The following is a 72,089-nucleotide window of genomic DNA, read 5'->3' as shown; positions in this document are numbered from 1 at the left end:
CATTTCAGTGAACCCAAGTGGTGGAGAGTTTTCAAAGTGGAACCAATTGTATGTAAAAATTCCTTGTATGTAAATCTAACAAATTGATACTTTTTTTGAATTTTTTTACCAAGTTGGCCAAACTTGGAACTAGGGTATAAAGAGCAATTTTTTTTACTAAAATAGCAGGAGCCTAAATTTAATTTCTAAATTTTTTTAGCAATTTGGAAGAATTTGGTAATCATAATGTAAAGAAACTCTTTCACAAAGATCACTGGAACCCAATTCTAAACAAAAGAAATGATCAACATTATTCTTTTGTACTTCAAAGTGCTAGACAACAATTTATTTCACCAACTTAGCCGTGGTTGAATTTTACAAAGGCCATATTAAAGACATATGCCAATTGAATGAAAATCTCAAGTAATTTCTTGTACTTGTGCACCTTAGATTTACAAGTTGTTGCAAAAATAAATATTCTGAATCAAATACAGGTATAGCTTATAAGTAGGAGGCACATTCTGTAGATACCATACTATGATTTTGAGCGTCTTTTCTCTGAACTACAACAACCTCCATTCTTTGATTTGTTTAAACATAGCTAAGAATATATTTATTGCACATAATAGACCTGTCTCTAAAATTTCAAACAGCTTAGTGAAACAACCATTAAAATGAAAATAAATTAAGGCAAGATGGTTGGCCTTCTACAATTCAAAGAAGACAATTTAACAAAAGCTTCAATCCAATGCTAAACATGGAGGAAAACAAAAACAGAGGCTTCAATCCAATGCTAAACATGGAGGAAAACAAGTGGGTATCAATACCTTATCTGCAGTTCCTACATTGTAGCCTCTCTTTCTAATTTTGAGTTCAGTGATCCATTCGTTAGGCAGCCATTTTGGTGATTCAAATGACATGAAAGGCTTTCGTAGTTTAAATGAAGTAGTCGTACTAAGCCAACTGTTAACTTTATCTCCAGTGGTCTGAGCTTCAATGGTTTGAGGTTAGATATCCAAGATGAAATCAACATACTTTCTCCAAGGACAATAGAGGAAGCACACCAGTGCGCCTTGAAGGCAGAAGAAAAGATAGCTAGGAAGCAAAGCTCTGGCAGAGGACATGGTTTTCCAAAGGGAAAGGACAGAAAAATGGAAGAGGAAAGTTTCTTGCGCAAAAGAATGATGAAAGCAACTCAAATCAGCAAGGGCAGTCAGAGAAAGAAGGTGGCAGCAGAGGAGGAAGATATTACCAGAAAGGTAGAGGTAGAGGAAGAGGCAAGGAGACTGTCTACCGGTGTTACAGATGTAACAAATTGGGTCACCGATCTTGAATGTCCTAAGAATGAAGATACGAGACAACGAGGTGCATACATAGCTCAAACCGAAGCAATAGAGGCACAAGTACCTAAGGTAGAGAATGTGTTAGAGACTGGAGAGGTGTTGATGATGTACAAAGTCCTGTTAAAACTAGCAAAGGAGATTGTTGAACCAGTCCAAAGGAAATCCTTATTCAAGACAATGTGTAAGGCAAAAGGAAAATGTTGCAAATTGGTGATTGAAAACGAAAGTACAGACAATCTACTCTCCCAAGAAATGGTGGAAAAATTGGGATTGAAAAAGATTGAGCACCCCACACCTTATAAGGTATTGTGGTTGCAAAAAGGACACCAATTGTTGGTGCAGGAACAGAGTGAATTTGAGTTTTAGATAGGCAAGTATAAAGACAAGGTGCTCTGTGACATAATGCCAATGGATGTTTGTCACATTCTTTTGGGTTGCCCATGGTAGTTTGATAGGAAGGTGACACATGATGGAGAGAGCAATTGTTATAAGTTCGAAAAGGATGGCATCAAGCACACTCTTGTACTATTGAAAGAGGAAGGTACAACTGAAACAAGCAACCCAAAAGCATTGTTGCTTAGTGGAAAGGAATTTCTACAACAGATGGAAGAAGAAGAGGTAAGCTATGCAGTGGTTTGCAAGCTAAAGGTAGTACTTCTTCACACTGAAATTGTAGATTTACCTATCGAAGTTCAGGAGTGGTTGCATGAGTTTCATGATATTGTAGTTGATGAATTGCCAAGTGAGTTGCCACCGAAGAGAAGTGGTGGGCTCCAGTATTGTAGCAATAATGCTACAAATCCTGGAGCTTCCTATCTCTAATTTTATCAACCTGGTAGTTCGTACAAACTTGGAAGCGACGGTGCTGTATCCACAAGTACTAGCTCTTGTCGCAGCTGTCACTTGGTCAGCTGGCACAAGTCCGCTAGGGCTCAAGCCAACTTCTATATGCTCTCAGAAGAAGCTTTATGAGTGATGGACGAAAGCTATCTCGAAGGAAGTTAACCTACTTCGCAAAAAGGAAACTGAAAGCCAACAAAGCATGGAAACCCTAGTAAACCCTAATTTGACTAGCTTGACCTTTAAAATGCAAAAATGTGAATGAAACTTCTACCAATGATGCCATTACTTCTAGTGAGTTGAAATGCATGAATCTAAGCTACTTGCATCTGAAAAGACATGTTTTTGTATTTTTTCTTAAGTGGTTGGAGTTATTATGATGGTGCTTTTAATTAGGGTTTGACTGTGCAGGAGCGGTTTGAAGGGAAGGAAAGCTTGGGAAAGGTTAGGGGGGCTAGGAGAGGTCCCAGGGGATCCCTAGCATCAGTCCACAGAAGTTCACTACGTTCAGGTGCTCGGCAACCGAGTTTGCAGGCTTCTACAGGATGTCTGCAGGGGATTCTACAAGAAACTCAGGAATCCTACAGGAAGTCTGCTAACTTCTACAGGATGTTCTACCATAGGAGTTTTGGGTGATGGTGAAGTGATGGAGTGGTATGGGTGGATAGGTAAGATGGAGATGGAGCTTGTGATGGCTCAGGGGCAGAGGAATAGGATAGAAAAAGAGTGCATGAAGTCGGTTGGTGGATAGAAGGATGGGAGCAACGAAAGGTCAAGAAAATGGAGCTACGTGGACAATGGAAGAGCTGGAAGGTAAACGAGCTGAACAGAGGTCGAGTAGGTGGCTTTAGGCGTGGTTGACAAGAAGAGGAAGGAAATGGAATGATGTGGAGCAGTGTAAATAAAACAAATTTCTTATGTCTTGCACCAAAACGAGAATTCATTAACATGTGCTACTTGTGCTATTAAACCAATGAACATCAATGTAAATTGTGAAGAGAATTCGTGCATGGAGTTGGGATGCAGAAGTAGTGCTCAAGATCAGAGTGCATGGATGGATCTATGACTAAAGTGACTATGTTTCCGCTTGCATGAAAGTAAAACGACTACATTTTTTTGGTGGTTGGTTCAGACTGCACCCCTAATCTCTAAACAGAGATGGTAGTGAGGTCCTATCAACCTTTTCTGGAGCTCCAATGAATTACAATTCTCCTATTATGATCTAAGCAACTGAAAGCAATTTAACCATAAGCTAATCCTACTTAATCACATAAAAACTAAATCAGCAGATTGTATTTTCGAATTGCATGTCAAAGCAAAGAAACAAAGTGCTGGAACGAAAGGCAAATAATACTACAAAACAGAGGAGGTCTATGGCTCTCAGGTTGGGCCCTAACCTGAGAGCTATAGCTCCCTTAAAAACTCAGAATTAGATCCAAATCTGCTTGCCTTTATTCATAATCAAAAGTCTAATGTCATGCCAAAACTGGCTTACAAAAACAAACACCGAGCTGTAGCTCGTACTCAGAAATTACAATAGTGATTCAAAAGTTCAAAAAGCTCCTATCAAAGGCTACGGCCTCAGTATTTATGCATGATGATGATCCAGCAGGCTTCCTTAATTTGTGGAGCTCGGCTGTCCAACTGAAGGTTAAACTGTTGTTCCTGTAGAACCGTTGGCTGCCTCTAAGCTCGGTGGGGAGATCTGTTGGAGCTCGGAGCTATGGTGGAAATCACGAGGAAGGTCCCCAAGACTGTGGACAACCTCCCTAAAAACCAGCAATGCCACCTTGGTTGTCTCCTTGTCTCCATTTGCGTGGTCTTTGCTCCCTTTAATGCCAAAAAACCTGAAATCATCATGTATTAGCCACATAGATATAATGCCTGCCCTTCTTCCTACAAATAACACGAATATACCAAGAAATGAATGCATAAGCGATAAAAGATGAATGGTTTGAGCAAGGCAAGTAGGCCAAATGAGCCCAAATTGTACCAAAAATTGGGGCTCATCATCACCCCCCAGCTAAAACATTTGCTCATCCCTGAGCAAATTTGCTCCAGCTCCTTGTCCTTGGCCGAGAACTAGGACCCGGAACATGCTCCTTCTTTCCTACTTCTGGTGGCTCTGCCTTTTCTGCCCCCGGTGGTGATGAGGGTGGCGCTTCTTCCCTCTTTTCTGTTTCCTTGAGCCGGGCTTCTGAAGCCGATTGGCCTATCCTTCTTGTCCAGGAAGTTATTTTTGGGCTTCCCCTCTCGGGGGTGACCGATGGTTTAGAGGGGGATCTCCCACTGGGTGAAGTAGGGACATCCTTTACAGTGGTTTGGCTGCTGGGTGGAGGCTGCAGATTGCCCGTTTTTATTCTCCCACTTCTCCTAGCTTCAAAATGTGGAGGGATCTCCCTCTCTCTCTTCTCTTTTGGCTTTGGAGGTGTACTGAGGGCGGCCAGCGCAGCTGCTGCCTCCCTTTCGAGCATGCCAGCCTTTTCTTTCTTGCGTTTTGCTTTCCCAGGGCTCCCTGTAGAGGGTCCTTTCCCTTCTGATTTCGGGCTTCCTGTAGAAGACCCTGCTTTATCCACTTTCGGGCTTCCTGTAGAAGACCCTTTCTTTACCAATTTTGGGCTTCCTGTAGAAGACCCTTTTTCTGCTTTCGGGCTTCCTGTAGAAGACCCTTTCTCTGTTTTCGGGCTTCCTGTAGAAGCCTGTTTCTGCTTTCCTGTAGACACAGGTGTCACCACCTTTTCTTGCTCTGCTGCATGGGTTTTGCTTTTTGGTTTGGTTGCGGGTGCTGATGAGGTACTTGTGCTGATGTGGACCATCTCAGCTTTGTCCGTTCTGCTCTGCAACCTTTTCTCTCTTGCTGACAAGATAGGTGTGTCACCTTTTTCTTTGTCTTCCTTTTTCTCGTGCTTCCTCCTTGGTTCTTTCTTTTGCACTGTGGTCGGGGTCTTCTGGCCTGTTTCCTTCTTTCCCTCGGCCACTGATTCTTTTTCCTCACTGCTGGAGGAACCACTTTCTTCCGTCAGCATCCTTATGTCTCCATCTCTTGTCAAATTCCTGAATTCTTCCCATGAGAGGGGAACCTTATATGAATGAAGTGCATCCTCCACAAGAAGTTTGATCAATCCATGGTGGGCTACCTGATCTGGTATGCCTTCTTTTAACTTTGTGGCACACTCAATTAGAGACTGTAACAGGAAATAAGGGATGCTCAGTTTCTTTTCTACAGGAAAATCAAGTTGGTGTCTCAATTCAGTGAGCAACCGAAAGTGATACCCGTACACGATGCTATAACGACCTTCACAGGTTATATACTTCATGATCTGTAGGCTGACTTCGTTCCATGGTGGTAGCAAACTGGTTCTGCGCACCCCATTTTTGTCCTCCGAGAATTCCTCCTCAGGTGGAAAGTATTCTTTCTTGGCCTGCTGGCTCAACTTCATTTCTTCCTTATCCCATGGCAAACCCATTGGAAGTTCAGTAATCTGACTGATATATTGCGGAGTGAGCTTGAGGCTTAGGCCCCTAAAGTTCACCGTGGCCAGTGTCTTGGATTTCGGCCTCAGAGCCTGCAAAAATTCTTCGGCCACTTCATCGTCGTAACCCTGCAATTTGTCACAAAAAGATATCCATTGAACCCGTGTGAAGAGCTCCACCACCTCCTGGTTTTCCCTTAATTTGGTTGAATCAGTGGGTTCCCGTCTAATAAACCCACCCGGCATGATAAACGTTGTTGCTTTAACTAGAGGTGGCAAATGCGGAAGAGATTTGGTCTACTGAGACAGAGCATGCACATAATCCACAAAACTTATCCCTGAGGACCTTAACACAGTTTAATTACACTGACATCCTGTAGAACGACAGTATAGGCACAGCAGACAACAATTTCACCGATATCTTTATGACCAGACTGTGGACGACGATCCTGCCACCTTTAAAAACCAATTGCATGAAGAGTTCAGGGTTACCTTTTTTTAATCTGCCACCTTTTTACGTGAGGAACCCGCCTTCCTGTAGAAACTGCGTTCCTGTAGAAACAGTGTTCCTGTAGGAGCAGTGCGCGATTTTCGGGAAGGACTGTAGTTGGCCTGCGCTCTGGGTGTGCTTCACCAGCGTTCTGGTAGCCAAAAGCTCGGCGTATCGAACTGCAGAAAAGATCCGGATAGCCACTCGAGTTCAAAACGGTGGTTGATAAATGCATGAGGGCAATCTAGCCGATTAGATTTTGAATCGGCGGAATCCGTGGCGCGGGGGTGAGCTGTCCCCGCCGGACCGTTGGGCGACGTCATCCCATCATTTGCCTGCGAGTTCACTTGCTGCCGCATCAATTCCCACAGATCTGCCGCCGCCTCTTCTGTTAAACTCATTTTTTTCGACGGGATTGCTCTCACGTGCATGCTGCTCATTCTTTTTGTCGTGGCCGCCACCCAAACATCCAACTAGACCATAACTGGCCGACGTGGCCAGTCAACTGGCCATACGGCCGCTCGACCATTCACCTTTACACTTTGCAAACAATTCAAAGTAAAATTCATGCAATCTGATGGAAGGAAGGGTCGAGACACTTACCTGCGCGGCTGCACACGATTTTTCGGTTTTTGGACGATGATGAGTGGATCTACCTGCTGCATGCGAACTTACACAGGCCCGGAGGCTCATGTTTACAGGCTGCCGACGATGGATTGGATGCTTTGGCTGCATGCGCCCGCGCTTCATTGCATATGGCCAGCGCTGTGAATGGTATCCACTCTAGCGGGTTTAACTGTTACAGGATTCCCGCGGGATGTCTTGTAACAGTTCTTCCTCCTTGGGTGCATGCTGCACGACGAAGGATCTGGCCTTTTGATCACGCTCCCGGAGCTTCTGGATGATTGGAATGGATGTGGTATGAGATCTCAGCATTTGTTCTTCTTCAGAAATTTCCTTTTCCTTGATAACTCATCGATCTTTTTTCTGGTGCAGGTAACTTTGTTGCATGTCGACAAGGATGGTGGACCAAGGTAACATCAATGCGCAAGGGTGACAACAGTGGCTTGCATGCGTCCAAACCGATTCTCAGTCGTTAGATCTCCTCATAGAATGAATTCTGGGCCGTCCCAAACTTCTACAGGAAGTTTCCTGTAGAAACACAGAGCTTCCTATAGAAAGTTCGCGCTTCCTGTAGAAAGTCTGCACCTTCCTGTAGAAAATTTGCGTCTTCCTGTAGAAAGTCTGCATCTTCCTGTAGAGAATCTGCATCTTCCTGTAGAAGACTCAAGCCATGATAAAATTGCACATACCTTGAAAAAGAATGAGTATTCTTGGAGGAGGTGCTGGTGAGGTCTCTTGACAGCATGATGAGGACCCTTGGCTTTGAGTTGAGAGGCTTCCTCTCCTCCATAGAACATCTGCAACCTGCATGCAATTTTACAGTATTTTGCTTATTGTTTTTTCTTTCTTTTTTCTTTTTTTTTTTTTTTGAAAGATAACAGGGGCGCCTCAAAGAGGTTTTCACCCTTGCCATCTGCCCTGAGCGCCTCAGAGAGGTTTTCACTCAAGGATCTTTTCAAATCTTTCTCTTTTTTTTTGTTTTTTTTTTTGAAAGACAATAGGGGCGCCTCAATGAGGTTTTCACCCCTACCACCTGCCTTGGGCGCCTCAGAGAGGTTTTCACCCAAGGATCTTTATTATTTATTTATTTATTTTTATTTTTTATTTTTTGAATCCTTTAGGGTATGCCCAAAGCAGAGGCAGAACCCTTCTCTATGACCAATACAGATTTCTCCATAGTTTTGATGAACTCTTGTCTTGAGAGAGGTCTCCTGTAGATCTTCAATCGATGCCCATTGACAAGCATGGGGATGGCTTCCTCATCAATGGTTCGAATAAGGACAGATCCATTGTCATGGCATTTTTCCACTGCATATGGTCCTAGCCATCTGGTTCTCAGCTTCCCCTTGAAATCTTTGTACCTGGAGTCATACAACAAGGCCCAATCTCCCGGCTGGAATTGCTTGTCATGGAGGTGTTGGTCATGCCACACCTTTCTCTGAAGTTGAACCACTTCCGAGTGAAGGAGGGCCTACATCCGGTGCTCATCCAATCCATTCAGCTGCAATAACCTTTCTTGTTGTGCATGGCTGAGATCTAGGTCCAGCTGAGCTGCCATCCTCAAAGTGTTATATTCAAATTCAATGGACAGCAAAGCTTTCTTCCCATAGACCAGCTCATAAGGTGTGAAGCCGGTGGTGGTCTTCTAGGTTGTGTTGTAAGCCCATGTGGCCTCAACCAGGCGATCTGCCCAGTCCTTTCTGCTGCTGCTCACCACTTTAGTCAAGATCCCTTCTAATGCTCTATTGGTGACTTCCACCTGCCCATTTGCTTGAGGGTGATAGGGGGTGGAAGTCCTATGCTTGATCTTGTGATGAGCTAGTAAGTCTTCAACCAGGTTGGATGTGAACTGGCTCCCTTGATCCGTGACCAGCTCTCTTGGGTAGCCAAACTTGTAGAAGATGTTCTCTCTTAAGAACTCGACCACCTTTTCTTCTGTTGCTGCTTTGATTGCTTTAGTCTCTGCCCACTTTGTCAAGTAGTCAGTACACACAATGATGTAAGATCTTTGCCTCGAAGGGGGGTTGATTGGACCCACAAAATCCATGCCCCACTTCTCAAATGGCTCAAGAGTCACTTGAGGTTGGAGAGGCATCTCATCCCTTTGAGTCGGTTTCACCATTCTTTGGCATTGGTCACATTGGCTGATATATCTTCTGACATCTTGATGAAGTGTGGGCCAATAGTAGGCTGCCTGCAGGATTTTGAAGGCAGTCCTCTTTGCTGCAAAGTGTCCCCCACAAGGCCCATCATGACAGGTGAGGAGGATATCAAAGACTTCCTCCTCCCTTACACAACGCCTTAAGATCTGATCGGGGCCAAGCTTGAACAGATTGCCCCCGATCCAAGTAAATGAGGCACTTTTTCTGATGATTCTGCTCTTCTCTTTTGAAGAGAGGTGTGGAGGGAACTGAGCTGAAACAAGGTAGTTTGCTATATCAGCAAACCATGGAGAGAGTACTGAGATAGCAAACAGATGTTCATCGGGCATCTGGTCATCCACTGTTCCATCCTCATCTGCAGACAAATCCAATCTAGATAAAAAATCAGCAACAACATTTTCTCTACCTGGTTTGTCAACAATGGTCAAATCAAACTGCTGCAACAAAAGTAACCATCTAATGATACGAGCATTCACATCTGGTTTATTCATTAAATATCTAATTGCAGCATGGTCAGTATGTACAAATGTTTGATAGCCAGTGATATAATGACGAAACTTGTTTAGTGCATGGACTACAGCCAAAAAATCTTTCTCGGTTACAATGTAATTCAGTTCAGCTTTGGTCAAGTTTTTGCTAACAAAGTAAATGGCATATGGAAGTTTTTGTTCAACTTGTCCTAAAGCTGCACCTATGGCTTTTTTCAAGGCATCAGTGTGGATGTGGAAAGGTAGGGCCCAGTTTGGACCTCTCAAGATTGGTGCTGACACCAACTTGTCCTTTAATTCATTCAAACTCTTCTGACAATCGTCAGTCCATTTAAACTCCACATCTTTTGCCAACAGGCCAAACAATGGTGAGGCTAGCTTGCTGAAGTCTTTAATGAATCTCCTGTAATACCCCGCTAATCCTAGGAAACTCCGAACATCCCTTACCTTTTGGGGAGGTGGAACCTTCTTGATGAGAGCAATTTTGTTAGGATCCACCTGCAACCCCTGGCAAGAAATGGTATGGCCTAGCACGGTCCCTTCAGTCATCAGGAATTCACATTTTTCAGGACTGAGGGACAGGTTCATCTCAATGCATTTGGTTAGGACTTTTCCCAGATTGGACAATGCTTCCTGGAAGTTGGCCCCATAAGGAGTAAAGTCATCCATATAGATTTCCACTGCATCATGGACCAGCTCCGAGAAGATGCTTAAGACAGCTCTCTGGAAGGTAGCAGGAGCATTGCATAGCCCAAAGGGAAGGACTCGGTAGGCAAAGGTACCCCAAGGACAAGTGAAGGTAGTCTTATCTTGGTCTTCCAGGCTGATTTGGATTTGGTTGTACCCGCTAAACCCATCCAGGAAAGAGAAGAACTTCTTTCCTGCCAGTCCATCCAACACTTGATCTATGAAAGGCAAAGGGAAATGGTCTTTCTTGGTAGCTTTGTTCAGTTCTCGATAGTCCACACAGATTCTCCACTTCCCATTTTTCTTGGGAACCAACACCAGAGGGGACACCCATTCACTATCTGAGATGGGGTAGATGAATCCGGCATCCAACAGTTTTTGCAATTCTTCCTTGACAATGTCCTTAAGGGCTGGATTCATTCTCCTCTGAGGTTGCCTAACCGGTTTACAATCCTCTTTGATGTATATGTGATGAGTACAGACCGAAGGATGGACTCCTTTCATCTCCTTATAGCTCCAAGCAAAAGCATCTAGGTGGCTGGCCAACAGGCTACACAGCTCCTTTTCCTGGGAAGGAGATAGGGAGGAGCTGATCTTTAATGCTCTCTCAGGGCCGAACTCCACATTCTTGACTCTGGGAGTGACAGGGTTGGTTGTACAAAGATCCACTAAGGTGCTAGCTTGGGCATCCTCCACCAATTTCTCTAAGGGTAGTGCACTGGAAGGTGGACTCTGGATCAAGGTCTCGATCAAGTCATCCTCGGTTGGGGGGTCTCTTCTAGTGGTATCTAGGGTACACAGAGGTGCTGAGTACACCTTGACTTCTTCTCCTTCCTCCAACCAGAGTGGTAAGTAATGCTCTAAGGAGGGTTGGGCAGGAGGGTATAGGACTAGCTGCTTGGACATAGGACCATTTTTGATGGTCATATTTCCTGCACGGCAACTTATGTAAGCATCTGCAGTGGCTAACCAAGGCCTTCCCAAAATGAGAGGATATCCAGTAAGCTTTGCCTTTGGTTGCAGAACCAGGAAGTCTGCAGGGTATTCCCAAGAGTCAATAGAGACCAAGACATCCTCCACAATCCCTTCGGGAGTCACGGTGGAGCGATTTGCCAGTTGCAGTACTGTCGAGGTCTTCCTCAAGGAATCCTGAAGATTGAGTTTGAGCATGGTATCCCTGGTCATCACATTAATGGCAGCCCCCAGATCAATCAAGGTGTGAGGTATGATGATGCCATTAATGTGGACATCTACTACAAGACTTCCAGGATCTAGGTACTTTGGGCAGATGACTTGTCCTAACATAAGGTCAGACAGTTGTCCTATGACATTGATGGTTGAAGCATCTTTCTTCCGCCTGCCTCGGTGTTTGAAACACTTCTCCTTAACTAGTTTGTTGTATATTGGCACATCCTTGATGGCTTGGAGAAGGGGTATTTTCACACACAACTGCTTGAGCTCTCCCAGAAGCTCATCTTCTTCCGGGTTGGGTTGTGTGGTGGCTACTAGTCTCTCAGGAAAGGGTGGAATAGCCTTTGGTTCACTCTCCTGATGGTCTTCCTCGTCCTCTGGGGGAAGAGGTTGGCGATCTGGAAGAGTCTTTCCAGATCTAAGATTGATCTCCTGGATCTCCACAGCATAGGTAGGGCATGAGGTTTCCCCAGTATATACCTGCTGGGCCTGTCTATTGTTGGGGTTCGGGTTTGGTTGAGCAGGCATTTGAGGTTGCCTTGGAGGAGCAGGAGGTAATGGTTGTGGTTGAACTGGTGGTGGAGGCAGAATGGCGGGAGGAGTGTTGTACTGGGGCCTCCACCCCGACTGAGGTGCATTCCACTGAGGCTGTGGCTGGGCATGTGAGTGATATGAATGAGTAGTGGGTTGAGTAGGGTACTGAGGTGGATAAGACCATGGAGGAGGCATGGACCAGGAAGGATGAGCAGGGGGACCCCAGGAAGGCATAGGAGTCGATTGGTTGGGGTTGTAATAGGCTTGAGGTGCCCCTTGCATTCCCTGCTGATAAGGTCTAGATCCTTGTGGCCTCCTTTGGTTGATGAAATAGAGAGGTTCAGTGGGGGCTTTTGTCCCTTGGTACATGGCTTTAAACCCAGGTAAGTTTGGACACTGATTTGTGGGATGGTCCTCCTCACAAACGAAACACACTTCAACAGAATGCAATGGGCATTCGTTCTTAGGGTGTCTCCTTGTGCACCTAGGGCAGAAGACAGCCAAGGCTCTCTCAGCTTCTTCTTTCTTCTGCTGGATCCTGAATGTGTCCAGTTGCATGGCAATGGTCTGTCTCACCTCACTCTTAAGATCTTCTAATTGATTTGCAAACTCATGTTTGGAGAAAGGAATACCAGCTGAGGGGAGGTTTCCTCTACCTCGTTTCCGAGTTGCCCTGGAGTGGTTTCTAAACACAGTCTTGATGTCCTCATAAGGCAGTTGGTAAATATCCCCCCCAGCTAACATGTGAAGGGTATCTAAGAGGTCTTCAGGGACTCCTCGGAGCAGAACCAACTTGAGGGATTCAGGGTCAAGTGTGCACCTGGCCCGCTTATAGCTAAGTTGGAACCTTTCCTCATAATCCTCTAAGGACTCATCATTTCCCATGGTCATCCGAAAGATTTCTCCCTTGGTTTCCTTGGACCTACAATAATCCCGGTACTTGGTATTGAAAGCTTGCTGCATCTGAGCCCAAGTGGTGATACTATTCCTAGGTAAGCCCATGAACCAGCGTAATGCTGCATCCTTAAGAGTGGAAGGGAAGAGTTTCAGCTTTTGCTCATCTTCAGTATAGTCATAGGTTCTACAAAGGACAGCAAACTCAAACAGGAAGGTATCAGGATCTTCAGTAGTCAGTCCATGGAAGTGAGGTAAAGCAGAGGGGCTAATGTTCTTCATTTTCATCTCTCCATTGGTCTCTCGGATGGGGAAGGCACCTTCTATTCTCTCATCTTCTCCTCTATTGTCAGCCATAACTTCAGATGGAGTGGTCTCTAACTCTTCTTCTCCTATAGGATCTTTGTATATCTCAGGATGTTCACCTATAGGTTCTTCTGGATCACTGTCACCAAAGAAGAGAGAAGGGTGACTCAGTGATGTGGTGGGGGTGTTGGGTAGGAATTTGCCTGATTTATCTCGGTTCCTACGAGGCATGAAATGGAAAGACTTCTTTTTGATTGCTTTTGCTTTTTTCTTTGGTACCTGCAAAACTGAAACAGATTGATCTACAACTAACTATCTTGCAGAATTGAATTGAAAGCAGGAAAGAACTAATCTACTTTGCTTAAATGAAATTGCAGGAATTGAAATTCTAATCTACGCTTGCAGAATTGAAAGGCTAATCTAGGAAAGCAGGAAATGTCTATGCTACTTTTGCAGAAAGGAAATGAAATAAACTACTTGGCAGAAAGTAAGAGTAAGAAAGTAGAAGAAAAGCAACAATTACTAATACTCTGATGCTTCCCCGGCAACGGCGCCAAAAAGATGGTGGGCTCCAGTATTGTAGCAATAATGCTACAACTCCTGGAGCTTCCTATCTCTAATTTTATCAACCCGGTAGTTCGTACAAACTTGGAAGCGACAGTGATGTATGCACAAGTACTAGCTCTTGTCGCAGCTGTCACTTGGTCAGCCGGCACAAGTCCGCTAGGGCTCAAGCCAACTTCTATATGCTCTCAGAAGAAGATTTATGAGTGATGGACGAAAGCTATCTCGAAGGAAGTTAACCTACTTCGCAAAAAGGAAACTGAAAGCCAACAAAGCATGGAAACCCTAGTAAACCCTAATTTGACTAGCTTGACCTTTACAATGCAAAAATGTGAATGAAACTTCTACCAATGATGCCATTACTTCTAGTGAGTTGAAATGCATGAATCTAAGCTACTTGCATCTGAAAAGACATGTTTTTGTATTTTTTCTTAAGTGGTTGGAGTTATTATGATGGTGCTTTTGATTAGGGTTTGACTGTGCAGGAGCGGTTTGAAGGGAAGGAAAGCTTGGGAAAGGTCAGGGGGGCTAGGAGAGGTCCCAGGGGATCCCTAGCATTAGTCCACAGAATTCCACAACGTTCAGGTGCTCGGCAACCGAGTTTGCAGGCTTCTACAGGATGTCTGCAGGGGATTCTACAAGAAACTCAGGAATCCTACAGGAAGTCTGCTAACTTCTACAGGATGTTCTACCGTGGGAGTTTTGGGTGATGGTGAAGTGATGGAGTGGTATGGGTGGATAGGTAAGATGGAGATGGAGCTTGTGATGGCTCAGGGGTAGAGGAATAGGATAGAAAAAGAGTGCATGAAGTCGGTTGGTGGATAGAAGGATGGGAGCAACGAAAGGTCAAGAAAATGGAGCTACGTGGACAATGGAAGAGCTGGAAGGTAAACGAGCTGAACAGAGGTCGAGTAGGTGGCTTTAGGCGTGGTTGACAAGAAGAGGAAGGAAATGGAATGATGTGGAGCAGTGTAAATAAAACAAATTGCTTATGTCTTGCACCAAAACGAGAATTCATTAACCTGTGCTACTTGTGCTATTAAACCAATGAACAGCAATGTAAATTGTGAAGAGAATTCGTGCATGGAGTTGGGATGCAGAAGTAGTGCTCAAGATCAGAGTGCATGGATGGATCTATGACTAAAGTGACTGTGTTGCCGCTTGCATGAAAGTAAAACGACTGCGTTTTTTTGGTGGTTGGTTCAGACTGCACCCCTAATCTCTAAACAGAGATGGCAGTGAGGTCCTATCAACCTTTTCTGGAGCTCCAATGAATTACAATTCTCCTATTCTGATCTAAGCAACTGAAAGCAATTTAACCATAAGCTAATCCTACTTAATCACATAAAAACTAAATCAGCAGATTGTATTTTCGAATTGCATGTCAAAGCAAAGAAACAAAGTGTTGGAACGAAAGGCAAATAACACTACAAAACAGAGGAGGTCTATGGCTCTCAGGTTGGGCCCTAACCTGAGAGCTATAGCTCCCTTAAAAACTCAGAATTAGATCCAAATCTGCTTGCCTTTATTCATAATCAAAATTCTAATGTCATGCCAAAACTGGCTTACAAAAACAAACACCGAGCTGTAGCTCGTACTCAGAAATTACAATAGTGATTCAAAAGTTCAAAAAGCTCCTATCCAAGGCTACGGCCTCAGTATTTATGCATGATGATGATCCAGCAGGCTTCCTTAATTTGTGGAGCTCGGCTGTCCAACTGAAGGTTAAACTTCTGTTCCTGTAGAATCGTTGGCTGCCTCTAAGCTCGGTGGGGAGATCTGTTGGAGCTCGGAGCTATGGTGGAAATCACGAGGAAGGTCCCCAAGACTGTGGACAACCTCCCTAAAAACCAGCAATGCCACCTTGGTTGTCTCCTTGTCTCCATTTGCGTGGTCTTTGCTCCCTTTAATGCCAAAAAAACTGAAATCATCATGTATTAGCCACATAGATATAATGCCTGCCCTTCTTCCTACAAATAACACGAATATACCAAGAAATGAATGCATCAGCGATAAAAGATGAATGGTTGAGCAAGGTAAGTAGGCCAAATGAGCCCAAATTGTACCAAAAATTAGGGCTCATCAAGAAGCATCAATCATCACATAGACTTGATATTGGGAGAAAGTCTTCTGAACAAGGTTGCATATCGAATGACGTCTAAAGAGAATGAGGAAGTGAGGAAGCAAGTCCAAGAATTATTGGACAAATGACTAATAAGAGAAATTTTGAGCCTGTGTGTTGTACCTACAGTACTAAGTCCAAAGAAGGGTGGAGAATGGAGAATGTGCAGTGACTATAGGGTAATCAACAAGATCACCATTCATTATAGGTTTACATTGCCATGGATGGATGATATGATGGATTGCTTGGGTGGGGCAACTTACTTCTCAAATATTTTGACCTTAAAAGTGGCTATCATCAAGTTCGAATCAGAGAAGGAGACGAGTGGAAGACAACTTTCAAGACCAATGAAGGCTTGTACGAGTCGATGGTCATGCCATTTGGCTTGTCAAATGCACTCAGTACCTTTATGCGGATGATGAATGAAGTCCCGAAGGAGTTCATTGGTAAGTTTGTCATTGTTTATTGGATGACATTTTAATTTTCAGTCGAACTAAAGAAAAGCACTTGAGACATTTGAAGTATGTTTTAGAGAGGTTGCAACAAGAAAAACTATTGATTAACATGAATAATTGTTCTTTTATAAAGAGTGAGCTTGTATACTTGGGTTTTGTCATTTTTAAGGATGGCTTGAAAATGGATCCGGAGAAGATAGAAGCAATTGTAAATTGGCCCTCACCTAAGAACATTTTTGAGGTGAGAAGTTTTCATGGCTTAAACAGCTTCTATAGAAAATTTATCAGGACTTTTAGTGGAATTTGTGCACCTATCATTGACACCATCACGAAGAATAGGAAGCCATTTTATTGGACAGTAGTAGCAAAAAAAATAAATCAATTATTGAAGAAGAAGATCACTGAGAAGCCAGTGTTGAAGTTGCTGGACTTCAATTATCCCTTTCAAGTGAGATGTGATGCTAGTGGGACATCCATTTGAGTTGTACTGAGGCAAGAAGATAAGCACGTTGCATATTTCAGTGAGAAGATAAATGAAGCAAAACATAAATACTCTTCCTACGAAAAATAATTTTATGTGGTGGTTCAAGCTTTGAAGCATTGGAGGCATTACTTGATGCCTAAGGAGTTCGTTCTATACATGGATAATTTTGTCTTACAATACATTATGCAACAACATAAGTTGAATCATAAACATGCAAAGTGGGTGGAGTTCCTTTCTGTTTCAAAGCATATTAGTGGTAAGGAAAATAGGGTTGTTGATGCCTTGAGTAGGAGATGCTTAATCATGCATGAAAGTCAAATATAAATTTTAGGCTTTGATTATTTGAAGGACTTGTATGACAATGATGCTGATTTTAAAGAAGCTTTTCCAGCGTGTAAAAATGCAGTCAATAGGGACAAAAATCCATGGAAAGAGTTTATGTTGTAGGATTGGTTATTGTTCAAGAACAATTTTCTATGTATTCCCAATTGCTCAATGAGGGAAAACATGGTCCAAGAAAACCATAATGGCAGGTTGGCTAGACACTTTGGTGTTGAGAAAACACTTGGGCAGCTGAGTCACTTCTGTTTTTGGCCTAAGATGAAGGCATATGTATAGAGGTACATGAGTAAGTGTAGGGTATGTCAACATGTGAAAGGGAGAAGTCAGAATGCTGGACTATACATGCCACTACCCATTCCCAACAGACCTTGGGATTTAGTGAGTATGGACTTTGTTTTGGGTTTACCGAGAACTCAACGAGGTAATGATTCAATCCTTGTAGTTGTGGATATATTTACTGAGATGGCTCATTTCATTCCGTGTTTCAAATCTAGTGATGCTACCCATGTGGCTAATTTGTTTTTTGATGAGATTGTTCGATTGCATGGTTTTCTAAAATGTATAATCTCTAACAGGGACACAAGATTCACCGAACATTTCTAGAGGACCTTGTGGAAGAAACTTGGCACTAAGCTAAATTTTAGCTCAGCCTATCATCCACAGTCTGATGGGAAAACAGAGGTTGTAAACATGAGTTTGGGTAATTTGTTGAGGAGTTTAGTAGGTGACTGACCAAAGCAATGGGATCATGTGCTAAGCCAAGTTGATTTTTCCTATAATGACTCACCAAATAGGAGCACAAGAAAAAGTCCATTTCAGATCTTGTACGATATGCATCTGAGGGGAATTTGTGAGCTAAGAGATTTGGGAAAGCTTGAGCATAGAAAGTGCTAATGGAGATGATTTTGCAATAATCATGAGCTGAACGAGCAAGTAATACAAAGATTACAAGATACAAGCAATATCTACAAGCAATGAGAATATTTACACATGAAAGAGGTAAACTTTGAATTGGGAGATGTGGTCCTAGCTCACCGAAGAAAAGAGAGGTTTCCAATTGGAGAATATAACAAATTGAAAATGAAGAAGATAGGACCTTGTAAGATCCTCCACAAGCTTTCAAAGAATTCTTATGAGCTCGAGTTACCTCTAGGAATTGGCATTTCACCCATTTTTAATGTAGTAGATTTGTATCCCTACACAGTTGGTGATGTGGATCCAACTTTTGGGAATCTTGACTAGAATGAAGGAATGGAACAATAGTGGATGAAACAAATTCCCGTGGAAAAGAGTTTAGAGGCTAAACAGATTTTGGATACACATGTTGCCAAGAAGACCAGAATGAAAGAATACTTGGAATATCTTGTGAAATGGAAAGACCATCCGATGGAGGATCCTACTTGGATGGATGAAACAACACTACAGAAAGTAGGCCACTCTATAGAAGGTCTTATGAGCAAGAGATCATAAATTTTTTCTTCCATGGGGAGTTTGATGCAGGTGCATTAGGTCGAGCACATAAAAATGATAAGTTATTAAAGTCATACCAAGAGCCTAGAAATGTGATGGAATGATCACATGCCAAGCCTAGAACATTTTAAAGTTTATTTGTGAAAATATTTTGATATTTAGTTAAGATTAGTTAGGAACATCTAGTTAAAAGAAATGAATTTTATAGTTAGTTGGGAGTTAAAGCTAAGGGAAATTGGTTCACATCCGTGAACTCATTCTCGGACAATTTTTTTAGTTTTTGAAAACAAGAAGAGAGAGGAACATTTTAGAAAAGGGGAGATTTTTGGAGGGTGTATGGGCATGGATTTTGTTCTTTGTGTGAGATTAAAGTTAATTGAACATCATTTCTTAGACTAGTGTTTTTTTTTTTTGTCTGTCAGCAAGTCGAATTTGTAAGTGTGTATGAGATATTTAACTGTATGAGCATTTGTTAGGCTTGTTAACAATGATATTAATATCTGGATTTTGAAATTTCTTTGGTCATTACTCTTTAATATATTTCCTAGAAAAATTACTCTGTATAGTGAATAATTTGTGCATTGTATTCTCTCTGTTATTTACATTTAAATGAGAACCTAGAGAATCGCATTTCAGTAAATCCTTTAATCTCATGCTTTTGTGTCCAAGATTCTATATTGGAAAGAGCCATTTATGTTACAGGTTCGAGAATATAGAGCACTCTGTGTCAAGCCAACAGAATAAGGGAAAATCGTCATCAAACTTGTGGGTCAAATTCTAATCAAAGAAAGACAAAAATCGAAATTCCGCCATCTGGGTTTTTGTGCCGAGCAGGGTCTGTTTGATAACACGTGAGCGATTTTCCAAAAAGATCTTTGGTTGGGGATTTCCAAAGTGATCTTTAAACTATGTTTTTGTAGACTGCATGATTGGAGAAAACGACTTGTTCCCTTGCACCAACACGTGTGTTTGTAGGAATTGAAGCTGAAAAAGACAACTTCTTGTTCCCTTGTAAAAGACAACTTGTTGTTCCCTTGTACCAATGTTTCTGTTAACCTCACTCTCATGTGTTAAAAATAATTATAAGACCAAAATAATTAAATTAATTAAAATCAAGAAAGTTGGATTTAATCCTACCTTTCTAGATTGAGTTTGTTCCTCATAATTAGGAGTCAAGTTAGGCCTAGTTGGTTGAGAGATTCTCTCCAACTAGTTAAGATCCTAGATTAGTGTTTCGTTGATAGATTTGCTCAACCATAGTGTCCAAGATAGACACACTATCTTGAGACAAATTCTCCTCATGTATTTATATGTATCATAACCATTATTTTAATAATGAGAATGTGAGGAATGTTGTGAGGCATTTTCCACCATGTCTCTATTGTTTATGTCTCTGATATTTTTATATATGCTTATTTGATATCCTTCATGTGGTATTAGAGCTTAGACGATGCCTCTTGAGGGTCAAGAAATAGACTAGTCCTCTTCAGGTGAGGATAGGAAGGAAGAGTAAATTTTTCGCTCAACACAATCTAGCAAGCACAGTTTAGCATGGGAACAAAATCATGATGCTTCCATTTCTATGCAATCAGAAGATGGTGGACAAGAAGCTTCTCAGGGTTTGCCATTTCAGCTTGCAATGTGGGACTTTGGATAGTGTGATGCAAGCTCTCACATTTTGGCTTGTTGAAGGAACTGTGAATAAATGAACGTTTCAGAAGTGCATTGGATCACCAATTGAGTTTTATGCTTTTAGTTTGAGTCATTGTTAGCATCATTTTTTCTTTAATATTGAAATTAAGTGTTGCTTGCTCTCATCGCTGAAATACTTAGCCTTTCTCGCTGACCCCTCGACCCTGACCTCAAGTGGCTCTTCTCCTGCTCACACATACCCTCAGGCTCTACACACTCGACTAGCTCAAGTACTTATGCTATTATTGTACCCAGAATCAATGGATGCTTTCTCTGCCGCTGAGACTGGTGCATTATATTCCCAATCACCCACCACCTAACCCTACCGATACTTAGCTACTTACTTTACCGCATAAAAGTGACCGAGTGACACCCAAAACCTGTGAACAAGAAGCCCACCGAAGCCCCGAAGCTTATAAAGCACTGAAGTGCAGTAAATAAATAGCATAAACAATGTACCTCTCAGCCATTACAAACTTATTATGGCTGTTACACTCCCAACATTGAGGAGAAAAGTTAAGGACAAAGGCATTACAAAAGAGAAAGTTTCTTTCCGAAGAAAGCCATTACAATGAAGAAAACTGCGTTGAAGAATCAACGTTTGCCACAAGGAGCTGACAACGTTTGCCAGATAAAATTGTCCACGAACCAACGTTTTCTAGGTAAGTTGCGTCAATTTACTTCTCCAAAAAACCATTTTCATACAAACGTGCCAATAAAATTTTTTGAAGTGATTTCATGAATTCACTTTTTTAATAGGAGTTTAAAAAGTATTGAAAGGTAAAGTTTATTGTTGGAGAGAAGATATGTTTTTTTGTTTGTGTTAAATTTGTAATTCTTGGAGAGATAAGAAGTGTTGGTAAGTTGATATTCTGAAATGGAGAGATAAGAAATGTTGGTATTTTTTATAAATGGAGTAATAAGGTGTAAAATTTTGTAAATAGTTTTTTTTGGAGACATAAGTAATCATAGAATTTTTGGATGAGATAAAGGTGTATTGAATTTTTTATTTTATTTTGGAGAGATGAGGTGTGATTTTGTGGAATGATACAATGAAATTATTTTTGTTGTAATTTTGAAGTGATAAGAGTTTTGTATTTGGAGTGATAAGTGAATTTGTTTCAAAGAAAGTCATTGTTGTAATCCAAAGTAATATTTTACTTTGAGAGAGATTGAGTCAGTGAACATCTAGTTTTTGAAGACAATTTACCTCCAAGGAGTTCTCAAACTTTGTGCTTGAGAAATTTCAACGAAGATGTTGTAAAGATGAAAGGTTGATGTACTCAAATACTTAATAAAGACATATTTTTTGTGGTGTTGAAGTGTCCTAGATCCGCCTAAAATTGAATAAGGAGATATTATGAACACCTTTTGTAGTGCATGATTCTTGATGTTGCTTATTTTTTGTGTCTAATTTTGACACTATCCTTATAATATGGTACACCTAGAGTACACAACAAATTAAACAAATGCATGCACATAATAAATTCTCTTCAAGCTTAGGTAATCAAACAAACTATAAGAAATCAAGAAGCAGCGACACATAATCAAGTTGTCAAAGACGATTCTACATCAACATCCAATCAAGTTAATGAAGTTGTCATCTACATCAACAATCAACTACATCAACTTTTTGACAATGCACTTGCAATAGTTTTGTACTCAAAACAAAATTGTAACTTGCAAATAATATTATTTTTTGTAAGTTAACTTGTAACCAAATTCAAATCAAATTGAGTTGAATTGTAAGGGTGCATTCTCGGTGGAACCCGACACCTAAGCTTTGAATTGATAAGGAGTCCTGATTCCATTTTTTTCAACTTAGTCATCAAATTCATGTGAACTTGTCATTTAATCATTGTAAGTCTTATCTTGTGCATTTTTCGATAGTACTCTATAACCTTCTTTGGAATATTCAAGCAATGATCAAGAAAACAAATTCAAGCTAGAGATCAAGCAAGTTCAAAAACAAGCAATCGTGATCAAGCGAGTGTGAAAGCAAGCAAGTGCGAGTTCAAACAATCAATTGTTAACACAAGTTCAAGCGAGCGTGCAACTATCAACCAAGCATCAAGCCAGCGAGTTCAATTCTAAAGCAAGCAAATGTGATATTCAAATAACAATCAAGCAAGTTCAAATCTACAACAAGAGAGCGTGAGTTCTAGTATTCAATTATTCAAGTCAGCATGTATCAAAGCAAACAAGTTTAACCAAGCAAGTTAGAGAGATCAAGCAAGTGAGCGTGAAGTCGATTGAATCATTCACAAAGTTCAAGCGAGCGTGAAGTTGATTGAAGCATTCAAAAAGTTCAAGTGAGCATGAATTCAAGAAAGTTCACATGGAGAAAAACATTGAGTTGTTACAGATTCTTAACAATCTGATCCTATCAACTATTGAAGACATGGTGAAAATCAACAAAGCAACTCTTGTTGATATTCAAATGCATTTACAACAGGCACATGAGACAATTGAGTTTCTTCAACTCGAGTCGCAATTACAACGAGATGAGTTGCAATAGAGGAGTGATGCTTCATTCAACCATACATATGAATAAAAATGATGATTCCAAATCACTCATCCAGACAACTTCAAGTGTAGAAGTTGTCCATGATCAAGTTCAACTTTCTTCTTCCAAGCCAATCATCAATCCGTGGGAAGAAATCCAAAGAAACAAAAATTGGTGTGGATTAGGATATGACAAAGATGACAACAACTTGCATATCCCAGATTATTCAAAGCCGATAAAGTTCATTAGTGCAGGATTTCTTGATCAAGTAACATCAACAAGCCATGTGAAAGTTGAAGACAAACCCACATGCAAACATTTTCAAAGAACAGGTCACATGGAAGATCATTGTTTTGATCTCCATCCTTGTCGCCATTGTGGCAAGCAGAATCACTCATCAGAAAAATGTTGCAAACAAAACCAACCCACCATATTGAAGATCAATTATGCATGGATTGATCCTTGGGAATCGCCATCAACAGTTAAACAATTGTATAAATTTTACAACAGAATTCAATCCCACCTATTGCAGCCAACAATCAAATGAAGATGATACTCTCATGCACCTGAACAAAGGAGTACAACAATGAAACTCTCCTACACATAAAGGGGGGGAGTTCAGAAATCAAATGTAGATGATTGTCTCTCCTTTCAACTGACAAAGGGGGGAATTAAGGGTGGTTTTCAGACCAAAAGTCTCGACAACATCAACAAAAGAAGCCAATGGGCATCATTAAAGTAGCCAATGGGCAGTTTCGACATCATCAAATTCACTAGTGGGCGCTATCAACATTTTGTTAGTGGACAAGAAAATGGGATGTTGATTGAAAGAAAAGGACAAATGTATCCTTTTGCAGCTTGGCACTTGATGGAGTTTTCAAGAGATGTATAAGACTTGCAGTTGATTCATGTTCTCTTCGGATTGGAGTTTTTGCAGCATCCAACTTTGGCAGTTTTTCAGGCATCGTTTTTTAGGATCAACCGTTTCAGCATGAGAATTTGGAAGACGGTTCTTGGTTCTTATTTTGGACTTATCATTGAGGGGGGGAATATTAACCTAACTCTCATGAGTTAAAAACAATTATAAGCCCAAAATAATTAAATTAATTAAAATCAAGAAAGTTGGATTTAATCCTACCTTTCTAGATTGAGTTTGTTCCTCATAATTAGGAGTCAGGTTAGGCCTAGTTGGTTGAGAGATTCTCTCCAACTAGTTAGGCTCCTAGATTATTATTTGGTTGAGAGATTTGCTCAACCATAGTGTCTAATATAGATGCACTATCTTGAGACAAATTCTTCTTATGTATTTATATGTATCATAAAAAAAATAGGGGGAAAGGGGGGGAAGTTATGTGCTGTTGGGACAGACAGAAAAGAGAAAAGAGGAAAAATGGCTAAGTCTGGTGATGACCAGATAGCCAAGCACTAAGTGCGAATATCTTGCTGCGGACAGTGGTCCTGCAAGAGAGCTAGGGGGGAGATTTTGGTCCTAAAAGACGAATCTCATGGACGGGTGGCAAATTGGAAGCAGATGAACAGAGGTAATCTCGGCTTCTCAAGTGTTTTGCAAGTTTATTTTGATAATGAGAATGTAAGGAATGTTGTGAGGTCTTTTCTGTCATGCCTCTATTGTTTATGTCTCTGATATTTTTATATATGCTTATTTGATCTCCTTAAGCTTGTGGTTTGCAGAGATAGCAACCATCAATTTGTGCTTGTTGTTCCCTTACACCAATGCTAGTGGTTTGCAGAGATAGCAACCATCAATTTGTGTTTGTTGTTCCCTTGCACCAACGCTTGTGGGTTGCAAAGATAGCAACTATCAGTGCTTACCTTAAAATGTATGATAATTTTTAGAATGTGTGATAATTATTTTAAATTTTATTAATATTGATGTGTTTTTGGTTGAGATTTTCTTATTATTAATTATGTTCCACAACTTATCTTAAAATGTATGATAATTTTTAGAATGTGTGATAATTATTTTAGATTTTATTAATATTGATGTGTTTTCGGTTGAGATTTTCTTAAATTTTATTAATATTGATGTGTTTTTGGTTGAGATTTTCTTATTATTAATTATGTTCCACAACTTATCTTAAAATGTATGATAATTTTTAGAATGTGTGATAATTATTTTAGATTTTATTAATATTGATGTGTTTTCTTAATATTAATTATATTCCACAATGAATATTTATCTTTAAAAACAACTCATATTTTTATCTAAGAAAAATATTATTTGAAAGTATGAACATAATTATATTTTTATTATACATTTTTATTTTGGAATATACATTATTATTGAAATATGTGATAATTATCTAAAACTTTATTATTATTAGTGTAATTTCATCTTGAAATATGTGTAGTTATTTATAAAATTTCAATTGCTATAAATAATAAAAACAAAAATAATATATTCAATAAAATCTTTTGGTAAAAAATCGCATTTAGATGGTTGGGTTCCGGAACCACCCAGATGGGTGGATTTTGAAATAAAATATTATGAATGATGTATCTATAATTTTATTGGAAGAAGTCAACATAATTATATCTTTATTATATGTTTTCATAATTATATCTTTATTATATGTTTTATTTATGTATGATATTTTTTTTATTATTGTTATGTTTTTATCTTGAAAGATGTGTAATTAGTTATAATTTTTAAATTATTATAAAAAAATAAAAATGAAAAGTAATATTTCAAACCAAGTTGTCTTCTTGGGTTCTGGAACCACCCAAATGGGTGGATTTTGAAATAAAATATTATGAATGATGTATCTATAATTTTATTGGAAGAAGTCAACATAATTATATCTTTGTTATATTTTTTTATTTATGTATGATATTTCTTTTATTATTGTTATGTTTTTATCTTGAAAGATGTATTTATAATTTTATTGGAAGAAGTCAACATAATTATATCTTTATTATATTTTTTATTTATGTATGATATTTCTTTTATTATTGTTATGTTTTTATCTTGAAAGATGTGTAATTAGTTATAATTTTTAAATTATTATAGAAAATAAAAATGAAAAGTAATATTTCAAACCAAGTTGTTTTGAGGGCGACTTTTTTTGAAATAAAATATTATGAATGATGTATCTATAATTTTATTGGAAGAAGTCAACATAATTATATCTTTGTTATATTTTTTTATTTATGTATGATATTTCTTTTATTATTGTTATGTTTTTATCTTGAAAGATGTGTAATTAGTTATAATTTTTAAATTATTATAGAAGATAAAAATGAAAAGTAATATTTCAAACCAAGTTGTCTTGAGGGCGACTTTTTAGAAGCTTTTCAGGTAGGGTTTTCCGGTCTAATAGCTCTAAAATCCGGCAAGAATTTATTGAAATCACAAGTTTGATAGGTAACCCTACACAATCGAAGTGCCCTAGGGGTTTTTCAAGGTGATGAATCCATATATACAATAAAAAAAACCAGTTTAAATAACACAAATAAAGATTTCACCTCAAAATTTTCAAGGTGATGAATCCATATATACAATAAAAAAAACCAGTTTAAATAACACAAATAAAGATTTCACCTCAAAATTTTCCACCACACCTCAAAATAAATTTTCCACCGCTTTCTAGCACCGGAAAGTCCAAAAAGCCACACTAAAAACAACTCCATTTCAAACTAAGTTGGGGTTTTCCAGTCTAATAGCTCTAAAATCCGGCAAGAATTTATTGAAATCACAAGTTTGATAGGTAACCCTACACAATCGAAGTGCCCTAGGGGTTTTTCAAGGTGATGAATCCATATATACAATAAAAAAAAAACCAGTTTAAATAACACAAATAAAGATTTCACCTCAAAATTTTCCACCACACCTCAAAATAAATTTTCCACTGCTTTCTAGCACCGGAAAGTCCAAAAATCCACACTAAAAACAACTCCATTTCAAACTAAGTTTATTTATTTTATCACATGACCCTTTTTAAATATAATATTTTAAAAAGATGTATCCTCTATTTAATTGGCCTTACAAAATAATAATAATAATTTTTTAAAGCTTTATTATTATTTTATTTTATTATTTTCATCTTGAATAATGTGCAACTATTTTAAAAATTTTAATATAATAAAATAAAAAAGTAAAACATAATATTGTAGATCAAAATTCATGCAATATTATGGAGAAACTTACTCCTCCCACTATCAAAACATGCATTCACAAAATTTTCTTAAAAGGATTATACCAACATAATTATAAGTTTATATCATGTTCTCATTTGTATGAGAATTATAATACCATGTTCTCATTTCGAAATGGAAGAGAATTATTATACTCTCATCTTGAAATGCAAAAGAATTATTATATAATATTATTATATGAAAAATTAAAACAATTATTTAAATTTTTTAGTGTGTTTTTATCTAGAAAAATGTGTAATCATTCATAAATTTTTAATTAAAAAAAAGATAAACATTTTAGTTCAAAACTTGCTACTTAACCTTTTTTCAAAATAAAATATTATGGATAGATATACCCCTCCCTTTACACTCATAAAGCAAGTAAGATGCATCCAACAATGTAATCTTTTTATATAAAATTAGGTTAATAAGTAGATTTATTTTTTTTAAGTGAAGTTTTATTTTCTCTTTTTGTTTTTTATTATTTTATTTTATTTTTATTTTTATTTTTACCTTTAATATTTTTTAAATAAACAAAATTCTCATGAACAAAATTCCAAAATTAAAGTTCCCATTAATTAAATGAAATTGTAACTTTTATTAAAATTTCCACCTTCATATTATATTCTCATCTCAAAATGCATAATAATTATGATACCATGTTCTCATGTCAAAATGCATGAGAATTGTTATACCATGTTTTCAAAATTATTACAACATTTTGTCAATTAAAAATGTATAATAATTATTTAAAACTTTTACATACCTTTTCATACCTTGTTATCTAGAAAGACGTGCAACTATTCATAAATTTTTAATTTCTGAAAAATGAAAATAACATTTTAGTTCACCTTTCTTTCCAAATAAAATATTATAGAGACATACCCCTTCATATAAAAATATATGGAGAGATGTACTTTTCTATTTGATTCACTATCACGAAGCAAACAATATGTATCTAGCAATTCAACAACATTTTTATAAAATTAAGTAAGTTTAATCTTCTTTTCTAGTTTATTTTTTCTAAGTGATTATTTATTTATTTTTATTTTTATTTTTATGATGTGAATTTTTCAAACCAGCTTAGATACATCTTAACTCTTTATCTACTATCTTAGATCTCTATACTTGATAGATACAGAGTTAATGGATATAGGATAGTTTAGTTTAATTATTATTATTATTATTATTATTGTTGCCCTGAATCAACATATTTACACAACTACATTATAACATCTCTTCCATATTGAGCTAGAGCCCTCTCAGCGAATAAACTAAAAAAAGCTATTTTGTACTCATTAATTTACTTATCTCATATTATCTCCCACCAAGTTAATGGAGTAGTCTACCTAGGCGGTAGCATGGCCCGTTTTCCGGTACCGGCCGGAAAATCCTCCGGCTCCGGCCACCGGAATGTCTCCACCCTCCGCCACCCTCCTTCTCCGCTTCTCCGCCACCTTCCCCTGGCAATCTTGACATTCCTGCCACGGCCTGACAAAAAATTGGATTCTGATCGCAGGGAATGGGGCCTGACAGACTACCCGATCCGGTTCCAATTCGAATTGTCACCCGCGCGCTGGTATTCATAATCATAACCCTGTTGCTAATATGTGAAGCAGCTTAAAGAACGGCCTCGACTGAAGGAAGGAATGGAAGATTTAATTCAAGAAGCACTGGAGATGATAGACAAAGCTTCTATCATGTGCTGCGTTCAAATTAATTCGTCAAAATTTTCCAAGGCGAGTACTGAACGCTCTCATGCCCATGCCCATTTTTATGTTTTGCTTACATCCCTCTTATCAAATAATCCGGTAAGACTAAATCTAAATTTGTTTGGGGAACTTTACTCAGTTTTTTCTCAGCGCCAGTCGACAAGAAAGAGCTGGTTGAATTTCAAGCAGAGTTAGAAAAATTGTACAACCATATGAAGACCCGATCTGTCTTTACGATGCCATTGATTGTAGGTCGGTGCGTCCACCGACAACACTGGAGCGAGAATATCCTACATATGCAGGTAAATTATGAGACATTGTGAGTGTTGATTGGTTTTGTACAAATATGAATATTATTTTTAAGGTTTTAGGATAGTTTTTGATATGTTTTTATATGGTTAAACAGTGGGAATTGAAGAACCCATAAAAGAAGTTGTTAATCTTCTGGAATGGGAAAGTGAGAAAAATGCAGTTGCAGTTATTGTGTATGGTTTTGGTGGAGTGGGAAAGTCTACTCTGGCGGCGGATGCTGTGTTTGCTAGACTTGATATTGTAGGCTGTAAATATTCGATGGTCAGATTGTTTGTTGATATAACATCAGCTCCAAATATTGTAGAGTTTCAAAAATGTATATTAAGAGATTTGATGGTGGGCATCGCTGAAGAAAAGGCGGCAAAGCTAGATGTTAGAACGTTTGAAAGTGGATAGCATCAAATTGGGAGCGTGTTACAGAAAGAAGTAGCCTTTCTCTATGTAGACAATGTTTTGGACGGTGATAAGCTGCAGCAGCTTTTGCCTAGGGACATGCATTTGGCCAAAAAAGTGAGGGTGCTCATCACTGCGCGGGAAATGGGTGTGCGTACTGTGTGTACAGGGTGCAAAATGGAAACCAAACAGTATCCTATGAATGGCCTTCCCACATCTGAAGCGAGGAGTCTTTTAGAGAGGGAAATGAAGGAGGCACAAATAGACTCTAGCCAAATGGAGAAGATAGTAAAGATATGCGGTGGAATCCCAAAACTTTTGACAGTGGTTGCAAGCTTTATAATCTCCGAAGGGGACAAACAGAAAGCCTTTCGGATAGTGATGGAAGACAAAGAACATTTGAAGGGTCAAGCACTGGGGGACATAGAGCGCTATGTCTTCGCCTATGATCATCTTCCTGAAAGGTGCAAAGGTCCATTTCTTGACATCTGCGTATTTTTCAAGGGAATGAATTGGGACTCTGTGGCAGATGTTCTGGGAGAGTCTGAATTGGATATGCTAGAAAAGAGAGCACTGGTTTCTAAAGACAGATTCATGTGCTTAAATGTGCACGATGTGATTTTGAAGATTGGTACCATAAGGGCAGAGGAGACTAGATTTAATTTCACCAATGCAAATAGGAGTCAATTTCAAGAGTTTTTAGAAAAGGTATTAGAAATTGGAAAATAAATGCAGTGAATTATTTCATACAATCCCTTTCTCGATTATTATGACCAACTTAATTATAATTGCAGGACATCTCAGGAATCGATGGCCTCTGGTTTGATGGTTATGGAGATCCATTGGAAATGCCAGCAACAAAATTAGATTCAATCTCTAATTCGTTGAGAATTCTTCGGTTTGGAGTTTTAAATGTGAAGGGTAAATGTGAGAAGAGATTTGAGAAGCTGATGTTTTTCCAAGGAAAAGTTGCCGGTCTCCCATTTAGTATATCTCAGGTAAAAGAATTGAGATATTTGAATGACAAATCTTTGATAAAGCAACTCTGCTCCATATATTTATATACGCGTGCTCATTTGCTCCAATGATTTGATAATGGTGTATAAGTTGCATTCATTTAATTATGTGCAGATGACTTCCAACCTGAAACACATGGAATTAAATGGAGCGGGATCTTCCCATGATTTTGAAATCTCTCCGAGTGATCTTCAGCGGCTCCGGAATTTACGGGTAGTGCGATTAATCAACTTTGAAGCATGGAGAAAATTGCCTGCAGAGTTGGGAGAGATAATACATGAGTTACGAGAATTAACTCTTTCCGGGTGCACATCTATAAAGGAAATACCAAGATCCATATCAAAGCTTCAATATTTAAGAGTATTGAATATGGAGGAATGTTATGGATTGACGGGGTTGCCTGAGGATATTGGATCATTGAGTTGTTTACAGAAACTCAATCTCTCAGAATGCAAGCATATAGAAGAACTACCGGAATCAACTTCAAAACTTCGAGTAGACTGGGTTCGAGAGTTGCATTCCAAGGGAAAGCTTTTGGAAGCAGTTGATCCTAGACTTCTTAATGAGTACCCTGTTGAAGAAGTTGGGCTCGTTCTTGAACTGGGTTTGCTCTGTTCCCATCCTCATCCCGAAGCTCGACCTATTATGAGAGAAGTAGTGCAAATGATTGCAGGCGATAAAGCACATCCTGTGCCACCTTCTGAACCTCCTTCGGCAGACACACCTACAAGAACTGAAAATCTTGATGAATTCATTGTTTCATTTTCTTCATACAAGCATGGTTCATCTATTGCTATCTCACATCCTAACAGAAGCTCAGATGGTAGGCTAGTTTTCACACCGGATAGAACATCACCACTTTCACTGTTAGCAGCAACAGCTTGAAAGGTGTGTGTAATTAAAACAAGTCATGGAGTAACTGTTGTTGAAAAAACATATTTATTTTGGTCCGTTGGTGCATGATCCATGTCTTCTTGTTTATTGGACTGGCCAATGATGAGTTACTTCCTCTTCAAACAGACTAAGAGCTGGAGTTCCAGAGATACAGAGCTTGGAGTTTTCCTTTTGATATATCAGAAAAAAAAGGCTAACAGATCTGAAGTCTATGATTGCTGAGTGTAGACAAACTGTGTGCAGTTTTACTAATCTTCAGAGTATTTGATGCAACAAAATGTAGTGATTTTTCTTCAGTTGACCCAGTTTTTTATCTCAGCAAATGGCTTGATATCTGATACAACAGAGTGTAAATTTAGAGGAGAATTTCTTCTCTGATGTTTAAATTTTATTTACAAGTCACAAAAAAATAACAGTGTGTGTTGAGTTTCTTTCAAGTGTGAAGATATGCCGAGTTACATTATCTGTGTAACTAGCAGTTTCCATTGTATATGAAATGCATAAAGAAATCTCTGGCTTGCATTCTTGTGCTTCAGAAACAAAGTTGTTTCCCAATTGTATTTCTGATTTTAGGGGCGACATTGTTTCAATGTTTGTACATTCCTTATAGAAAAAAAGGTGAACAATCATCTGTTCCCTCTATATTAAAAAAACAATCCTTGTTGCTTTATGTACTTCTTTGTTATAGTTTTAAATATTTTGAATTTCCTATTTATCTTCACAATTTTTCTGCTGTAGATTCTTCTCTAATTGCTATAGGTTGCTCTCCAGGTAAAACAATTTAGTATCAAGTGGTTGTTGGTTTCAAAGGGGGACATCTTTGTTGCCAAGTTGAAGAAGCTTGGTTTGCAGAATCTTGTGTTCTTGAGGCCTTGTTTTGAGGTCTTGATCAGAAAGCTAGAGAAATCTCATTTTCTAGGTAAAGAAGCTCAAGTTGGACAATGTTGTGTTGTTGTAGTAGTGATTATTTTGAGGTAGCTAGCTTCAGTGAGAGGCTAATAAGATATATGTGGTAGGAGAAATGACATCTAGACATTTAGAGATCGATAAATTCTATGGCCACAACTTCCATTTATGGAGGTTGAAGATGGAATATTTGCTTATTGAAAGAGAGTAGAAATCAGTATGAAGGACACAAAGTCTGACATCGTGAAGTAGGAGGACTGGGGCAAGATGAATGATAAGGTCATGGCCTTGATTGGTTTTGATATATCAAATTCTATGTTAATGGATGTGTTAGGAGAAGCTAACTTAAACAGGGTGCACAATTTGATTGATAACAGCTATAATATATGTGTGAAAGTAGCTCATCTGCAGAATAGGTACTATTGAAGGATGAGCATAAAGTAACAGGAATTGCCACAAAATCTGAGTAGGGCAGTGAACCTCTCCACTCATGTTTAGATTCCAACTCGGATGACAGTTAAAATGAATGATTTCATAACTTAAGCCTTCAGACCTGGCAATAATAATCATAAAGCATACATGTATCAAACCCAATTGGGCTATCAAGTATTATTGATTGATAAAGACACCAAATCTCTGTAAACTTCAAAGAGCTGTTGAAATAGTTCCCTATTAAGCAGATGTGAAATCACTACACATCAGAACTTGAAGTCCCTAGATTTATTAATGAAGTCTTCTTGTACGACTAATAAATTTATCTGAGCTCAGATATAGCTAGATTCCATGACGTCAGAATTAAGAGGGCATAGATATGCTTCATCTAGGTCATTAAGGGAATTGCTTCATCTAGGTCATTATCCATATCTAACACAAACAAAGATTGATTTCAAAGTGGTGTTTTCCAAGAACGTATATGAATAATGAAAAATGCACCTGTTTAAAGCTACTATGGCTTTGTTTAATTTAACATTCCATGTAAACTGATAAAATAAACTAACAGGTGTTTATTCAAAGAAACTCAGTTAACGAGATTAATATGTTTCCAGAGGCACAAATATGACAATTATCGATAGTACATAACACAAACTTAACCTGAAAATGTGTACTATAATTAAGTGAGGATTTATTGTAAGCATGCTACATGGGTTAGATTTTGTTTAGCAAAGCAATCAACACCCTTTTCTTTGATTTTTGGTAGACTACTCCCTTTGGCCCGAAAGCCAACCCCTATTACATTGAAAATGATCAACTTTACAGAGAAATAAAGCTGCTAGCTTTAAGGAATGAAATCCTAACAATAAACTAAAATAAAACAATCTCTGGCATGTTACAGGAAATCTGGAAATGATGAAATGGAATGCTTCAAATCTGAATTAGATCCACAGTTGATTGCTGACCCAATGCCTTGAAATCTGATATATACTCCACAGTTGCTGATTCTTCTCCATAAAATCTGAGACATGAAGCTGTTCCCTGAAAATCTGTCAGATATCCTTTAAACAACGCAAATTTTGCCACCTATCTGTTGTCACACAACACCTTTTTCTTTTACTAGGAGGAGTATTCTCCCTTGAGGAAGAGTAACTCAAATTAAATCTCGAGCATTTTGCTTGTTTAAAGCATCAGGTGGTTTTGAAACATGAACTACAAAATGAGTGCCCAAAGGAGCAGATTCAAAATACATAGAGGTGCCACTGGTTTGTGTGTCTAGCTTTCAACGGCTCCCCTCTGGCTCACATAGCTTTGCTTTTCACTTAATACATTCCAAAACACCGTTGGTTCATCCGCAGACTTTATCAAATCCTTTGACAGTCTATTACCCACTACAACACTGTTTGTTCCTCTGAAGATTCATTTGCAGATTTCAAGAATCTGTTCACTTCCATTCCTGCCCTTCCAGAGATGTAGTGTATAGATACAAAAGGAAGTTACAAATTTACAACATACACTTTTTAAGCTTGAAATGAAGCCATAGAAAATGGATGCACCGTTAGAATTATTATTCAAAATGTCTCATTTTGTGACCAAATCACTCTCTTTGTTTAATGCTTTAGAAAAGCAAATAACCGTATTCTATTACCGTGCCACAACTAAATGATATACAGACAAAATCAATAAGAGCCATGCTAAATATGAGCTATAACTCATTCATATAGTTGAATTACCAATGTCAAGCCATTCATAGGCAAATATAAAAGAGATCAATGCTGGTCCATAAGGCAAAGTAGAAAAGAAAAGAAAAGGTACCTTAGATCACTAATTCACTCACTGAATGCTAAAAGGGACTAAAACAAGTATATAAGCAATGGGTGAAACTGTACACAGAATTGAACATCTTCATTTAATCTCAATCTAGTTCTCACATTTAGGTTTCTAAAATATGTGAACATGTCTTTGATCAGCCAGAGTTTGTTGATGGAGAGGCAAATCACTTCAACAATTTCATAAAGGTGACTTAGACACTATAACCTTGATATGAGATTCAATAAATATTTAACAAAATATATTTTCTATATTTCCCAATCATTTGTGTCATGAGATGATATAAAACTATGATGATGTCAACATTGTAGTATGTTACTATGCCAAGAAATTTGAGGCTGGAGGCCTATAACCCTCCTCAATGTCTCCCACAAGGTTATTACAAACATTTTAAGAAAATGATTCAAGTCGCAAGCTTCCAAAATCATAAGAAAGAATATTATCACCTTGCAGAGCATCAAATTGGCCAGGGAGCATTAAGTGAGGATTTATTGTTTAGCAAAGCAATCAACACCCTTTTCTTTGATTTTTGGTAGACTACTTCCTTTGGCCCGAAAGCCAACCCCTATTACATTGAAAATGATCAACTTTACAGAGAAATAAAGCTACTAGCTTTAAGGAATGAAATCCTAACAATAAACTAAAAATAAAACAATCTCTGGCATGTTACAGGAAATCTGGAAATGATGAAATGGAATGCTTCAAATCTGAATTAGATCCACAGTTGATTGCTGACCCAATGCCTTGAAATCTGATATATACTCCACAGTTGCTGATTCTTCTCCATAAAATCTGAGACATATACAGTGCTTGTATACTCTGCATATACAGTGCAGAGTATACTCTGCATATACAGTGCTTGCATATATAGTGCTTGTATACATCAGTTCCTCATTTTCCGAAGAAGTTAGATAAAAATGTCATAGTGCACAATGAAGCAGTGTCAAGTTAGTGGTTCAAGTCATTAATTGACAAGAGGATGGATCATCTACAGCACAAATGACAGGAGGAATGCATCAAAAGCATGGACAGCACCATGATTTCTTATGTAAAGGAGACAAATGTGTTGGTTGGTATGGACATATTTTTTAAAAGTGTACTTTATAAAACTACAAACTTGTATTTATGTAAGCATTGAAGGTTATAGAGTAAGGACAGGATGCATAATGTATTGGTTGGTATGGATGTAAGGGTTTATTTGTTTACAAGGAGAAAAAAGAAATTGTAGCCTCTAGAAGTGATTCATTATGTCCATCTAAACAAAGATATGATATGCAGATCCATGATGTTAAGATAATAAATTCACACAAGCACCCAATTATCAAACATTGACACTTGAATATGCAATACCAAGCTTTCAAGTGGTATCAGACCTGGGCATGGGCAAGTTTGTAATCTTCTTCAAAAGTACCAAATCAGGCTTCATAGAATAGAAACTGTTTGCTTTTGATTATTAGAACTTACAGCCAAATTTTTCTTCCCTAAAATTGTTTTTTGTCATTTGTTTGTAGCATAAGTTATAAAGCCACTAATGCCCTAAACTCTGCATATACAGTGCTTGTATACTCTGCATATACAGTGCTTGTATACATCAGTTCCTCATTTTCCGAAGAAGTTAGATAAAAATGTCATAGTGCACAATGAAGCAGTGTCAAGTTAGTGGTTCAAGTCATTAATTGACAAGAGGATGGATCATCTACAGCACAAATGACAGGAGGAATGCATCAAAAGCATGGACAGCACCATGATTTCTTATGTAAAGGAGACAAATGTGTTGGTTGGTATGGACATATTTTTTAAAAGTGTACTTTATAAAACTACAAACTTGTATTTATGTAAGCATTGAAGGTTATAGAGTAAGGACAGGATGCATAATGTATTGGTTGGTATGGATGTAAGGGTTTATTTGTTTACAAGGAGAAAAAAGAAACTGTAGCCTCTAGAAGTGATTCATTATGTCCATCTAAACAAAGATATGATATGCAGATCCATGATGTTAAGATAATAAATTCACACAAGCACCCAATTATCAAACATTGACACTTGAATATGCAATACCAAGCTTTCAAGTGGTATCAGACCTGGGCATGGGCAAGTTTGTAATCTTCTTCAAAAGTACCAAATCAGGCTTCATAGAATAGAAACTGTTTGCTTTTGATTATTAGAACTTACAGCCAAATTTTTCTTCCCTAAAATTGTTTTTTGTCATTTGTTTGTAGCATAAGTTATAAAGCCACTAATGCCCTAAACTCTGCATATACAGTGCTTGTATACTCTGCATATACATTGCTTGTATACATCAGTTCCTCATTTTCCGAAGAAGTTAGATAAAAATGTCATAGTGCACAATGAAGCAGTGTCAAGTTAGTGGTTCAAGTCATTAATTGACAAGAGGATGGATCATCTACAGCACAAATGACAGGAGGAATGCATCAAAAGCATGGACAGCACCATGATTTCTTATGTAAAGGAGACAAATGTGTTGGTTGGTATGGACATATTTTTTAAAAGTGTACTTTATAAAACTACATACTTGTATTTATGTAAGCATTGAAGGTTATAGAGTAAGGACAGGATGCATAATGTATTGGTTGGTATGGATGTAAGGGTTTATTTTTTTACAAGGAGAAAAAAGAAACTGTAGCCTCTAGAAGTGATTCATTATGTCCATCTAAACAAAGATATGATATGCAGATCCATGATGTTAAGATAATAAATTCACACAAGCACCCAATTATCAAACATTGACACTTGAATATGCAATACCAAGCTTTCAAGTGGTATCAGACCTGGGCATGGGCAAGTTTGTAATCTTCTTCAAAAGTACCAAATCAGGCTTCATAGAATAGAAACTGTTTGCTTTTGATTATTAGAACTTGCAGCCAAATTTTTCTTCCCTAAAATTGTTTTTTGTCATTTGTTTGTAGCATAAGTTATAAAGCCACTAATGCCCTAAACTCTGCATATACAGTGCTTGTATACATCAGTTCCTCATTCTCCGAAGAAGTTAGATAAAAATGTCATAGTGCACAATGAAGCAGTGTCAAGTTAGTGGTTCAAGTCATTAATTGACAAGAGGATGGATCATCTACAGCACAAATGACAGGAGGAATGCATCAAAAGCATGGACAGCACCATGATTTCTTATGTAAATGAGACAAATGTGTTGGTTGGTATGGACATATTTTTTAAAAGTGTACTTTATAAAACTACAAACTAGTATTTATGTAAGCATTGAAGGTTTTAGAGTAAGGACAGGATGCATACTGTATTGGTTGGTATGGATGTAAGGGTTTATTTGTTTACAAGGAGAAAAAAGAAACTGTAGCCTCTAGAAGTGATTCATTATGTCCATCTAAACAAGGATATGATATGCAGATCCATGATGTTAAGATAATAAATTCACACAAGCACCCAATTATCAAACATTGACACTTGAATATGCAATACCAAGCTTTCAAGTGGTATCAGACCTGGGCATGGGCAAGTTTGTAATCTTCTTCAAAAGTACCAAATCAGGCTTCATAGAATAGAAACTATTTGCTTTTGATTATTAGAACTTACAGCCAAATTTTTCTTCCCTAAAATTGTTTTTTGTCATTTGTTTGTAGCTTAAGTTATAAAGCCACTAATGCCCTAAACTCTGCATATACAGTGCTTGTATACTCTGCATATACAGTGCTTGTATACATCAGTTCCTCATTTTCCGAAGAAGTTAGATAAAAATGTCATAGTGCACAATGAAGCAGTGTCAAGTTAGTGGTTCAAGTCATTAATTGACAAGAGGATGGATCATCTACAGCACAAATGACAGGAGGAATGCATCAAAAGCATGGACAGCACCATGATTTCTTATGTAAAGGAGACAAATGTGTTGGTTGGTATGGACATATTTTTTATTTGTGTACTTTATAAAACTACAAACTTGTATTTATGTAAGCATTGAAGGTTATAGAGTAAGGACAGGATGCATAATGTATTGGTTGGTATGGATGTAAGGGTTTATTTGTTTACAAGGAGAAAAAGGAAACTGTAGCCATCTAAACAAAGATATGATATGCAGATCCATGATGTTAAGATAATAAATTCACACAAGCACCCAATTATCAAACATTGACACTTGAATATGCAATACCAAGCTTTCAAGTGGTATCAGACCTGGGCATGGGCAAGTTTGTAATCTTCTTCAAAAGTACCAAATCAGGCTTCAAAATTCCAAATAAGGGGTTTGATTTGTCTCTTGTTTGCTTCATGTTTTTAGAACTCATGGAAAAGTTGGTTGTGCAGTTGGTAATAGAGTTCATAATTGAAGCATTAGAATAAATAAGAATGCACGTTTCAGGTTGACTTGGTTCAAAAGCAACAGGTTCAGAAAACTGCACATCAAGATGCTATGAACCCAAGAGCTTCTTTCTTAAATATGAACACCGTAAATAAAATTAGATTTGTTTTGATCATATAACATATCTAACATTTGAGAATATATTTGAAGAACAATTTAGATTGATGTCCAAAACACTAATTCATTCACAAATTGTGGTGTGTATACAACATTGTTACAGCTTAGTCTGCAGTATTAGACCAATTACGTGAGAAAATACAGAAACATTGCAATAAAAAGAACCAACAATTCAATTTGTCGAACAATTACAGAGTCATGTGAATTAACTTGACATTCCATGTCAAAGTTCAAAATTTCATGAAACTTCAGGAGAGTAGTGGCATATAATTGAACTTTTACTTTTGCATTGATGAGGGCTCAAACATTCCTCGGTGCTCATCAGGCACCCATATTTTTAATATTGCACTGATGAAGGCTCAAACTTTCCTCAAATTTTGCAGGCACCCATGTACCTAGAGCCTTCTGAAACAACCCAACATTCCATGTCAAAACACAAAGTTTCATGAACTTTAAGAGAACAGATTATGTCCATGAACAGATTATGAAAAAGGTATTTTATAACAACTAAATCCAGACGAATGCTGGGGGAACTGTAGAAAATATGACTCCATTGCAGATAGACTCCGCTCAGAGTTTCTGTACCGGAACTTAATTGATGTCTTCCCAGCTAAAATGTCCCCTACATGGGAGAATGGCAGAACTGGCTCGGCTTTTATTGCCAAGAGGCTTGATCGCTTCTTAATTAATGCGACTATCGTCGCTGACCGGGGTATGCCTGCTGCAAGAATTGGAAACGACCACACATCGGATCATCGCCCCATTTTCCTCGATTGGCTGGAACCGCTTCACAGGATGGGCTACTCCTTCAAATTCAACAGGGTCTACTTGTCGGATGAATCCTTCAATGAAGCCATTAAAAAGAAGTGGAATGAACTAAAACAGTCCGAGGCGCTATCTCTCTCCTCTTTCCGTGAAAAGATTCAGTCCTTAAAAAGAGTGGCTAAGGACTGGACGATCACACAGAAGTTAAAGGATAAACAAGAGCTTGCGGCCATTAAAAGGGAAATAAACGCGCTCTCTGACACAGTAAGTTTCGATTGCCTATCATTCGAGCAGCGAAATTTATTCAGGCTTATGGAGAAGAGGAAACAAGAATTATTACAAAAAGAGGAGTCCTCTTGGCGTCTAAAAAGCAGGGCGTTGTGGCTCAAGGAGGGCGACTGTAATACCAAGTTTTTCCATCAATTTGCTAATGCTAGGAGATGCAAAAATTCCATATGGAAAATCCAAGATAGTAATGGGGGTTATCTTCATTCCCAGCACGAAATTTCGATGGCGGCTACGAACCATTTCCAGAACCAGTACAAGCGGAGGGCGACAGACATATCCGACGTCTTCTGGGCGATTGAACATGTCCCTCTTATGTTTGATGAGGAGGCCAATTCTCAATTTTTTAAGCCCATATCCGAAGAGGAACTCCAAGCCGCGATTAAGAAATTCAAAAAGGACAAATGTCCTGGACCAGACGGCTGGTCAATCGAGTTCTTCACGCATTTTTTCGACATGTTCAAAGAAGATTTACTGGGGATGGTGGACGCCACTCGAATTTCTGGGCACATTAACAGTGCTTTCACTGCGACCTTCATTGCTTTGATTCCCAAAAAGGAAAGCTCTGAGTCCTTTGCTGACTACAGGCCCATCGCATTATGCAACATCCTGTTCAAAATTATATCAAAGATAATCGCTGAAAGATTGAAGCCTGTTCTTAATATCTTCATATCCAAGGAACAACACGCTTTCTTATCTGGGAGGAACATTCTTGATGCTGTTGCCCTGGCACAGGAGAGTCTTTTTTCAGTCTCCTCCAATAACACAGACGCTGCCTTCCTTAAGATTGATCTGGAAAAGGCTTACGATTGTGTTGATTGGGGTTTTCTCAGAATTCTTCTTGCAAAAATCGGGCTGAAGACGCAAGGGATCAATTGGGTGATGGCATGTGTCGAAAATGTGTCTTACTCTGTTCTCATAAATGGCATCCCGACAACTTTTTTCCAGGCTGAGAGGGGGCTGCGACAGGGCTGCCCTCTATCTCCCCTTCTTTTTATTCTTGTCATGAACTCACTCAGTGCTCAGATAAACAGAGCCGTTGCCGACAAGCGATGCCTCCCGGTCAAGATCTGTAAGAATATTTATCTATCACACAACCTTTTTGTTGATGACATTCTTGTTTGTGCCATGCTCCAAAAATCCAGCTGGCTCTGTTTATTCGAGATCTTCCATAAATTTCAGTCGGCAACGGGGTTGGTCATCAACAAAAACAAATCTATGTTGTATCTCATCGACACCCAACAGGAGCTGGCTCAATGGATTGCGATGACATTTGGTATTAATATGGCGCCCATTATGGAGGGTTTTGGGTATTTGGGGTTCCGCCTTAAACCCAAAGGGAACAGGCAGCGGGACTGGCTTTGGCTCGTTGACAGATTTTACAGCAAGATCTCCAGCTGGGAAATGCGGTTCCTCTCACTCGGAGGTAGGCTCATCCTTGTTCAATCGGTTTTATCTCATCTCATTGTCTATTGGGCGCACCTTTTTTTCCTCCCGGCCTCCATTACCAGGAAAATTGTGGCCCTCTCGGCTAATTTTCTGTGGGGCGGTAGATCCAACCCATCAAAGATTCATTTGGTCAACATGCCATCCATCATGAGACCGAAGCGGGACGGTGGTTGGGGTTTACTTCATATGAAGTCCTTCGGTATGGCTCTCCTTTGTAAGACTCTGCACAGGGGTATCTTCGGAAATGGCATATGGAGTTCAGTTATACAGCAAAAATATTTGAAGGACAGGCCGATCGCATACTGGTACAGGCGACAGATCCTTGGCTCGAAAAGAGGGTCTGCCATATGGTGCAGCCTTAGAAAGATTCAACCGTTTTTTATGTCCTCTCTTAAATGGTCCTTCCATTCTGGGTCTGCCATCCTGCTGGGTATCGACCCCACTGTCCTCGGTCTGGAATCCTCGCTCTCCCCTGAGCTCATTGCCTTTCTTCACTCGAAGGGGTTTTTTACCTGGGACAAAGTGATCCGCTCCTGGTCCTCTTCGACGCCGATCTGGAAGGATGGCGATGATCTCGGATTGCCCCTTGCTCTGCGGCCCTCTTGGTCTGCTGCCACTCTCTGTTTTGATAGGAAAGGCATTTCCCAATCTGGTAATAAAGATGAGCTAGTCTGGTCGTGTGGGAACACCAACCAGGCCGTGCGTGTCAAAGATATTTATGCATCTATCCCCTCATCTCTCCCGGCGCTGCCAGGCCCCCCTTTTCCTTTCAAATTATGGAAATCCTCTGTTCAGCTCAAAGCTGTTTTATTCTCTTGGTTGGTTTTCCATAACAGGAACCTGACCTGGGAGGTTCTCCAGAGAAAAGGTTGGACTGGCCCCGGAAGATGTTGCATGTGCTGCCAAGCGCCTGAGACAAACTTCCATATGTTCTTTCAATGCCCGGCTACGTCCCAAATTTGGCTCAATCTCTCCTCTTTATATGGTTTTCCTTTACAGATTTTCTCATCTGTTCCGGATGCATTCAGGTGGTGGTCGGATCAGAGACCTTCATGGAGATCCCTATTCATTCTGACGTGCTGGACCTTGTGGAAATGGCGGAACGCCTGCATCTTCCAGGATTACAGGGCTCCTCTCTCCTCCACCCTGCCCCTTATTTCTGCTATGATTGATCCATCCTGAACTTGCTGTCCTTTTACTTCCGCCGATGTGCTTGCCCTTTCCCTCCTGGAATGCTTCTTCATTATGGGTGTATCGGCTTGGCTTCCTTCCTGCTGCCTACTGGTCAACAATCTCATGTCCTATTCTGATACAGGGCGTTATGCGTATGTATACATTTATGCTCTTTTTCATTTCGCCTGTCTGATGGCCGCCACCTGATGACATTCTGTTTTTCTGCACTCAATGGCACTTGCATGGAATACTGGTTCTATTTCTCTTGTTTGTTAAGTCGGACAGGCAGATCAAGACTCTATGGCGCCCCCAACTCTATCCTTTCAGCAGAAAATTTAGCAGGGAGGCGGACAGTCCAATTTAGGCATTCAGGTGCTTATGGAGGAACCTGGCATGATGCTGGAACTATGAAAATACCTGGGCGTTCTATTTGCTCATATGATATTGTACTTTGCTTATATGTCGTTTCTATTTCTCTCTTCCTGTTTTGATGCGGCTGCTCCAGGTTTGGTGCGGATAGGACACTGGGCAACCTGACTGATAGTTTTGGAACTACATTGTAGTTGATCCTTGCACTACATCCTGCTTTGATGTATTTATGATATCCATATGAATGAAAATTCTGTTTTTTTCTTCTGAAAAAAAAAAAAAACAATGGGAAAACGTATCCGTAAATTCTGGAGCCGCTGAAGATCACTCGGAGAGATTTCAAAATCATGGGAAGATCCCGCTCCATTTAATTCCATGTGTTTCAGGTTGGAAGTCATCTGCACATAATTAAATGAATGCAACTTATACACCATTATCAAATCATTGGAGCAAATGAGCACGCGTATATAAATATATGGAGCAGAGTTGCTTTATCAAAGATTTGTCATTCAAATATCTCAATTCTTTTACCTGAGATATACTAAATGAGAGACCGGCAACTTTTCCTTGGAAAAACATCAGCTTCTCAAATCTCTTCTCACATTTACCCTTCACATTTAAAACTCCAAACCGAAGAATTCTCAACGAATTAGAGATTGAATCTAATTTTGTTGCTGGCATTTACAATGGATCTCCATAACCATCAAACCAGAGGCCATCGATTCCTGAGATGTCCTGCAATTATAATTAAGTTAGTCATAATAATCGAGAAAGGGATTGTATGAAATAATTCACTGCATTTATTTTCCAATTTCTAATACCTTTTCTAAAAACTCTTGAAATTGACTCCTATTTGCATTGGTGAAATTAAATCTAGTCTCCTCTGCCCTTATGGTACCAATCTTCAAAATCACATCGTGCACATTTAAGCACATGAATCTGTCTTTAGAAACCAGTGCTCTCTTTTCTAGCATATCCAATTCAGACTCTCCCAGAACATCTGCCACAGAGTCCCAATTCATTCCCTTGAAAAATACGCAGATGTCAAGAAATGGACCTTTGCACCTTTCAGGAAGATGATCATAGGCGAAGACATAGCGCTCTATGTCCCCCAGTGCTTGACCCTTCAAATGTTCTTTGTCGTCCATCACTATCCGAAAGGCTTTCTGTTTGTCCCCTTCGGAGATTATAAAGCTTGCAACCACTGTCAAAAGTTTCGGGATTCCACCGCATATCTTTACTATCTTCTCCATTTGGCTAGAGCCTATTTGTGCCTCCTTCAGATGTGGGAAGGCCATTCATAGGATACTGTTTGGTTTCCATTTTGCACCCTGTACACACAGTACGCACACCCATTTCCCGCGCAGTGATGAGCACCCTCACTTTTTTGGCCAAATGCATGTCCCTAGGCAAAAGCTGCTGCAGCTTATCACCGTCCAAAACATTGTCTACGTAGAGAAAGGCTACTTCTTTCTGTAACACGCTCCCAATTTGATGCTGTCCACTTTCAAACGTTCTAACATCTAGCTTTGCCGCCTTTTCTTCAGCGATGCCCACCATCAAATCTCTTAATATACATTTTTGAAACTCTACAATATTTGGAGTTGATGTTATATCATCAAACAATCTGACCATCAAATATTTACAGCCTACAATATCAAGTCTAGCAAACACAGCATCCGCCAGAGTAGACTTTCCCACTCCACCAAAACCATACACAATAACTGCAACTGCATTTTTCTCACTTTCCCATTCCAGAAGATTAACAACTTCTTTTATGGGTTCTTCAATTCCCACTGTTTAACCATATAAAAACATATCAAAAACTATCCTAAAACCTTAAAAATAATATTCATATTTGTACAAAACCAATCAACACTCACAATGTCTCATAATTTACCTGCATATGTAGGATATTCTAGCTCCAGTGTTGTCGGTGGACGCACCGACCTACAATCAATATATCGAATCGGGTCTTCATATGCTTGTACAATTTTTCTAACTCTGCTTGAAATTCAACCAGCTCTTTCTTGTCGACGGGCGCTGAGAAAAACCTGTGAGTAAAGTTCCTCAAACAAATTTAGATTTAGTCTTACCGGATTATTTGATAAGAGGGATGTAAGCAAAACATAAAAATGGGCATGGGCATGAGAGCGTTGAGTACTCGCCTGGAAAATTTTGACGAATTAATTTGAACGCAGCACATGATAGAAGCTTTGACTATCATCTCCAGTGCTTCTTGAATTAAATCTTCCATTCCTTCCTTCAGTCGAGGCCGTTCTTTAAGCTGCTTCACATATTAGCAACAGGGTTATGATTATGAATACCAGCGCGCGGGTGACAATTCGAATTGGAACCGGATCGGAGTAGTCTGTCAGGCCCCATTCCCTGCGATCCGAATCCGATTTTTTGTCAGGCCGTGGCAGGAATGTCAGGATTGCCAGGGGAGGGTGGCGGAGAAGCGGAGAAGGAGGGTGGCGGAGGGCGGAGACATTCCCGGTGGCCGGAGCCGGACGATTTTCCGGCCGGTGCCGGAAAACGGGCCATTCTACCGCCTAGGTAGACTACTGTTGGAAATAATACTGAGAGGGGGGGTGAATCAGTATTATCAGAAAAACTTTTTCATTTTATGCTCAGAAACATATACGCTACTTCAGTTAAGTGAAACAGCGTGTACACACAACTTTGTCTAAAGCAACCAGCGTATAACAATAAAACTTATGATTCAGTAGCTTATCTTCAGTAAGTGCAACAGGACATTATTAACCATGATAGTAAAACAGGTGCAGTATAACAGAACAGATCATCACACAGAAAACACACACATGAACACCATGATATAAGGTGGAAACCCAATGTGGGTGAAAACCACCTGCTGCAAGTCGTCTCTATCTTTCTTTAATATGAAACTTCAGTTTACAATCTTTTGTACTGGTGCAGCCTTATACCAGTACGCAGGCTACAACCTGCTGAAGGCTTCAACCTTATCTCGTTCTCCAAACTTTCTTGGAAGGGAGCTCCAACCCCCTTTGCTCTTGTACTAGCTAAGATACTAGTACGTAGGTGCTGGCCTACAATCTTCTTTCCTTCAGGTACCACCTTTCATACATTTTCAGACTGGATATTCCTGAAGCACAACATTACAATCTGAAGACCACAATTCATTCAACTTTCATAGCAGATTACAAAACAACCAACAATCACTAAACCAATGAAACCCTGTCAAACCCAGTCACCAGAACACAGAGCAGACTACAGAACTCTGTAATAACAGTCAGACTCAGCTGCAACCCAAAAATCAAGCTCCAAAAGATATATGCTACTTCAATGAAGGCAACCTGCGTATACACGCGATTTTACCGAAGACAACCTGCGTACAGATCTAAAAATAATTTTTCATAACTTGCAGCTGTACCAGACATCAGTTATACCCAGAACATAACATTGTGTCAGTATGCAGATCTAGAAATACGCATAATCAACCATATAAAGATAGTTCATTTCAAACCACTTGATCCCGATCTCTCCTTAGATCTTGTTCTCCATCAACCGATGAGATGTCTCCTTAGCTCAGATCAAGCAATACATCATCAACCAATAGCCTGCATACTGGATCTAATACATCATCAGATATTCAAGACTTTTCAGATACCCTTGCCTAATGATTTCCTTCTCCTTATATAGCCTTAGGCCTTGTTCAATACCAAGGGCCAAAACCATAGAAATCCAATACCATCAACTTCAAAACTAGGGATCGACACGTCCGTCGAGACACCAAGGTCCAAAACCATAGGCACAACTTCCAAGGAATAACCGCCATGGACCAAAGATAAGTTTTCCACATACACGCGCTTTTACTGACGTGTACACGCGACTTGGTATATAGCGAACCTGCGTGTATATATTTTTCTTCATACTTGTAGACTGATCATCAATTCCTTGCTGCTATCCTTCTGCATTATGATTTGTCATCAGTGTGATTTTCCATCAAGGACAATACTTGTCTCATAATGCCAACAATCTCCCCCTTTGGACTTGATGGCAACAACACCAAATCACTCTCCCCCTTTGTCATCAAGGGCAAAGGGCTGTGCTCCCCCTGAGTACATGCTGATATCTCTGCTTGGCTGTGCTGAAACATGCTCCCCCTGACTGTAGACAAGATCTGCAAAAGATGTTCTTCAAAAGAACCAAGACTTATACACCATAAGGGACCTTCCTATCACCAAAAGACTCAATACATACATCCATGCTCCCAACCAAGAGGGGATTCATCAGAAACAACCAATTATATTACATCATTCATCCCAGGCATAGTGGGGAAACCAACATAGGTCGTTACATGACCTTGACACCATAAAAGAGATATCACAAAAGAGATACATGACATAGAGACAACAAATCTAGACCAAGACTTATGAAAGTCACAGGCAACATCTGATACACATCTTTTAGATCAGCAACCAAGATTTCCTTCTGAGCTCCTTCTCCTGAAACCAACAACAGTTGTGTACTCGAACCAAAAGCATCTAAATGCCAACAATGCTTTATGAGACTTTAAGCTGCTCCTCCTGAACCTGTGCCTACTGCACCCCCTGAAACTGTGCCTGAAGCATTCTGGCATACCCATCTCAGACCTTCTCCAACCAGAGTCTGCCCTTGCTGTTCAGAACTCCATATACGCGACTTCTCCTGCATAAAACAGCGTATGCACACGGATATGCTTTCTGCAACACGCGTACACCATACACGCGACTTTCCCAGCATAAATCGGCGTATATACGCGGATATCCCTTACGTAATGTGCGTATACCAACTTTTCTGTAGAACAGACAAGCTTCAACAGCAGGATGAAGCATCAACTACTCCCAGCTTTTGTCTGAGATATTCAAAAGTTTCCCTGGGCAGTGGTTTTGTGAGAATATCAGCAACTTGTTCCTTAGAGGGAACATACTCCAACTTGACCTTCTGCTCAAGCACTTGTTCCCGAAGAAAATGGTACTTGATTGGTATGTGCTTGGTCTTTGAGTGCATGACTGGATTCTTTGAAATGCTGATTGCACTTGTATTATCACATAAGATAGAGACTGGTGAAGTGCAGGTGATTTGAAAATCATGCAAGGTCTGCATCATCCAAAGAAGTTGTGTGCAACAAGATGCCGCAGCCACATATTCTGCTTCAGCTGTAGATAAGGCAATCGAGCTCTGTTTCTTGCTGAACCAAGATACTAATCTGGAGCCCATAAAGAATGCACCACCACTTGTGCTCTTCCTGTCATCCACGCTTCCGACCCAATCTGCATCTGTATAAGCATGAAGTGTGAGATCTGTATCTCTAGGATACCATAAGCCATAATTTTGTGTCCCTTGAAGATACTTGAAAATTCTCTTCACTCTCTGAAGATGAGTCTCCTTCGGATTTGCCTGAAATCTTCCAACTATTCCGACTGCATGCATGATGTCTGGTCGGGTACCTGTCAAATAAAGCAAACTCCCAATCATGGATCTATAAGTTGGTTGATGAACTGCTACTGATTCATCATTTGCACTGAGGCTGCATCCTGTAACCATGGGTGTACATACTGGCTTTGACTCTTCCATGCCATACTTCTTCAAGATCTGCTTGAGGTACTTGGTTTGAGACAAGAAGATGCCTCCTTCATTTTGTTGGATTTGCAATCCAAGAAAGTATGTCAATTCTCCAAGTAGTGACATTTCGAATTCTTTCTGCATAACCAAGGCAAAGTTTTGACTCATAGTCTCTTCATTGCTGCCAAAGATAATATCATCTACATAAACAACAAGTATTAGCAATTTGTTATTTTCAACTTTTATATAGAGGTTGCTATCTGCTGATCCTTTTGAAAAGCCTTGTTGATGAAGATATTTGTCCAACCGATAGTACCAAGCCCTTGGAGCTTGTTTGAGACCATAGAGAGCCTTTTTCAATCTGCATACAAGGTTTGGATCATTCCCAAGAATCAAACCATCTGGCTGCTCAATATATACTTCTTCTTCTAAGTCTCCGTTCAGAAAGGCTGATTTCACGTCCATTTGAAATACCTTGAAGTTTTGAAAGCTTGAGAGAGCAAGGAACATTCGGATGGCCTCAAGTCTTGCAACAGGAGCAAAGGTCTCTTCAAAATCTATTCCTTCTTGCTGCGCATACCCTTTACAAACAAGTCTGGCCTTGTTTCTAATTACTTCTCCATTTTCATTCAATTTATTTTTGAAGACCCATTTTGTCCCTATGACATTTTTATCTTTTGGTCTAGGAACCAATTCCCAAGTGTTGTTCTTTTCGATCTGCTCAAGTTCTTCATCCATTGCTTTGACCCAGCATTCATCTTTGCATGCCTCTTTCACATTTTGTGGTTCAGTGGAAGAGAGTAATGCCAAATAGCTTGAGGCTTCTGCAATTCTTCTTCTTGTTTGTACTCCTGCTTCTTTCTGCCCCACAATCTGAGATTCTGGATGATTCTTTTGAACATATCTGGATGGAGTCTTCTCTTCTATTCTTGTCTACTCCTCTGGTTCTTCTTGAGGTTCTTCTTCTTCATCATTCTGCCTTTGAGGGTAGCCTTCATCTTCTTCAATGTCTTCATGATGAACTTGCCTAGGAATGTATCCCTTCTCATCAACCACTACATCAATGCTGTCAACAATTCTGCCAAGTCTTTTATTGTAGCATTTGCATGCTTTGCTATGTGGAGAATAACCAAGAAGAATGCCTTCATCTGCTCTCGGTTCAAGTTTGCCAAGTTGCTCATCAGTATTCTTAATATAACATTTGCTCCCAAAGATTTTGAAGTGCTTCACCGAAGGAGTCTCACCACTCCAGAGCTCATGAGGTGTTTGAGTGTTGTTTACTCGGACATTTGTTTTGTTAAGAATAATAACCGCAGCATGTGCAGCTTCACCCCAGAAAGTTGCGGGAGTACCTGATTCATCAAGCATAGCACGAGCCATTTGTTGGATTGTTCTGTTCATTCTTTCCACAACCCCATTTTGCTGAGGAGTTCTAGCTGTAGAGAATTCTCTTCTTATCCCATGTTCTTCACAGAAATCGAAAAATTCATTTGAGGTAAACTCCCCACCTCTGTCAGATCTGAGACACTTAATTTTGTGTCCTGATTCATTCTCAACCAAGGCTTTGAAGGATTTGAATTTTTCGAATGCTTCATCTTTGTGCTTCATAAGCCCTAACCAAACAAATCTGGAGAAATCGTCAATGAATAATATCAAATATTCTTCTCCTCGAGGTGTCCTTTTCCTAAATGGACCACAAACATCTGTATGGACTAGCTCAAGAGGCATGCTAGCTGATCCTTCCTTCTCTGGAAAGTTAGTTCTGGTTTGTTTTCCAAACTGACAAGATTTGCATATGGTGTTGTCTGGAATTTTGATATCTGGAAGACCACGAACTGCCTGATATTTGCATGCTTTCCTTATTTGTGAAAAGCTTAGATGCCCCAACCTCCGATGCCATAGCCAATGTTCATCATCCTTGCTCAAGTAGCATTGTTGTCTTTCCTCAAAGATATATAGATTATTTGGAGTCCTTCTTCCCTTGAGCACTGTTTTACCTGTATCAAGATCGCGAACACAACATCCATTTGATCTAAATATTCCCTCTGTTCCTTGATCGCACATCTGACTGACACTCAGAAGATTATGCTTCAATCCATCAACATATAAAACATTTCCTGCTTTGACCTTCTCTTTCAACGGAGCAACACCTTTTCCTTTTATGGCTGCAGAGATATCGTTTCCAAAAGAAACTTTCTTTCCCTTTTCTAATGCGGTATATGACTCAAGCTTTTCTTTGTCCCCTGTCATATGCTTCGAACATCCGCTGTCAATGTACCATATACTTTCTTGACCTTTTGCATAAAAGGCTATCCCACATCTTTCAGGTTGCGGTTCCTTTATTCTCCATGTTCTGACATTTGAGGTTTGTTCTTTCTGAGTTGTCTTCCGGAACCTGCTCTTGCATTCAGAGTCTTCATGACCAAAGTTATTACAAATAGAGCATTCAACTTCATTTTCAAGAACCGAAAAGTTGTTATAAGTCCTTTTCATGGTTCCAGTCATTCTCCCTTGCTTTTGAGCTTCTCTAGTCATGATTGTCTTGTAGGCAACACATTGAGCTGCTTTGTGACCGAAGTTATGGCAAGAAAAGCATTGGCCATTAAAGAAACTTCTTCGATAATCAGATCTATCATCCAACCGATTGTAGCTTCTATTCACATTCATTCTTGGAGCAAATTGGGAAGATTTTACCTGTGGCTGATTGTAGCTTCTGTTTGTCCTTAAGGTAGTTTGTCCCCGAATTTCTTGATGGTCTTTATTTGTTCTTGAGGTAAACTGTCCCTGATTCACCTGATGACTTTTATTTGGCCTTTGCTCGCTTCTCCTTGCTGCATCAAGATAACTTTTAGAGGTAGAGGCTTGAGATGTTTCTCCATTATATCCCAGACCTGTCTTGATCAGAGGAGATCGCTGCACATTGATAATCTCATCCAAGGTTTCAGATCCTTTAACAAATTTGAGATTAATCGCTTTTGTTTTCTCAATCTCCTTTCTAAGACAAACAATCTCACATTCCAATTTTTCAAGATGTTTTTCTTTTTCAGTCAGTTGACATTGTAGAGAATCAATAATAGCACTTTTCTCTTCTAAGCAAACTTTGAGATTCTTCATTTCTTCATAAAAGCCATCTACATCTATAGCATCCATGTAGTCATCATCTTCAAAATCCATTAAAAGTTTATATCTATTACCTTGTTCATCTTCGTCACTATTTGAAAGGCCATCACTATCCTCATGAGTGTAATAGCTTTTCTTCTTTTCATTCTGTTTCTTGTTCCATCTAACAGGTTCCTTTCCTTTGTCATTCTTATCTTTGTGAGGACATTTGGCAGCATAATGACCTACTCTTCCACAAGCAAAACATTTAAAAGGTAACTTACCTCTGAACCTTCCAGAACCCCTTTGAAGATTTCTGACAAAATTTGATTCTTCTTCTTCATCTTCTGGCACGTGACTTGCTTCATAATAATCTTCTTTGCCTGAAGCTTTGAAGGCAGCTTCTCTTCTGTCTGATGGACCTCCCTTTCTCATTTCATAAGCGGTTAGAATTCCGTGAAGCTGTGACATAGTAAGAATTTGCAAATTTTCCTTTTCTTCTATGGCAGACACTTTAGATTCAAATTTGGGGGACAAAGATCTCAAAACCTTTTCAACCACAATAGCCTCTTTTATTTCTTCACCCAAGTTTTTCATGCAATTAACAATCTCATCTACCCTAAGGAAATAGTTAGCCACACTTTCATCATTATACATTCTGAGAGTCTCATACTTAATCCTGAGAGTTTGAAGTTTAGCACGCTTTACCTGTTCGTCTCCTTCATAGCTCGTGACAATTTTGTGCCATATTTCTTTTGCAGATTTATAGTGCATTACCTTCATGAATTCCGATTGAGATATACATCCCAATAGAGTATTGACTGCTTTCGCATTTGTTTCATATTTCTTTTTCTCGTCTGCATCTGTAGGAGTAGCTGAAGGAAAAGTGTAGCCTGTATCTACAATATCCCAAACTTCTGTACCAAGAGATTGAAGGTAGGCAGTAACTCTTACTTTCCAATAATTGAAGTTTGTCCCATCAAAAACCGGTGGCCTGATTGATGCTTCTCTCTCGTAGTTGCTCATGATGAACGATCTTCCTTCAAGCGATCAAGCTTCTCTGAAGGACCTGCTCTGATACCAATTGTTGGAAATAATACTGAGAGGGGGGGTGAATCAGTATTATCAGAAAAACTTTTTCATTTTATGCTCAGAAACATATACGCTACTTCAGTTAAGTGAAACAGCGTGTACACGCAACTTTGTCTAAAGCAACCAGCGTATAACAATAAAACTTATGATTCAGTAGCTTATCTTCAGTAAGTGCAACATGACATTATTAACCATGATAGTAAAACAGGTGCAGTATAACAGAACAGATCATCACACAGAAAACACACACATGAACACCATGATATAAGGTGGAAACCCAATGTGGGTGAAAACCACCTGCTGCAAGTCGTCTCTATCTTTCTTTAATATGAAACTTCAGTTTACAATCTTTTGTACTGGTGCAGCCTTATACCAGTACGCAGGCTACAACCTGCTGAAGGCTTCAACCTTCTCTCGTTCTCCAAACTTTCTTGGAAGGGAGCTCCAACCCCCTTTGCTCTTGTACTAGCTAAGATACTAGTACGTAGGTGTTGGCCTACAATCTTCTTTCCTTCAGGTACCACCTTTCATACATTTTCAGACTGGATATTCCTGAAGCACAACATTACAATCTGAAGACCACAATTCATTCAACTTTCATAGCAGATTACAAAACAACCAACAATCACTAAACCAATGAAACCCTGTCAAACCCAGTCACCAGAACACAGAGCAGACTACAGAACTCTGTAATAACAGTCAGACTCAGCTGCAACCCAAAAATCAAGCTCCAAAAGATATACGCTACTTCAATGAAGGCAACCTGCGTATACATGCGATTTTACCGAAGACAACCTGCGTACAGATCTAAAAATAATTTTTCATAACTTGCAGCTGTACCAAACATCAGTTATACCCAGAACATAACATTGCGTCAGTATGCAGATCTAGAAATACGCATAATCAACCATATAAAGATAGTTCATTTCAAACCACTTGATCCCGATCTCTCCTTAGATCTTGTTCTCCATCAACCGATGAGATCTCTCCTTAGCTCAGATCAAGCAATACATCATCAACCAATAGCCTGCATACTGGATCTAATACATCATCAGATATTCAAGACTTTTCAGATACCCTTGCCTAATGATTTCCTTCTCCTTATATAGCCTTAGGCCTTGTTCAATACCAAGGGCCAAAACCATAGAAATCCAATACCATCAACTTCAAAACTAGGGATCGACACGTCCGTCGAGACACCAAGGTCCAAAACCATAGGCACAACTTCCAAGGAATAACCGCCATGGACCAAAGATAAGTTTTCCACATACACACGCTTTTACTGACGTGTACACGCGACTTGGTATATAGCGAACCTGCGTGTATATATTTTTCTTCATACTTGTAGACTGATCATCAATTCCTTGTTGCTATCCTTCTGCATTATGATTTGTCATCAGTGTGATTTGCCATCAAGGACAATACTTGTCTCATAATGCCAACAACTACTCCCCAAGTTAATAGCTCACTCTCCATTATTATAACTAGCATTTGCACCCAAAGTTGCAAAGAAGACGCCGTAAGGCTTAGCGTGTGGAAGAATATCGAAATGTGAATAGGCTTTTGCGGGCTTTTCTGAAAGGAAGGGACGATGATTTTGAGTTTTAATTTGAGGAAGCCATGCAAAAAAACCATTGAAATGGAATGCAAGTAGCCATAAATATGCATCAATATTCAAATGGGAAATTAAGTTAATATGCGAACAACAACTGGGAAGCCATATTGATTTGGAAAGGGCTAGTTAAGAAATCATTAATCAAATGGGAAATTAAATTAATATGAAGATATATTGAAAACATGTATTATATTCGTTAAAATGAATTGACTTTGTCAACAAAAATATGTTAAAACCCATTGACAATGAATTGGTTGTGAGGACATAAACTATCAAAATGGTAGTGATCTTGAAACATCCCTTCTTAAGTTTGAAACATAAAACAGAAATAGTTGTGAAGACACAAACTATGAAAATGGCATTCGATGTTGAAACATCATTTTCTAAGTGTGTAATGGAAAATACAAATAGTGTATTGTAACATCCTTTTTAAAGTTTGAAATGGAAAATACAAATAGTGTATTGTAACATCCTTTTTAAAGTTTGAAATGGAAAACACAAATAGTTGTGAGGAAACAAACCATGAAAATGGTATTTGATCTTGAAACATCCTTTTTCAAGTTTGAAATGGAAAATACAAACAGTGAATTGTAAGAAAAGAGGTTCGAAACATCCTTTTTCAAGTCTGAAATGGAAAATACAAATAGTGAATTGTAACAAAAGAGGTTCGAGAAGGAAGACAATAGTCTAAAGAACATTGTGCTTGTCATTCCATATTTGAAGTTGTATGAAAAAATGGTGGAGGTAGTGAAGACCTGAAGAAGCAGTAAAGGACCTGTAAAATGTATATTTAGTTAGAGTTAGCAATATGTAAATCAACTGCGGAAATTTATTAGCAATACTTTGCATGTGAGCTGTGTTAAAATGAATCTGGAATGAATGGAAATGAAGTTACCTTTGCTATGGGGATTTATATACTGTTAGTGGAAGATGCATGGAGGATAATAGCGTAGTGAACACCATTGGAGGTTAACGCGTAGATGGAGATGCAGTTTTTTCGCTTGCCAGGCGACCTGTAGTTGTGCAGGTATGTTATTTCTGAGGCCATGTGGCCTGTTGCAAAAGAAAGAAAAGGCTAGAATGAGATGTACAGACAATATAAAGACATTCAAATGTTTGCTTATTTACTAATATTCATTAAAGTTGGTTGTTGTTAAAAGATATGAAAAGTATGTTATGAAATAGAATGAGGTAAATAAATAGAGGAGACCTTTTGGCGAAGTCAAAGTATGGGTTGGAGCAGATTATCTGGGGGCGGCATTGAACGGAGAATTTCTTCGGCGTTTTTTCTGCGAGAAATGTTTTTGTTGTCTTTCATTTTATTGTAACGATCGAAAATGAATGCGGGGTTAATCCGAAGACCTTGTAGAGAAGGCACTCTTGAAATAGTTGTGAATGTGAGACCTTGATGTTCTGTTTTTCCAATGTCAATTGTTGCTTTTGGAAGCGTCATACCTTGAGATTTATGTATGGTTAAAGCCCAAGCCATCTTCAGTGGAATTTGTGTACGACCATTTCTTTTTACTGCTGGAATAGGCAAGTGAGTGGGGTTTCTTTCATCCCAAGGAGGCCCAATGTATTTGGGGAAATCTACAACAAAAAATGTTGGAATTTGGGGTGGTGCAGTTGAATCTTTGTAAAAGATGGTAACAATTTTTCCGAGGGAACCATTAACAAGGCCGGCTGAAACCCAAAGGTTGGAAGTCAACATAACTTTTTCGCCATTGCATAGTAATAAAATTCGTTCAAGTTGCTCGTCTTCAGAGGAATTATTGGAATATGTGTTGTCATCTTCAGCAATGGACCGTGCAATAGGAGTGTTTAGAGATTTCATCATTTGCTTATTATGGACCATTGTTTGAGCATTAGTTGGAAATAGATGCATGGAATCATGGAATGAACATATTTCTTCTTCTGATAGAAAGGAATCTGTGTGCGACATGAGTATGTTGTAGTCGGCGATTGTTGGATGTGCATCTCTAATGTTTTGGAGAATGTTCCTAAAAGTAACCTGTGCGATATCGTCGCCTTGTTGACGAAATATTGTGTCTAATGTGATGACTGTGTTGAAGGTGTTCCATAGTGCGCTTCCGTGGCTCGTCCCTGCATACAGAGGTATGTCTTTGACGGGCGGTAGCTGACCGAGATCACCAACCAATATTATGGAACAGCCACCGAAAGGAGTGTTTCTTCGGTGGGGAAATGCCTCGCGAAGACGTTCATCAATATGGCTGAGAAGCTTTGGCCCAATGAAGCTCATTTCATCGATTAGTATGTATCTTATATGCCTGAGTTCTTCCTGGAATTTTGCAAGAGCATTACCTTCTAAGGGCATAAGATCCTTTATAGGAAGGTGCAAAGCAGAATGGATTGTCGATGCTTGTATGTTGAAGGCAGCAACCCCTATAGGGGCGAGGAGCATGATCGGCGAAGGTTCCAGGTTTGCAAGGCGTATGAGCATATCTTTGATGCAATTTATAAGGAGGGATTTTCCCGTACCAGCAGTGCCTTGTATTATCATTCTGAGAGCGGGTAAATAATCCTTCCTAGCAAAATGATTAGAAATAATATTTAGAGCTTTTCTTTGCATTGGAGACAATGTAGCAAGGGTCGGCAGGACATGTTGATTTGTTTGAAGAATGCGGTGGATGGAGCGGCTATTCTCAATGAATTGTATCGCACTATTTTGTAGATCGAATGGGATAGTGGTATGATTCCAGTTATGGGTGTCATCAAAGCCACGAAGACCAAGCATGTCAAGGTCATTTATGAGAAGCTCATTCGTAGGGTATAATTGGGAAAGAAATTCCCATTCATTTATTTCCATGGTGTCTGTTGGACTGGTTTCATGTATAGTTGAGGGATCATTTGTGGCAGATTCAATATCAGATAGTGTGCGGTGTTGATGCCAAGGAGTGTAGAATGGACGAAATGTTTGCCAATTTGCGATGAATTCTGCAGCAGAATTTCCTATATCTTGTACGATATCGCGAAAAGGTTTGTATAGCATAAGCTCAACCCTGCAAAAGTCAGCGTAGCAAGGTTCTGTAGTGGATGGTATGGAGGAGTAACGTGGCACGACCCGAACAACTGCTTCTGTAGGCCTTTTTTTCCATTTGTTTGTTTTGCGACGAGGATCATATGACCAGGATCTTGCCAATTCTATTAGTGATGTGGACTCTAGCGTAGAAGGGCGTTGGATATATGTATCTATGATGTGCGGGGATGCAGTGGAGGTGGTGTTCATTTGTGGAAGGCGCATAAGAATTTTTTGGTTTACATTTAAAGAAATGAATGGCCGACTACATAATGTTAATGGTAATTTTTGCAGCATATGGCAGGTTTCTTGTGCTCCAATGTCACGATCAACAAGGGTTTCTGCAAGAAATTTTCGAAATGCAGATGTTGCTGGGTCAGCAATGGGTGAAGCGAGGACAATTCTACGTAGCATGTCGTGGAAACTTTCAGATTTTTTTTCTGCTTTGGATGCATATTTGGCGATATATTTTTGTACAGCATGTATGGACAGTACTGGTTGGCAGTCAACATTTGCACGCCAAATAGATAGGATGGTAGGGTTATGGCTATTGAGTCGATCGTCGTTGCGAGCAGGGGTGTATGTTTTTTGGCCTTTGGAATCAATGAATAAGGCCGAGTTTGGATGCAATTCCCACGGTGCTTTATAACGACATTGGAGTGAGGATCCATTTTTTTTTAGGCACGTGCTTTCTGAGCATTTTGTGTGACGTTCAACACAATTGACGAGTTGTTCATAGTCACTGAAAGGATTGGTTCTGAAGATTTGCGGTGTGGACAACAGACAAGGGTCTTCAGGATTTGTCCAAGGATTTGGCTGGTTTGAAGTCGCAGGAGCACGAGGGTTCCAAGCAGAAATATATTTGTCGAAGAACTGCCTTGCAATATCAACTGCTTCTGTGTCTTCCCAGTTGAGGTTTTCCATATCAGGTGCATTTTCTAGCCAAAGGAATCCATGGATGTGCGCAGATCCCCTATGTTGCCATTCATACCTATCAAATATGCGTTTTTGTAAGATAAATTTGCAATAGGTGAGGAATGTTGTTTAGAGTTATTGGAGGAAAAAAAAAAGTGGTAGAATGCGTACCTGTACCAGTAATCTTTTGTATTCAAGTGTTTCTCTAAGATAATCTCACGAAATGCTGTGAATCTATGGTGCATATAAAGTGATGTTAAATGTGGGTTAGAGATAATGTTATCATTTCTCCACTTTTGTTGTTTTGCAATATCAGAAGGAAGACATCCGGGCATGATTGCATGAAGATCAGGCCATTTTGTATCAGCTGCACTTAATGTGAAGAAGAACGTCGGGCAACCGAGTTGAGATATCATGTCGGTTAGTTCGTTTTTAGCTTTGTGCCAAAATGACCTTGTTCCACGCAAAGAGCTACCGAATCGCATGACTTGCTCTGCCAATTGTTCATCTGGAAATTGTTCTAATCGGATGTTCAAATCTTGAATAGATATTGGAAAGCTATCTGAGATGTTTTTTTTCACAAAAAACGACGTTGTTGCTTGACTGCGATGCCGCATCATGAGATTATATATGTAATAACGAAAGCGTGGGTGGTTTCCAAATCTGTTGTCGTAGTAACGTATGAGATGAAGTGCATATTCATGTAGCTGCACTGCTTTCATTCTTGGCTGATTTGGCATTGCAGCGCCTGTCGGGAAGAGGGCGGGGAAAGCCATAGAGAGTAGACCTTCTGTGTTGTATTCATTGACTGGCGATAAACCAATTGTCGGCCACTCAATTCTAGTATCAGATTGGTGGTTGTAAGCATGCAAATAATGGCGGATTTCTTAGATTTCTGTATTTGTATTAGGTATGATGGGTACGAACGATGATGTTTGGTCTACGGATGGGTCTGTGAAATCTTCGGTGAGCTCATGGGGTGGCTCAAGTGGAAGGCGGACAGCGGTTTCTGTAGTATTGGAATGGTGAAGGGAGGAGGAGACATCGGTGGGGATCGCTGGTAAGGATGCCAGTGCATTGGTATCAATACGAACATTCTTATAGTATGGGTCATTTTCCAATTTGTATTCTAATGCAGTGAGAACGCGATGTCTACTGACAATGAAATCATAAGTCTTATGGTCATTACTATGACGTGTGACAATTAGGATGTCCAAGTGTTCAACACGACGTGGAAACATGTCTGCGATTTTTGTAATGTCCTGAGGAAAACAAATTGTGTGGCCATTGTATTTATACTGGCCACCGCGTGCATGTGTTACCTGCAGTATAGGGTTAACCCTAGCAATGAGCATTTCTTCTATTTGTGAAAGAGATGTAAGGGCAGCTGGCTGAGGACCAGGGTCCATGTTGTTTGATAATGAGAAGCGATGACCCTTTGTTTCAGAGGTGCATCTGGAGCAACAAAACATGTGGTTGGAATTGCGGATATGTATTCCAAGATATGATTCAAGACAAATGGAGCATGGGCATTTAGGTGGAAGTTTATCAAGCTTTGCACGGAAATCTCGATGTGCTTGATTAGTATAAACATTGTTGAAAGCATGTGTGAAGGAGGGGTTAGGGCAATGAGGCATGGATGTATTTGTTTGAGAGGCTTGCTGAGAAGATAAAGAGTCTGATAGTTGCAAGGGAGGATTGTTTTCAGGGAGGGCCAATGTAGACGAGGAAGGTTGGTCAACCTTTTGTTTTTTGTGTTTTTGACATTCTATGGTGTTTTTTTTTGCTTGGTAAAGCTCACGGCGCTGTGCATTTATTCGTTCTTTATTTGTTGCATAGTATCTCTGAGCACGTTCATTATTAGAAGAAGAAGCCATTCGCAAAATTTATGGTACCTATAAGCAAGAGAGGGGAAAAAGAAGAATGTTATTGGGAGACAACAACCATGTTATTGTATGAAAGCGAAAGAAGCATGTTCAGTTTTTTTTTTCTAAATGAGTGGCCATCTAAGGTTGAAAACATAACGAAAAAATATATTTATTACAACAACTGTTATATGGCCATTTTTTTTGAAGCATAGTTCCACCAAGGGAAGAGGAAGAAGGATAGGGAGAATCAAATGAAGTAGAAGGTTTGGGGGAAACTCTAGTACCATCTGGTTGTTGATTTGATTGCCCAAGAATCAGGGTGTTTTAAACGACAGAGGTCGAGAAAATCCATACCGGCAGGCGAAGTGCAAGGCTTGGAAGGGACAATGTAGCCATGTGAGATACACCAACATCTCCCCTAGAGGAAAAGGGAGTAGTATTCCCCCAAGGGGAAATCCTTGGTTGGCGGACTCCATTTTCTCAAACTGAGACCAATGAGGGAGGAATGATGTTATTCTGATTAGAATAAATTTTATGATGCTTTGACACAACTTGCTTTTTCAACTTGTAAGAGTCAAGGAAAAGCTAAAGATGACTCTAGTCATCTTCGATTTGGGCCACTCTAGTATTATCTGGTTGCAAAGTTGACTGTTCAAGAGTCACGGTGTTTTGAACGGCAGAGGGCGAGAAAAGGGATACTGGCAGGCCAATTGCAAGCCCTGGAGGGAACAATGTAGCCATATGAGGTGCACCAACATCTCCCCCTAGAGGAAAAGGGAGTAGGATTCTCCAAAGGGGAAATCCTTGATTGGCGGACTCCATTTTCTCACCCTAAGACAAACGAGGGAAAAGTGAGTTTATTTCGATTAAAATAAATTTTATGACGCTTTGACACAATTTGCTTTTTCATTTTTTAAGAGTCGAGAAAAAAGCTAAAGATGACTCTAGTCGCCTTCGATTTTTAATGAGCCTGAAGTGACAAGTGCTCAGATGGTCCTTTTCTTTTAAGGAGTCCGAAAAGGAACGAAAGTGACTACTCTGGATATCTAGACAAGGGGATTACCAAACCAATCGCAAAACTGCAGAATACTTTTTACGGTACGGCAGTCAATCTTCCCGAATGTTGTGTTCAGTGAATTGCGATCGATAGGGCGGCAGACACAGCTTCCTAAGGATAAAGGATATAGCCTACTGTGGTCTCCCAATATATACTCGACGGTACGTGGGAGCACAAGTCCGTACTGGCACTTGTCGTTTCAAAAAGGAGGAATCACCCAACCTACGATGAAAGTGATAGTTACCAGGCTTAACGACACCGGAACACGTCTCTAGCCTAGACCTCTAAATGGTGTGCGTTAGGTTCCAAAGCGTTTTTATGTTTATTGAAATGTATTTTACAGTTGATCTTTCTTAAGAAGTTTGCCTTTAAGGTTGATCGCCTGATGTACATATACAATTCCTAAATATGCAATCTAAGATGATAAACAATCATTTACTTTCTTTTTGCAGTGAAAATCCTAACTACTAAGGAAAGAGAAGTGAAATTGTTCCATAAATCAATTTATGCATGCATTCTAAATGCAAATGTACATGCATGTATTTTTTTTCCGCTTTCTTAATGTGTGCATGACAAAAAAAATGCCAAGTGGAATATAATATCAATACAGGGATATGACTATTCAAGAATTCTGACAGACATAAGCAAAGCTATTGAAGTTTGTATATAATATGTTCCAGAGTTTGTTCACTAGAAACAAGACAGACACGATGGCACCACTTTGCATTAGTTTAACAGAAAGGGATAAAGTTTAAATTATCAAGAAAGCATATATATAACTAAATCATTTCAACCAGGAAATAATTTTGAATCAAATTTATAAGGCTCTGTAGCTACTCAGTGGCTAATGTACAATTGATGGAAGAGGATTTTCTATCATGGTCCATGCATGAAATAGGAATGAAGCAAAAACTTGGGAAGGAGATTAAGGCTGTTACCGGAGAAATACAGAGAACGCCCAAAAAATGTCCTTCAATGCTGAAAGTTGAATTGCCCAGTGAGAAAATAGAGTAGGCAAAGGCAAAGTATCTGTATTTAACATTACTGTGTGAGCAACCAACATAAGCTGCAAAGTGCTATGCAAATTAAGAAGCGATTAACCAACATAAGCTGCACAGTGCTATGCAAAATAAGAAGTGATTATTATATCAGAATAGTTGAAAAGCATTAAGGGAGCACACACTTTCCTAAATAGTTGGTGAGATTTCCCAATTTTTTAAGTGATGCAAGAATTTTGACCAGCAAATGAAGAGCTTCTATCCACTTCTATATATTTTGCTTGGTTGAAAAGTTATGAAATATAGCAGACGCAAAAAAAGACCTAGAATGCAAAAAAACAGCAACTACAAATTAGTTAATATCACATTTAGCTTGCAAATGCGTGCTATATAGAAAAAATGGCCATTGTCAGATAAAGGTAGGGAGAAACAACTGCAAATTCAATAACAGAAAAGGGATTGGACAACATGCAAGATGATCCGAGAACAAGTAGTAAAGAAAAAAATTTCCAACACTTTCTCCAAGGTGCGCAGATATCAAATTCAGTTGTGCCCTGTTCCCATAAAGGCACTGAATAGCTTGCCTCGATCCTACAATTTCTTTTGCCAAATTCTGCCCAAGAAGATTTTGACTCATTAAAGATAAAAGCGAGCCCTGTATCTGAAGAACTCCTAGCAGCTGCAAAGACTACTATGAATGCAAGTGAAACTGCATGATCATGACCATTTTTTAATAAACAAGACAGACACGATGGCACCACGTTGCATTAGTTTAACAAAAAGGGATAAAGTTTAAATTATCAAGAAAGCATATATATAACTAAATTATTTCAACTAGGAAATAATTTTGAATCAAATTTATAAGGCTCTGTTCTCTGTTCTCTGTTAGGTGTGGGATGTGCTCATACATATATCTTGAAGAAAAAGTCTTTTATAACATTGGAAAAGACTATACATTGATCTGTCTGTGCAGGGCTTGCCTGAACTGCTTGACTTCTTTGACCATATATAACAGAAAAATTTATCTTTACTCTTCCTCCCTTAATAGAGATCAGCAACCATATTCGTGAAACAACCAAAAACTTACAGCTTTTCCATCATACCGAATGACTCCTTCAGTATCTTGCTTATCACTACAACAAACTGAATTTTCATTTTTATCTAGTTCATAACATGCAATAAAAATAAAAGACAAAGCAAAGGCTAAAAGAAAAACTCCATTGCTTCAACTTCGTGGACATCAAGAATTTAAGAAAGAAAGATGTTAACAAAGCAATCAATAAGTTTTCACGTGAAGGCAATGTTATAGATACATCTGATGGCATTTGTAACCATTTGTTTTGAAGGTGTATCTTTCCAATTACTTTGGTTTTAGTTTATTATAGTGATGATGTTGTTGGTGGTGTTCTAATGGTTGTTTCTTGAAATTGTTCCTAAACCTGGATCAAGTTCAGGTTCCCCTGCTCCAACTCACGATCTACCTCAAAATCCAAAACCTAAGACAAAGCCCTCTTCAACAAGTAGGAGCTAATATAGGGATGATGGATGGTGCCTACTTTGTAGGCAGGAACGAGCTTCTAGCATGGATCAATTCTGCCCTGCAGCTCAATCTCTCCAAAATAGAGGAGGTAGTCAATAGTCAATACATACCCAATTCATTGTTATTGCCAGTATTTGAATGTTGAGATGTTAAAACATGATAGTAGCAGGATGCCATCATTGAACGATCATTTGTAAGGGATTCTGTATGTATCATTTGAGGGCCCAACACATTTTCATGTCTTGATTTCTGAAATGAGGATGATGGTTATGTGTATATATACAGGCTGCATCAGGAGCTGTTCAATGCCAAATGATAGACATGGTTCACCCAGGAGTTGTCTCCATGCACAAGGTTTTAATTAAATAAAACTCAGAATGGCTTAACTAGAAAACAATTTCTAAAGTTCTATATTTATAGATTACATCCCAACCTTTTATAGTGGGACTTGATGTGCAGATGCCCCATTAGGTGTGGGATGTCCTCACATGTATATCTTGAAGAAAAAGTCTTTTATAACATTGGAAAAGATTATACATTGATCTGCCTGTGCAGGGCTTGCCTGAACTGCTTGACTTCTTTGACCATATATAACAGAAAAATGTATCTTTACTGTTCCTCCCTTAATAGAGATCAGCAACCATATTCGTGAAACTACCAAAAACTTACAGCTTTTCCATCATACCGAATATGAGTCAAGGAAGTTGGAACTTTGATTCTGAAGGATGTTTATAAAAATTGACAAAGTAGAAAAAAGGGATATGTTTTCATGAATACCTATCAAAAATAATGTAGACAAATTCATTTCACTCATCATGCCATTTGGATAAGAGGATGTAAACATAAAAGGCACCATACCCTTCCAACAGCTTCATCGTGACAACAAAGGAGGTCCTTTTTAATACAGGAATCATAATTTGTTTTATGAGCCTTGGTTATATTAGTAATTCCTTTGAATCTTGCAATGAATGGCAGCATTATGCCAAGCCCTTCAAAAGTTTGATCCTAACAACAAATGAGGTCCTTCTAAATACTGGTATCATAATTTGTTTTTATGAACCTTGGTTTTGAGTCTTGCAAAAAAACGGTAGCATTATATTACATCTTTAATAGCATTTAGTATAGGAATGCATAGAGACTGATATGAAATGTGCTTGCAATTTACACAACCAAAAGTTATCATTTGTGCACATTGACATCAATAATGTTATGAATCTCATTCTCTAGTCAACAATTTTAAACCATATGCAGGATGTTTCCATCAGAGATTTGAGCAAAACTTCCAGGGCATATGAGAAATTAACTGTTCAATTTAACATCATTTGTAATGATTAGTTTTTTGATGTCTTGTACATGGGAAACGACCCTTTCTAAACTTGCAAGCAACAAGCAATTCACAAGCAACAATGTCTTCAACCAGCCCATCCTAATCAGAGTGTTGTAGATAGACAGCTATTTCTAGGGAATTAAACTTGTTAAAACAATGAGTTTTTTGTCTCCCAAACATAAGTCCCCAAAACCATTCGGAACAAGCTTGGAGAAACTTAGAAATATTTCCATTGCTTCCTCAACAGAATTTCTCAGTTTAGAGTGGGTTCTCTTGAAGCTCATGGGAGGTATGTAAACTTGTTGCTTATAATATTAAGCAAGTACAGAGTTGCAGCGTAAGTTACCAGAGAACAATAAATAAGTTAAAAGAAATATATCATTTAATATTCAGTGTTAGATTCACTATGACTAGTGGGGGTTATGAGTTTGTGAAGGACCTGGAAATGAATGATTAAGAAGCTTAACATGGCTCTCTGAATTAGTGAATGAATCCTGCTAAGAAAATGACCAACTTGTGAATCGAATTTGGATGAAAGCATTCTAGTAACTACATATCAGAAAGGTTCATGTAACAGGTAAGGAGATTAACCAAACGAATATCCTTTATTGACCGAAATTGTTTACAATACATTCACATAATTAAAATTTGATCAAATTTTGAAATTCACAAAAATTACTTTCCATCTTATTTACATGAAACCATTACAACAGAGGCACTCTGAAAATGCCTCCATTTTTACATAAAGGAATCGGAACCTGATCACTTGAATTTCTCCAATTGAGCCCAGACTCCATGGCGCCAACCTTCTCAGTTTGGGTCATTTTCCTAGCATATCTCTACCATTATATGGAAAATGCTGAAAACCAAACAACCACCAACTCTCATCTTCTATCAAATCCTCGATTTTTATTGTGGATATCTCTGCTTTGACGGACATCTAACAGTGTTGTTTGATTATAAGAATTAAAGCCGAGTACTCTTAATTTCTCCAGCAATTTCGCAGGTTCTTCCCATACATCATCCAAAATTAAGGGAAACCTCTTTGTCTGCATGCTCTGATTCACCCATCCTTTTACACCTCGTGTAAAAGACAGACTGTGAAACAATCTACCTAAGTAATGGACCATCACATTTTGTCTGCTAAAGAGGGCCATGAGAATCAGAGTTTTGCCAGATCAACCCATCCCAACCATACCAGTGCGCCACAACTCTAATGGACCACTAGTCTTGCAAAAGCCTTTGGTTGAATGCATTGCATAAGCTTATGTGGAAGCCAGGAAAATAGAAATTGATATCGCACAGACATAAACTAAATATCGAGATGATGCCCACTAATGCCAAAGATTTTCTCAATGATATGAGCGATGCAGTGCAGATTTATACTTGTTTCAGTCATAAACCTTCCACTCTTAATGGAATGATAATGAAAAAGAATTAACTTATTTTGTTTCAAATAGCAGGACTTTCTTGTGATTAAACAAAGAACGAAACGAGCAACAAATAAATATATTTAAATTAAATTAAAAACCAACCAACGAAGAAAAAAAAATGAAAGAAGAAACGTTGGACTAATTTAAGATTTCCCTTCACTACAAATAAACAGGCCCTTTGCACAGTTTGCTTTTCGTAACTGTTACTTCAAATGAAAACTCAGCAAATCAGCTCTAAGAGAAATTTGTACCTCGAAAGTAAGCTGAGTTCCTAATTGCACAAGGAGAGAGCAGATTAGACAAGAGCAGAATGTTTTTCTCTGGGGACCCATCAAGGTGAAAGACTGTGGATTTGGGAGGGTGGATCTCAAAAGAGAGGGAGATGCAGAAACATTTGGAACAAACTAAGCTTGTGCGGGAACAGTGCCAGATGCTTCGTCAGCAGACTCTGAGTGCTCTGGTAGTCCAGAAATTTTTTAGAGGAAGAAGGGAAGCTCTTGCTGCAAGGTCAGTGATACATAAGAGTTTTGTCTTAGTTATGGCGAAAATAGTGGAAAGTTTGAAATAAATGCATTCAAACCCAGTTCACAATATTTCCACCAGTTGTTTTTCTTTAATGCAACTGACAATGGGGATATTCTTCATCGTGTAAGCCTGTAAATTGCCTGTAAATTGCTTCATCGATCTATCCAAGTTTCTAGCAATATCCTAACCGTATTTATAGATGGGGATTATAATAATTCTTCTGATCGAACCATTATAAAATACAGAGTAAAACATTTTGCCATTTGCTGTCTACAGGCAATGCATCAAAACGTGGAGCAACTAAAGTCTGAGCTTTTAAGACCACCAAGGGAATTTGCTGATTCACCAAGTTGCAGTTGTTAGATACAGCTATCAGTTTAACAGATTTTACACTTCCTTGGGATGGAAACACTTTGGACTATATTTTGCAGATATACATTTAGTCAATTCCAGAAGCTAATCTTCACCCTGCAGGGCATTTAAACCAGCATTGCTGGAGATGGGATGTTTTGGGGAGAGATTTTACTTACAAGACTCGCTTACAAAAGTGCTCAGAAGACCTACAATAGTCACAATAAGCATTTGAGTTTTCCAGCACAATTTTTCTCCATTCCTTTTCAATGGAAGCAATTCCTAAAACTTAAGCAGGCTATTGTAAGTCAAGGTCTCTGCCTTTGTTACATTCAACAGATAGCAACTGTTTTGCCAAGTCTCCTCAATTTTCTTCCTGCAGATACAACTTCACAACTTCCTAGTAATGCTCGTTTGCTCAGTAAGGTCTTGGAAATTGCTGGTTTTGCTTTATCTAGGCCAAATTGTACTTTGCAGACTTTTGGAGATACCCCATAATTTTAAGCCTTCAACTGCAAAACAATCTGATAATGATATGGGAGAGGATGAGGGTCAGATAATACTGCACAAGGATTTAGAGAAGCAAATCCTTAGTGCCGTTAATATAGATTTCCTGAAACAGTCTGAGATTTCTTTATGGAGACATGGCAGATTTTGGTGAAAGCACTAATTCCAATGAGGAGACATGGCAGATTTTGGTGAAAGAACTAATTCCAATGAGGAGCCATCTACAATAGAAGCAACAACTGTTACTGTAATTTGTAGATTTTTGCATCTTTCTATCACAATGTTTCCCCTTGAGAATGTAATGACTAGGCTGGCATATACAACTGAACTTGTTACTACTCTTTGGCATTACATGAAAAGGCGTCACTTGAGCCAAAAGTGAGCATTTATGGAGGATTTGGCAACATTCCTATAACCAGGAGATCCTCTTTCAAGTGGTTGGTTGCTGTCTTTTTCTGTTTTCTGTCCATTTTATAAGCGCATGTTGACAATAACTGATAATGAGGAGTTATATGAGCAACAGAAGCCACTTTCATTCCAAGATGTGAAGGAGCTAGTTAACATTTTGAAAGAGGCATTGTGGTTACTGCTATAGGTGGTCCCCTCTAGGTTTCCTAAACATCTTGAGAAGTCTGTTCAGTCTGTATCAAATCAAAAAGGATTTCAGTTACAGGGAGAGAGATTCAGCATGTTAACAGCTGTACTATTGGCACAGTTGCAGGATTGGAATTGTAGGAAACAATTTTACATCGCTAGATGACCTTCATGCTCGTGATGCAGTTGAGGGAAGATTCTCCTATACTAAGGCTGGAAATGAAAATCCAATTGTCAGTGACCTGCTGAAACAAACACCATTGTTAGTGCCATTTATAAAAAGGGTTCAGAATCCAGATTTATACTTCAGTGCTAGCCTCGGCCAGAGAAAACAGAAGCTCTCACACAGTCTTTTGAATGATACCAAATCAGGATAAGGCAAGACTGGGCTGTTGAGGATTCATTCAGGGAATTAAATGGATTGACATGAGAATAACCTAGAGGAATAATTCACGCAACATTTGTGAATGAATTTGGAGTTGAAGAGGCTGGAAATGATGGGTGTGGTATTTTCAAGGAAACTGCTGATCATCTGCTCTATCCAAATCCTGCCTATGCCAAAATATATTGTGAAATCAAGTTCAGGTTCCCCTGCTCCAACTCATGATCTACCTCAAAATCCAAAACCTAAGACAAACAGACCCATTGGAATTTGCTACATTGCAGGTAAATTTCGATGCAAAAACAGAGCATGACATGATCTAGAATTATAAAATTCTGCAAGACGTGTTTACTAAATTGAAGATAGACTATTTCCAGACGCATGTTATGCAGAAATGATCCAATAGGAAATTCCAATGTTGACATAACATTTCACATGGCATCAAGTAGCAGTGGTGTGGTTTAAACAATGACTTGGTGATTTCAAGTAATGTTCGATGGCGTTGTCATAGCGATGAAATGGATTCAAATGTAGCAGTCAATGGTGAACAATAGGAAGTGACAAGTACTCATTCCAGGTGGATTTCAAAGGGTTTAAGTCCTTGATTTAAGCCTCGGATCATAGAAAAAACAATTAAGGCACAATTCTAGGTATCTGGTATTCGACAGTTGTAAAATAAACGACTATTAATAAATCCAAAATAACCACATTTAACAGTTAACAAGAAACTGATACTGGATTATTTGATGACCCTTTGGAATTTGCTACATTGCAGGTAAATTTCGATGCAAAAACAGAGCATGACATGATCTAGAAATATAAAATTCTGCAAGACGTGTTTACTAAATTGAAGATAGACTATTTCCAGACGCATGTTATGCAGACTTGTTTTGTATTATACATTAGAAGCACAACAGATCTGATAAAACCTATTCCAGCTAAGAAAAATGTTTGTGATCAAGTTGAAAGTTGAAACAGAATAGACCAAATATATGTTTGAGGTGTGACATTCATTTAAGGGAAATGACATTTTGTTGAACGACAGTCATTAATAAAAAATAGCAAGGAAACCAGAGAGGAGTTAAGAATAGGCAGAGGAACGAACCGAAAAATGTGAAGGCCGGCCGGATAAACAACACTGGTAATCTACGCAGACAGCAATTTTGACATCAGATCCCTCCAAGGAGCGCACAGGGTTGCTATGGACATGGATAGGCCGAAGGAGCTTGCGATTCGTGAGGCAGGTGAGAATAAGAATAACCTAGAGGAATAATTCACGCAACATTTGTGAATGAATTTGGAGTTGAAGAGGCTGGAAATGATGGGTGTGGTATTTTCAAGGAAACTGCTGATCATCTGCTCTATCCAAATCCTGCCTATGCTACATTGCAGGTAAATTTCGATGCAAAAACAGAGCATGACATGATCTAGAAATATAAAATTCTGCAAGACGTGTTTACTAAATTGAAGATGGACTATTTCCATATGCATGTTATGCAGACTTGTTTTGTATTATACATTAGAAGCACAACAGATCTGATAAAACCTATTCCAGCTAAGAAAAATGTTTGTGATCAAGTTGAAAGTTGAAACAGAATAGACCAAATATATGTTTGAGGTGTGACATTCATTTTAGGGAAATGACAATTTGTTGAACGACAGTTACCAGAGAGGAGTTAAGAATAGGCAGAGGAACGAACCGAAAAATGTGAAGGTCGGCCGGATAAACAACACTGGTAATCTACGCAGACAACAATTTTGACATCAGATCCCTCCAAGGAGCGCACAGGGTTGCTATGGACATGGATAGGCCGAAGGAGCTTGCGATTCGTGAGGCAGGTGAGAATAAGAAAAAACAAAGCATCAGATTTTCCACATAGCCTTCAAATAGGTACAAAGAATAAGAAAAAACAAAGCATCAGATTTTCCACATAGCCTTCAAATAGGTACAAAGAGTAGGGAAGAAGGACATGAAGAGTCTCATTGAAGAGTCTCATCGCCAGCAGAAGAGTCTCATTTGCCAGCAGGCAGTCTCTGCAAAGAGTCTCATGGCCAGCAGAAGAGTCTCATCGCCAGCAGGCAAAAAAAACCATTTTTTTCTATGAAAAACAGAAAAAACGAACGGCAGAAAACACTCCAATCATCTAACACACAGAATCAATGGCTCAGGATCGCACACGTCACATTTTAGGGATGTCTTTCTCAGAGGGAACACCTTACGGCGTAAAAATAAAAGAGGAATATTTATATCATAACTAACACGTTTTTATTTAATGATTCATGTTAATTATTTATAACTTTATTATTAAAAGACAAGCAATATATTGAGATCTACATCATAAATGTGAAAGCATTCCATATATACATCATTAAATGTTAAGGTATTCCACATTGAATATTAATATTGGAACGGAATTAGACCATACCATTTCAAGTAAGATTGTAATTTTTTATTGTTTAAAACACCTTTTGAATCCATATATAGATTTAGCACCTTGAAAAACTCCACAGACATTCGAACTCTATAGATTAAATAACTTAAACTCAAATTTTTAAAAATCTTGATAGGATTTTTGACCATACCATTTCAAGTAAGATTGTAATTTTTTATTGTTTAAAACACCTTTTGAATCCATATATAGATTTATTCCACATTGAATATTAATATTGGAACGGAATTCGACCATACCATTTCAAGTAAGATTGTAATTTTTTATTGTTTAAAACACCTTTTGAATCCATATATAGATTTAGCACCTTGAAAAACTCCACGGACATTCGAACTCTATAGATTAAATAACTTAAACTCAAATTTTTAAAAATCTTGATAGGATTTTTGACCATACCATTTCAAGTAAGATTGTAATTTTTTATTGTTTAAAACACCTTTTGAATCCATATATAGATTTAGCACCTTGAAAAACTCCACGGACATTCGAACTCTATAGATTAAATAACTTAAACTCAAATTTTTAAAAATCTTGATAGGATTTTCCTTAAAATTAACCAGAAAAATACCTTGAAAAGGGTCATTTCATCTATTAGTTAAAATATGTCATTAATTAAAAATATCTCACTAATAATTTATTAAATATGATATAAATATTAGTATATATTTAGTTAATTGTTGAGTTGTTCAATGTCGATTGTTAATTTAATTACAATAATATGATTTGTCAAATATTATCAATGGCCACCTATGAAATCAATCTTTTATTCTTCAAAATAATCAAAATGAAAAATAAGTAATCTCATACAAAAATCTAAATTATAATTAAAAATAAAATTTTTAAAACTATAAATTTATAATCTGAATAGTAATTAATTAAATATGATATAAATATTAATACATATTTAGTTAAT

At 38.7% G+C, this 72,089-nt stretch overlaps 2 protein-coding genes, 1 long non-coding RNA gene and 1 pseudogene across 3 annotated transcripts; 2 read left to right on the top strand and 2 right to left on the bottom strand.

Moving 5' to 3' along the window:
* Positions 1-28,736: 28,736 nt before the first annotated feature.
* LOC149235752 (uncharacterized) lies at positions 28,737-31,426 on the top strand. Its single transcript, XM_089461452.1, has 4 exons — positions 28,737-28,815; positions 28,920-29,926; positions 30,013-30,216; positions 30,350-31,426. Exons 2-4 carry the CDS (start codon positions 29,318-29,320, stop codon positions 31,118-31,120), a joined length of 1,584 nt encoding a protein of 527 aa, XP_089317578.1. The 5' UTR covers positions 28,737-28,815; positions 28,920-29,317; the 3' UTR covers positions 31,121-31,426.
* Positions 31,427-43,119: 11,693 nt separating this feature from the next.
* LOC149235751 (uncharacterized) lies at positions 43,120-44,050 on the bottom strand. Its single transcript, XM_089368647.1, has 2 exons — positions 43,619-44,050; positions 43,120-43,532 (listed from the first exon to the last, which is right to left on the bottom strand). Exons 1-2 carry the CDS (start codon positions 44,048-44,050, stop codon positions 43,479-43,481), a joined length of 486 nt encoding a protein of 161 aa, XP_089224773.1. The 3' UTR covers positions 43,120-43,478.
* A 10,661-nt stretch (positions 44,051-54,711) lies between these two features.
* LOC149235749 (uncharacterized) lies at positions 54,712-70,414 on the bottom strand. Its single transcript, XR_016246188.1, has 4 exons — positions 69,832-70,414; positions 62,008-62,098; positions 55,088-55,245; positions 54,712-54,967 (listed from the first exon to the last, which is right to left on the bottom strand). It is a non-coding gene; the product is annotated as an uncharacterized LOC149235749 (long non-coding RNA).
* On the top strand, positions 65,911-69,113 carry LOC149235750 (E3 ubiquitin-protein ligase UPL6-like; annotated as a pseudogene).
* Positions 70,415-72,089: the final 1,675 nt, after the last annotated feature.

The sequence above is a fragment of the Pinus tabuliformis genome, chromosome 8 (assembly GCF_031772625.1).
Source record: "Pinus tabuliformis cultivar Carrire ecotype Pingquan chromosome 8, CPIR1, whole genome shotgun sequence".
Classification (NCBI taxonomy): domain Eukaryota; kingdom Viridiplantae; phylum Streptophyta; class Pinopsida; order Pinales; family Pinaceae; genus Pinus; species Pinus tabuliformis.
This window is presented reverse-complemented; position numbering and strand designations above follow the sequence as displayed.

Bases quoted from the DNA above. Each gene is read 5' to 3' on its own strand.
- LOC149235752 (XM_089461452.1), top strand. From the start codon at position 29,318: ATGCATTTGGCCAAAAAAGTGAGGGTGCTCATCACTGCGCGGGAAATG. The intron at 29,927-30,012 runs GTATTAGAAATT...TTATAATTGCAG, and splicing joins TTCAAGAGTTTTTAGAAAAG to GACATCTCAGGAATCGATGG. The intron at 30,217-30,349 runs GTAAAAGAATTG...AATTATGTGCAG, and splicing joins TCCCATTTAGTATATCTCAG to ATGACTTCCAACCTGAAACA.
- LOC149235751 (XM_089368647.1), bottom strand. From the start codon at position 44,050: ATGGAGAAGATAGTAAAGATATGCGGTGGAATCCCGAAACTTTTGACA. The intron at 43,533-43,618 runs GTATTAGAAATT...TTATAATTGCAG, and splicing joins TTCAAGAGTTTTTAGAAAAG to GACATCTCAGGAATCGATGG.